Source organism: Sciurus carolinensis, chromosome 12 (genome assembly GCF_902686445.1).
Source record: "Sciurus carolinensis chromosome 12, mSciCar1.2, whole genome shotgun sequence".
Lineage (NCBI taxonomy): Eukaryota > Metazoa > Chordata > Mammalia > Rodentia > Sciuridae > Sciurus > Sciurus carolinensis.
The window spans coordinates 52,477,844-52,549,932 of NC_062224.1; the positions used below are offsets into that span (position 1 = coordinate 52,477,844).

General features: G+C 35.7%; 1 protein-coding gene, 1 long non-coding RNA gene and 1 pseudogene across 2 annotated transcripts; 1 reads left to right on the forward strand and 2 right to left on the reverse strand.

The window, feature by feature from the left end:
- Positions 1–5,833: 5,833 nt before the first annotated feature.
- On the reverse strand, positions 5,834–8,055 carry LOC124961316 (large subunit GTPase 1 homolog; annotated as a pseudogene).
- Positions 8,056–33,413: 25,358 nt separating this feature from the next.
- On the forward strand, positions 33,414–35,805 carry LOC124961317 (cTAGE family member 2-like). Its single transcript, XM_047519938.1, is given in 3 exon segments — positions 33,414–34,455; positions 35,373–35,747; positions 35,750–35,805. Coding segments are annotated over 3 exon segments (1,473 nt in total).
- Positions 35,806–48,406: 12,601 nt separating this feature from the next.
- On the reverse strand, positions 48,407–54,229 carry LOC124962390 (uncharacterized). Its single transcript, XR_007104466.1, has 2 exons — positions 51,035–54,229; positions 48,407–49,099 (listed from the first exon to the last, which is right to left on the reverse strand). It is a non-coding gene; the product is annotated as an uncharacterized LOC124962390 (long non-coding RNA).
- Positions 54,230–72,089: the final 17,860 nt, after the last annotated feature.

The window sequence follows — 72,089 nt, forward strand, 5'->3', positions numbered from 1 at the left end:
TTATTACAACTATCTCAATTGAGGATTATACCTTTTCTCTGAGTAAGATAACTTACTTTCTGATTTTTAACTTGTGCTTTGGATTTTGTTTCAGTTGATATTGATGTTACCACCTTTGTTTATATTTCCCTTTATATCATTATACTTCTCATTATATTTGCTCTTTCTTTTTATTTCTTTTAGGTTTGTTTAGTTGAATTTAGTTGAATAGTTGAATTTTATTTTTATAACCAACTGAGAACCTTTGTCTTTTAACAGATTTTAATGTACTTGTATTTTTCTGTCAAAATTGATCCATTGGTTTTATTTCATTGATCTTGTTTCAAGTTCTTCCTTCTTTCCATTGCTTTTCAAGTTTTTTGCTATTTGATATAAAGTTTTGTCTTTTTTTAATTTAGTTTTGATTTTTTTAAATATAACCTGCTTTAAAATCTGCTAAGGATTATTTTTAATTTTTTAAAAGATTTTAGGTCTGTATAATACCTAGAATTCATGGTAAGTCAAGACTGAGATGGTATCTCTTAGTGTTCCTGGTCTACTGAGCAAACTTAAGTTTTACATATCTCCTCACTTTTCATTAATATGATCTGAGGTATGATTTCAGATTATTACTAAATTGCTATTTAAATAATTTATAATATTTTTTCATTAGTTTTTTATGGGCTTAAAGGTTATGAAAACCCTAAGATTGTCATAATCTTAAATAAATTGCCACTTTTTCCAGTTATATGTCAAGATGAGCCTTAAGAAAGTCATTAAAAATGTAGTATTGTTTGTATTCCTCATTATTTTGTTTTTTAAAATAACTTTTATTTATTTATTTATTTATTTATTTATTTACCTGGTGCTGAGGAATGAACTCAGTGCCTCACTTGTGCTAGGTAAACACTACCACTGAGCCACAACCCCAGCCCCCTCCTTATTATTTTCTTGATCTTTTCCCATTTAACATCAAAAGATAACTATTTTCCTTTCCATGTTGCCCCCTTTTCAGGCCATTTTTTTGCTTATTAGACCAGGAGGAAGAAGTAGAAAAAGTCAGATTTTAAATTAATATTTCAAATTTTGCATTTGATATTTTCTATAGCAAAGTATAACATCTAGAATACATGGGGATTATGTATTAATGGATTTTGTGGTAGTGGATTTTATGGGAAACATTGCTGGTTTAATTTAGTCAGCTTGTAAGCTTGTTTTCTAAGATGTGTCTGTCAATTGCTATATCAGGTTACAACGTCAGGCCTGACATTTAGATTCTTAATATTTGTTCAAGATAGAAACCTCCTGTTGCTTTGAATATCTGATGGACTGTTATGTCATGTGATCTCTATATGTGGGCATCGGCTTCTTTCTTTATAATTAAGGTGCTTGAGTGGGGCTTTCTTAGTCTTTACAGAACTTGCTTGAGGACCATTTGGGGGAAACAGGTTGGACATGGAGGCTTTTTTGGAAACAGTGGGGAAGAAGTCAATAGCAGGTAATATTTTAAGAAAACAGTGCTATTGCTAAGTTACTTTTAGAGATGGAAGTCTTGTCTTCCTCACAAATTTTTAATGGGTAATTATGTAACTAAATTACTAGATGTAGGGAGTAAGGCAAAGCAGAGAATAAGCCTCTCCAGGTTTGCCTCCTTGGAGTGAGGTTTTTGACAAGAGATTCATTTTGGTTGTGGTATTTTGAAAAACCATGATTCCAGTGGTAGGAAGACCTTTATTCTGACTTTGGTTTTGTTTTTCTTTGTGACCATGGCAAGCCATTCAGCTTTTCTGGGTCTCAAACTGGATCTTAGATGAAGAATATAACTCTCTTAAGATTCTAACTTAAAACTTTTGTGACTGACCAGGGCAACAGAGACAGCAAGGGGGCTTCCACTTGACAGCATTTATATTTTTAATTTTGTTAAAAGAGTCAGCTTAATTTCATCTTGTAAAGTCAAGAGGAATAAAACATTTCTCTCACTACTCTGAATAAGAAGTAGTAGAAGGGATCACACGTGACTTCTATGTTTATCTTCTGACCCAATATTAGGTAAGTGACACATGCTGGTAGTCTCAGTTGTAACACCTGGAAGTAATCTGGTACTAGAATGACTCGGAGAAATGTTAACTCACCATTTTTTCCTGAGAAAACTGAGAAAAATATTCCTTTAGATTACCAGAAGGTTGTCACCTTTTCCCCTGGGATATGGTACCTCCAGATTGAGGACATTGGGAGGTAGGCTCCTTGTGTGGTTAGCAGTCTAACATTAGACTGTAGTCATACTGAACATTTTTCATTGACAAGCTTCTGAGTGGTGAAAAGGCTTCTCACATTGAAGTTGTTTCACATGGGATGCTGCCTGAGCTTATTTCTTGTCATAGGTTGAACTGAGCATAGTCACAAGGAGGGTAGGCAGAAAGAGTTTTCAAAAAACGGACATGTCACAGTTGTGAAAGAGCTGGGAAACAGTGCTGAGAAAAATTAGTACAGCAGGCCAAGGGTGACTCTTTTTGAAAAAAGGCTGTGTTCTGGCCAAATTCTGAAGGGAAAGCCACCAATGGAAATCTATCTAGAGCAGCACAGAAAAAGCTGGCATTGGTTGCTTATCTTCTCTGTAGTCATCACATTGAGGACTAAAAGGTGGTTGGAAAGAGTTTTTCTCTATTAAGATCTTCTATGAGAAAAAATTCAGAAATATGTTCTTTTTTAGTAAAGACAAGTCACAAATAAATGCAAATAAAATTCAAAATAAATTAAAAACTTGGATAAAAATATATATGAGAGGCTTATAAGTGCCTGCATACATTTGGGAGGACCTAATAGGAATGTAGATATGAACATTAAGTAGCTTCTGTCCTCAGGAACTTAACTTGAGTGAGGGAGATAGATAAATGAGCAAATATTTGTTTCATTCATTTTTTGTGTAGAACTTCTACTTTATTTAAGACATTGTACTAGATGAAGGTCTACAAAGTGAGATAGAGAAAAGTTTGAATTTTCAAGGCATTTATAGTCCAGAGCAAGATGAGTAAACAAACAGGTAACTGGAGCACCAGGGTCCATGGAGGCATGCAGGAGAGAATAAGTTGAATGTGTGGGACAGAATGATGCAGGTGACTCTAAATGTTTTTGTAGAACTCAGCAACCTCAAGGTGCCTATACCTTCAGACTTCTAGCATACTTAAGATTTCTGAAGTCTACTTTGTGGAACTTTGGGAGTCAACTAGAGGAACCATGTTTTTGCAGGTGTAGCTTCTTAATATTAATGGATCTGCTGGAACTTAACATCTGGAGGAAAAAAAATTGTTGATACATGGGCTTTTCATTTTCCAGAAAACTGATGATGATGAAGAAGAAGAAGATGATGATGGATTGAATTGCCCTATACTAGCCATGAATTATACCTAGGAATTGTTACTTGAAATTATAGGAAGATACATTTTGATCAATTACTATTTCTCATTAATTTACAGAAATTTTTTTAAAAATTTTAAGTATATATAAAAGAGATTGTAACACCTTCCCACAACTGTTTGAGTAGGGGGTTTCTTATTCAATTCAGTGTCCTTATGTTCAGGTATGAGGCTGTGTTCTCTAGTTCTCATCCATTGAAATGTTGATGTCTTTTTAAAACATGAGAGACCTTTAATTTGTAAGCTGAATTTGTGCTATGGAGCACGTGGCTTACCTCCATGCCTGAGCCATAGGAGGCCCACTATTTGTTGCTCTTAGGAAGTTAATAAGAGCTTTTGTGACCTGGTTTGCTCATGCCATATGGCTAAAATCTAGGTGAACTGAAGGAAAAAAAGGAGTGGGATAAAATTCAGCAATGACTGTGAACTAGAAGGAACAATAGAAGTTTTAAAATCATCATATGGCACATTCCAGAACAAGAAGGAAGAGCCTAGGAGAAGAGGCTTTTAATTACAGCAACCCTCAAGACATTTTGAAATAGTTAAGATGATTTTTAATAGGCAACCATTTGGTCTTCAAAAGAATCAAGGATTCAACTTTTTGTGTGTGGTTTATTAAATGTAAACACACACAAAATTTAAAGAGAAAAAGTAATCTTTTTATGTAAAAATGATTTGATTATGGTTCCTAGATTTTGAAAACCCCCTTGTGCCTTGATTAAATACATTCAGTGGTTTTATAATTTAATAAAATTGTGAAGAATGGACTCTTTTTGTCACAGGCAGGTATTTTTAATATAGCAATTAGGAATATCATTAGGAAGATTATTAAAAGCAATGTGCAACCTAACTCTTGAATGGAATTACTAAATAAAGAAAATGAACTTTTAGAAATTTGGATACATTAACTACAAATAAAAGTAGATCTTTCCATGTATATCAAATTAACAGTAGATATAAACTTTCTAAGATAATACATTTTGTGTGTGCGTATATATATATATATATATATATATGTTTATTTATTTACAAAGGAATATATGAATATTTTTTATTTGTTGAAAAAAAGTCTTGCAGATCAGACTAAAAGTTCCCTTTGACCACCACACTCTCCCATCTTCCAAGGGATCATCAGTTTTGTCATTTATTCTTGTCTACCATTAATATATTTACGTGCAGGCACATATAAACATACACATATTCATATAACATTTGCAAAGATGTCTTAAAACACCACAGAGTATATTGATTATTGTTTCATTTTAAATATGGCTTTCACTGTATGTTTTGTTTTCACTGTTTCTTCAGTATTACTAATGGTAGCTGACATTTTTTGAGTAGAATAAATTTCTACTCATAGACCATGTGCAAGCCAGGATCCTTAGTATTTTTTATGTAATTTAGTCTCATAATCTTCATAATAACCTCAGAAGTGAGTAAAATGTTGGTTCTATATGAATGAAACCCCACCTTTTTATACTCTCCACTTACATGAAATTACTAATGCCAGTAGTTTGGCATTCTTTGATAACACTTTATTTAGAATGATATTTAAAATTGGTAAGAGTATAACTCTTAGTTCTGTTAATTTTATTCTTGTGTTGCTGGCCTTACATAGTCCCTGGAGGCAGGTATTTCCTTGTTGGGCCAGAAGACAAGAGCTTGGTGAAGAGGTGTATGTAGTATGTGTCACATTTGACTCATTCTAAATGAGGAACAGACAACCCCAGACAGTTCCTCACTATAAATGTGTTTAAAAGCCCATGCCTGTGATGATGTTCTTATTTTGAAGACAGTAATAGGATATGAGACCTAATTTGAAGTAGGTTTGACTTTGAAAGATTCCTTTCCACTGTGCCCTTAATCACACTGTTATGAGGAAATTCAGGCTGCTGAAATGGGAACTCCGAGAATTTTTGTGAGAATTGGTATGAAAAGGTGTGTTAGGAGAAAAATGTTGTGCTTATTATGTATACCATTTTGGAGTTTGGATGAGGATAATTTCAACACCGCATGACAAGTAAAGAACTTCTAGTGAATGGAATAACTGTCAGAAAAATTTAGGTTTCAGCTCAGCTGCTTAAGTACAGCAGACCTTGAAAAAGTCTCTTTACACTTTTTTTAGCAACAATTTAATTTTAGTATATTTTCAAAAACATCCCTACTCAAATTAATATGCATTTGTGTATGAGTTTACATGAATGTACGTCATTAATTCCCTCATCTGAAGCTCAGCCTCCTATAGGAGAATGTTTCAGTCAGAGCTGGAGTTTCCAGGGACCCTTCTGTCTCTACATCAAGACTGTTGGTTGTGGCTGCGTTCCACTAGAGCAGGGACCATTCCACAGCACCAGAGCCCTGAAAAAGTTCCAGAGGCAACAAGCAGCTTCTGTTCTTTTCCATCTGCACAGTGCAGATGCCAGTTCTCTTGTAGCCCAGGTTCACATATCCTGGTGCTTGTTGGATCTACAACTTTTCTCTTTTTTATTTCTGTTGCTGTGTTTTTTCCAAGGCTTCCTGGCTCCATTCCGAGAGGTCAGAGTAGCTGCAGTCACCAGGCCACTCCCAGGCTTGTAAATCATCACAGCCTGAACCCCTTTGGTCAAAACTCTCACATTCTCTTGATGGAAACAAGTTTGTCAACTACATTTTTGATCTCCTTTGTTTTTTCATTTCCACCCAGCTGTGTTTTTATTTCATTGCTGTCTGTTTCATTCCTTAGGAGTCACTGGTGCTGATGCTGAAATGTCATAGGACCTCTTCCAAGAGGAGGATGGCAGTATAGTAGTTTCCCTTTGACATAGTCCTTTAGGATATAGCCTGCAGACTGAGGTTGGTCTGCTGTCCCTGTGCTGTCTTGAATCCTCACATATACTCATAAGCTGTCAACAATTCTTCTGAGGCTGGAGGTTGATAAGGATCTTGATTTTTCTCTAGGCTTTTTGATATTAATGCCATATGTGGCTTCTGAAATATGTCGTGGAATATTCTGACATGCTAGTGATATAGGTGGGATTTGATCTCTCATCTGGGAGAATTCCGTTGCAAATCATCTCTACCTTGGTATAAACAAAAGGCAGCATCACCAGGCCTGGGCAGTCATACAAGCATAGGCCAGGCTTCATGTAGAGAGTCTGGAAAGGTTTGGTGTGACCAGATGTGGCAGACCCAGATACTTTCTTGTTGCCCATGATGGTGTTGATAGTTGAACTTTGACCAACATTAGGGTAGTCCATCAGTCCAATGGTAAGTTGCCCATCTTTCACCTTATTCCCAGTGGGCAGCTGCTTAAAGAGCCCCAGTAATTCCTGCTTTGACACCAGGTGGCTAAAAGTGTATATTTGCCTCCCCTCTATGGTTTTTCCTGCCGTAAGCCTCAGAATCCACAGTACAGCTTTCCTTCCAGTCCTGAGCACAGGCTTCCTCATCAGGGAAGCTATCTTCTTCTGAGCTTGTCTGCCAGTCTTCCCCTCCTTCCCCTCCTTCCCCTCCCCCGACAGTCCTCATCCTCACTCTCATCTTCATCACTGGAGGAATCATCAAGTGAGAGAATCCCTGTCTGGGAGATGGTCAGTCTCATTGTGTGGAATGTCATTTTCCTCAAAACTGGAGTTTTCAGACTCAGATGTGTTGGCTTCTCCAGCATCTCTGTTCACTTATTCCTTAGAGTCACCATCAGTTGAGCCATTTCAGTCAAAGCTGACCAGAAAATAACCTTCACATCTTCTTTTTCAAAGTATGTGGCTCAGGCACTCCGCTGCTCAGCAGTCAGCAAGTCAGCCTTATTTGTCAGAATAATGTTCTCCGCAGCATCAGTCTCTTTGACATAACATTCCAAATCTTTGCATCTAAACAGGAGTGGGTTTCGAGCATCTACTCTCTGGACCGCAATATCACTTCTCTCAGTGACCCTCCAGAGTTGGCACCAAAAGTCCAAATTTCATTCAAATGGAGTCACTATTAAATTTTGTTCCTCTTCTAGCCTGGTGGACAAGCTGATGTCTCCATTTTAGGAGGTTATCTTTCTCTGCTTGTTTAAGTTCTTCTGGGCTAGTATTTTTTGTCCCATTTTGGTCTCCTTGGTATACATAAGAACTGTCTGTTTTCTTCATGGAATTTCTTAATTTTCTTGCTTTCTTCAAAAGACAGCAGTCCAGTCCTAGCCTCAGGGAATGCAAACTTAATATTAAGTTTCTCAGCTATGAAATCTGTTCCTGCAAGTTCTGAAGTTGCAAGAAAGTCATCAAGAGAGCTCTGTTCAGGCACAGATTGAAGATTAAGACGGCCCCAATCATAGCCATCATTGAGTTCACTTATGTGCAACCATGGGTTGTTGTGACGGTGGCTCCGGCTCTGTTGAGTCTGATAGTGGATAAGGGTGCGGCCCAGTGACCCACTATCCAGCACTCTGCCTTTATACTGTTTTAATCAAATGATGATAATAATATCCACTTCATATAGTCCAGGGATTTAAATTACATGAAATATTTTATACATTGCTAATTACTATACAAATGTGTCAACCTTAGGTGGTATTCTTACTATTTTCATTGTCAAAAGGGTTGTTAAGGCCTATTACAGTTTGCATCTTTTACTAATTCCTCTACACCAAAGACTTAACCTGCTTATTTCTATCCTTTATTACTTGAAAGAGGTTAGCCATATTGGGGCTGTTATTTTCAGAATAAAGAGACCCTGTTGCTGAGTAATTTAACAGATGTATATTAATCAGCATTTCTTCTTGCTGAATGCTAGAAAAGATCACTTACAGTAACTATCAAGGAGAGGAGAAGTTATATATTGAAGGTTTCAATAAATAACATCTATAAGTAATACATTTGTGTTCACAGGCACTTTTAGTCTTTTTTGGTCTTAAATATTTTTAAAAAATATTGCCTATACACTTACTAAACCATTTGTCAGCAAATTTTGGTGTAGATTTTGTTTGTTAAAATGATTAAATTGTCTTGCTTTGGTTTCTTTTTGGTTATAATTCTTAATTCATTTTGAAATCTTGAATAGCATCCAAGGAGGAAATAAGGTTTTTATGTTTAATAGAATAGCACATGAGTTAAAAATAGTTGTTTCCATTTCCAGAGTGTGCATTTATTTCCAGATGAAGAGACTGAACTCTGTGGCATTTGCATTTGCTATACCTTGTGGTCCACATTCTAATGGGGAAATTGAAGCCCAGTCAGAAGTCTGGCATATTTGGGTTTGGTTGTTGTTTTCCTCTCTCATTCTGCAAATATTTTCCCAGTATAAGTATTACTGCAATTTAGAATATATGGAAAGAATGACTACCTTTAGCTTGTTACAGTCCGGAGACTACATTCTCTGAGTCAGTACTGGAGAAATTAAACATCAGTTGTTTAAGACAACTAACATGCCAACAATGTAAATCTAATTTGCTCTTTTCAGGAATGTGCCATTTATTGTATATAGGCTATTGCTTGAAGAAGACTATGTGCTTCAGAGGAAGTACTTTGCTGGGAAAAAAAAATCCTTTAGGTTTTTTTGTTCCTTCTTCTGTATAATTCTGAAGTGCTAATAACCCTTTTGACATTTATTGGTGATTTGCATTGCCATTTCTGTATTCATTTTCTTTTTTTAACCTACTCTTCATGGCAAACCATCTCTATCCTGAAGTTATACTGATGGAAAAAGTTAAATCTTGTTTCAGAGGGATTTATTAAAGTCCATTCCATATTTTAAGCTTAAAAATCACTGGAGATATCACTGTTTTTCTCCATTGTATCTGGTTTCCCTACCTATGAGATCTGTGTATTTGTTTGTGTGTGTGCACATTTTGATTAATATATCTTAAATGCACCTGCTATGGAAACTGAGCATTTATCCTCTCTCCTAGACACAGATGTGGTAAGAATGTCTTGTTTTTGTTTTGTTTTGTTTGTTTGTTTGTCTGTTTGTTTTTTTAAGATCCCAGCCAGGATCTCTGAAGGTATCTAAGATCTGTATTTACATCAGCTTTTCCACATTAGCAACTAGAAATATTTTAACTTGCCTTGGCTATAGCTAAGCTACTCTTTAAATAGAATAATAAGTTTCTGACTTAGAATATTGAAGAAACTTTTATACCAACTAGATAATGGATTTAATAAGAATTGCTGATTCTATTGCCTATTATTTACTGTGCAAAGAATGTTCTCTCTACAGAATGACTAGGAACAAGATGTTAAAAAATGTAAACCAGGGTGGAGGCCCATTTGTTTGGTCAACTTTATAGAAGCCCTGATTCCCTACTTATGAATCTGCCACCTATTCCATCCACTCACCCTGCCTGGTTCTTCAAGTTTCTTTGTAGAGTAGTATACTTAGGGCTCTGTTGAATAAGGCATGTGTTGAATACAGTGCATGTGTGGCAATTTAAAAAGCAGAAGGCTGTTTCCTAGAGTGTCCCAATTTTATCATATTATTATGAATTCTTGCTTTGTTCTGCATGTGTGTGAAACGTCTTTTTTCCTTTTGTCCAGTCCCTCTCTGCTCTTGTATGTTCACATAACTAGAAGGCAGCGGGACTACATTTATCAGAGGCAGTAGGAGGAAGTAGAAAGGTATGAAAGAGTTACTGTTCACATTTCCTGTGTAATTCCCTCTGATCTTACTGAGCTGTAATTCCTTTCTTGATGTTAAGCATTCCGAGGCTCCCTTAACCTTCTGACCTGCTTGCACCCACCATGTTTGTTCCAGGTGATTATGTAGGTGAAAACTCCTATTTTTTTAAGAGTAGAAATGGCTACTTCTCCATGAAATAGGCTAAATTCCTTTGCAGTCTGCAAAGAATTCCCTTTCATTTAAAACAACAACAGAGGGTATCATTTTGGTTTTTAAACTAATATTTAGCTACCAAGTTTGTTGTTGGTTTGAGTAGATTTTTTTTAGTCTACTCATATTCCTGGTTTAGTAAATTTCTGGTTGAAGATTACATTTTTCTTTCTAAAAATATGCTTGATAAATGGGGTTTGATTCTAAAGTGGTAACTTTTGACACTAACATCTCACTTTCAGCCTACTTAATCAGTATATTATTTTAAGTTGCCTTAGATATAAAGCTGTTGCAGAAACTGCAACATTTCTGGTTCTTTTTTAGTAAATTTAGAAGGTTAGCTGGGGCATAGTAAAGATACTTACTTCTGACTTTTCTGGTTTTGAAAGTATATAGCAATTCATTTTGATTTCACAATTTAAAATATATACACTTAAAAAAACATTTTGGATGTTGATAGACCTTTATTTTATTCATTTATTTATATGCAGTGCTGAGACTCAAACCCAGTGCCTCACATATGCCAGGCAAGCGCTCTACCACTGAGCTATAACCCCAGCCCCCAAATACATACATTTTTGTGGTTAGCAAATAGTTTCTATTTTTGCCTTTTCCACTTAGGAAACTATTTGCATTGCTCTAAGCAATAGATAAAATATGTTTAATGTACTTTAACCAAATGTAATGCAGTTTAACATGGAGGTATATAGATTAATTTTTAAATTTCTTATATTTGAATCTTCAAAGTGCCAATATGACTTGTTGATAGTTCTCATTCACATTTGGTTCTCCAATATAGCATAAAGCCTGTTGATTTAGTAGACATTCAACAAAGGTTTGTTGAATGAATGAATGTTACTACCAAATTACTTTTGTAGATTTTTTATTGTTCCATGTTTGCCTGATTGGGTATATGTCTAAATATGTTATGTATACCCTTTCTGTTAGTCTCTAATGATAGATACTGCTCCATGTCCCTTTGTCATTAAACAAATGATCTTCTGTGTCCAAGTCCTAAAGTACCTCACTGGCCTAGCCATGACATTGCTCTCTCATAGAAAAAATTGATATGTAGTCATCAGTTACTTTAGTTATAGATAATAGATCACCATTCCTAAAACTAATAAATTCATTGTTTTCATAGTGAGAAAAAGAAAACATATTTCTCCCAAAGATTAACTGTTACTAGGTAAAGCACTAAGCAACAATATCAGTCAGTCAGCAAACACAGAATGCGAATGTAGGCAGCATTGTACCTGGAATTGTGAGCTCTCCAGGCATGTGTATGATCTTATTTGGGCCATATATGTTTTCCTAGACTTATCAGTAATCAGGTTATATATATATCAGTGAAGTCAAAAAACAGTAACTTAAAATACACTAAATATGGTTGTATGCTAAATGAGAGGCATAAACCAGAAGCAGATAGTTAAGGAAAGGAAGAAATGATTTTGGATTGAATTAGAGAGTGGAATATAACTTGTGGAGGAAACTCAAATAGGATATTAAACAAGTAATTGGTGTTTGGATATAAGAAGTGAGGAGGTTGACATTTATAAATAAGAGGAACAATTCTCACACCTCTTGTTCCCAGCAGTAATATAGAAACAACAGCAAAATCTTAAGTGTGTGGAGGAGACCATATGCTTATATTCTCCTGAAGTAGAATTTGAGCTTCCACTTAGAATACCATAAGATTACTTCCACAGGAGCTGCCCTGAATTTGCCTCCTAATTAAAATTTCAGCCAAAAGACAGAAGAAAGTATGTTGAAAGCTGTCATTCATGACTACACAAAGGTTCATCAAATCTCAATGGCAAGGTATATCTTGATTTGAATTCTAACATATAAGATATTTCCAAATTCACTATTATATGAACATATCTATCTAGGCATCTGTAGGCTCTATAGATAAACTAAATTTTACAGCAGGTTTTTATTAACCTCTTAAAGATTTTTTATTATAAAGTAATTTTTTACTAATATCATAGATTATTTTAATCCTATTCTTTGGTTTTGTAGATAAAATTTCTATGCAATTTATAGAGAATCTTTAGTTCCATTTAATTTTAAAAAACAAACACACTAGTGTCTTTAGAGTCAAATTTTGTCTCTTATTTTATTGCCAAAGTAAAAATAACAAAGTACAGAAATGAAACCCATTTTTCTAACATAGTAAAGACAGTATCTTAAGGCAATCTGCTGACTTTATTCTTTTAGTCTTGGCCAGTAGCAAATTTATGTGGCCCTATGCATGTTTCTGAATCTCTATATGTGTGCAACTGTATAACCACTAAGATAGTTGTAATCAAATTAAAAATGAGAGAGTGCTGTATACCCGCTAAGATGGTTGTAATATAAAAAATATGAAAATACAGTGTCTAAGATGTGTAGAAACAGGAACTCTCAATCATTATTGGTAGGAATGTAGAATAACACAATCATTTTGGAAAATAGTTGAACTGTTTCTTTGAAAGTTAAACCAATTTTTCATGTGTTTTAGTCAGGGGTCTCCAGAGAAACAAAATCAATAGGATGTTCACGTGTATAGGAAGAAATTTATTTTAAGGAATAGACTCAACCCAGATGTGGAGGCTTTTTTAATCTGCTCAAGGAGATCAACAAGTTAGACTCTCAGGAAAGTCTGTTTGAGTCCAGAAGCAGTCTGCTGGAAAACCAGCAAGAGCCTATGTTGCAGAACAAGTTGGAGGACTACTTGGGAATTCCATTTTACTTAGGGAAGTCAGCCCTTTGCTTCATTCAGAGCTTCAATTGATTGAATAAAGCCCTCTCAGATAATGGTGTTTTCTGCTTTGCTGAAAGCCTTCAAATCTACATACTAATATAATCAAAAATGCTCTCACAGAAACATCCAGAATGACATTTGGCCAAATACTAGGCACTGTGGTCCAGCCAAGTTGACAAATGAAATGGGTTACCACACCATCAAACCAGCATTTTCACTTCTTAGAATCTACTCAAGAGAAATGAAATCGTATGTTACTACAAAGATTTGAATGTTATGCTCATGGCAGCTTTATTCATAGTAATTGACAAAATCAAGAAACAGTGTAAATACTCATCAAAGTGGTATGTCCATACAGTGCAACACTACTCAGCAATGAAGAACCTCAAAAATATGTGTGAAAGAAGCCTAACTTAAAATAATACATATTATATGATTTTACATTTATAAAATGTCTAGAAAAGGAAAACTGATGCAAATGGAAAGCAGTTCAGAGGGGTCTGTAAGTAGAAATATGGGCTGAATGTATATGGACTAAAGGAAATTTTGGGGGTGATGGAAATATTTTAGAACTAGGTTATAATGATGATGGTACACCTCTGCAAGTTGACCAAAACGTCACTGAACAGTCCATCTATAACACAGATAAGTTTTATGGCATATAAGTTGTATATCAGTGCTGTAAAAAATAGATAAAAATGGGACTGGTGGAGTAAGGGTAGGTCACACAAAGCCAGCTTTTATAAAAGCTCCTATATTTTACTTGAGGTGAATCACAAATTCTGCTCTAAGCTCTCTAAGGAAACCCTTCACAAGAAGAGATGTGTTTTCTGGTATTCCCAAGATCAAAATTTATCAGCATTTTAGGAGAAGACTAATAGTTACAGCTCAAAGGAAAATGTGTCCTTTTGGTCATAGTGTAATTTAAGAAATCGTCCTCACCAGTATCCTTATAATAAAGAACTAAAATCTTGCTGCACATGTTGGTGAACACCTTTAATCCCACTTACTTGGGGGGCTAAAGCAGGAGCATTGCCAGTTCAAGGCCAACCTTACAACTTAATGAGACCCTGTCTCAAAATAAAAAAGTACTAAAGAGGTAGCTCAGTGGTAAAGTGCCCCTGGGTTTAATCCCTAGTACCAAAAAATGTTTTCTATTAAATTAAAAAAAAAGAACTGAAAACTCTCTTCTGCATATTTGTTTCTTAAGTCTCCCTTCAGTATAGTTAATGGTTAGCATCAAAGACACTTTAGTAAATAACATTCTCCTGGGTGAATAGGAAGGAAAGCAGTAAGAGGGACAAGACCAGGAATTGTGCTCTTTGTTGTTATGACTTACACACTACAAGGTAGATATGGAGCCATTTTTAATAGCAAGGTTGAGGGTTACAGTTGGTATCTCATTAGGAAAGTTGGAGAACCTGAGAAGGAAAAGTAGTTGAATAGAATATCTGCCATCTCTAAATAAATTGTCATTTCTTCAACCTCCTTTATTGTTTCCACTAATGTCATTCAAGTATTCACCAACAATCTTTAGGGCTCATCTACCTCTTATCCCAAACCAAATGCTCCATGTTTTAAATTTTTATTATAGAAACTCATTTCAATGTACCTAATTCTGTGATAAATTACAGCCATTTTATTGTAATTCACAGTTGTGGGTCAGGGAGAGTGGCAGGGTTATCTGGTCTTTGTTCTTCATGTAGCATCAACTGAGTTCACTTGGAAGTATTCAGTTGGAGGATAGGCTGAATGTGGTTTGGAGGATCCAAGACAGCTCTAGTCACACTCCTGGCACCTTGACAAAGATCACCCAAATGCTGGTATTAACCTGAGATTCTCAACTAGTGTACCCACCAATAGCTTCTCTGTACAACAACCCTTCAGTAGTTAGGTATGATGAGAGTAGAACAAAGGACAGGAAAGAGAAAACAGGTAAATTCATTACAGAGTTCTTATGGTATGTGTAATGGTATATTATTTGAAACATTGTGAAAAAAAGGGGAACAACTCTATATATTCTGCATTAAATTCTCTTCAGGGTTGGGTTGTGGCTCAGTGGTAGAGCATTTGCCTGGCATGTGTGAGGCCCTGGGTTCGATCCTCAGCACCACATGTACTTAAATAAATGAAATAAAGGTCCATTGACAACTAAAAAATATTTTTAAAAAAATTTCTCTTCAAATATAAGCATACAGGTTACAAGTGAAGGAATGGAAAAAGATATACCTTGCATACATTAATCCTTAAGGAAACAGCAGTATTAATACCCAAAAAAGTAGGATTTAGAGCAGGGAACATTATTAGCAATATAGAGATATTTCATAATGATAAAACAATCAGTTAATCAAAAAGACATTATCCTAAATATTTGAGCCCAATAATAGCTTTAAAATACTTGAAACAAAAGCTGACAGTACATGAAGGAGAAATTGATTAATGTATCATTATCGTTCACATATTCAACACTTGCAGCTCAGCAGTTGATAGAATAAATAGGCAGAATATCAGTAAAAAACAGACATTTGGAACTATATATTTAACTTATTGGACTTATTTGATAGTTATAGAACACTGTGCTAACAGTAAAATACATATCCTTTTCAAGTACATATGGGATATTTATCAAAGTATGTCATGCTAGATAGTTAGACCAGTTTCAATAGATTTTAAAGATTTAACCTTTATACAGAGTATGTGCCCTCACTCTAACTAATTTGAGTTAGTGATCAATAGCAATAGAATATCTAGAACTCTCCCTCAAATGTTTGGAAATTAAACAACTCACTTCAAACCATGGATAAGGGAGAAATTAGGAGAAAAATTAGAAAATATGTGAGAACTGAATGAAAATGTAAACATCTTGGTCATGTCCTGCATGAGCAAGGGAATGGGCTGGTTGTGAAATAAAAGCTAAGAAAGTAGTATCATAAAGTAAACACAAAAGACCAGAAATATATATTTAAACAGCAGAGGTCAAGTTGACCAGAGAGGTACAGGTTCTAACAAAGACATAGCTCCTGCTTGCTGTATTGATTGTGGTATAGATCAAAGGGTGTTGGTAGGAGCTTCTTCATGAAAAACATGAGAGGGGTGGGGTAAATAGGCTATTTGACTCTTGGCAGGTCATTATCATCTTTGAGCTGTGAGCTAGATCAGGGTGCCAACATGAGTTGGGCATTCTCACACCAGAGGTTTCTGCCTGGGAGTTCCCAAAACAGAGCTTCCCTGTCTAATGGCTCAGACATTGCTCATTTCATACATGGCTCATAGATGGCTTGTCATGGTGTTTAGAGGAAATTATATAGCTTTAAGATAGAAAAGGAGAGATCTAAAATAATTTTTCTAAGCTTTCATCTAAAGTTGGAAGACATAACAGTAAAACAAACCCAAAATAAGTAGTAAAAAAAGAAAGTAGAAATCAATAAATTGTAAAATGGACAATAGAAAAATGGATGAAATGAAAAATCCTTTTCAACAGATCTAGTTAGTTCATACTTTTCAATGGCAGTTCAGTGTTTTCAGTGTATTCCAGAGTATAGGAAGTTAAAGCTGTTAGTGTCTTGAGACCCAGGTCCAGAAACACTTATGTCAAATCCATTATGTATTTTGTGTGTGTGTGTGTGTGTGTGTGTGTGTGTGTGTGTGTGTTGGTCAAAGAGGAACAGGGATCACCCAAATTCAAAGAAGGGGAGGGACATATGTCTACTTCTCAATGGAATAAGTGGCATAATATTTGTGTCAGTCTTAAAATACACCATAGTCATAATGATAATGTAGACAGCTTTGACAGCAAGGAGAAATAGACAAATTTGAGATTTCAGATAAAGAAGAGTCCATATAAGTTGAAGCTTTAACAGTCACCTTTTTCTTGAGGAATCTGCTCAGTTGTAAGTACTGTTGTAGGGTCAAGCTTACTATAGAAATGTGACTCTACTAAAGGAAAGAAAAACTTAGAGTTTTGATGATCACAAGTCTAGCAGTGTGACTGGAACTTAGAGAGTCATCAAACACACAGCTAGTTTTCCCCAAAGGATTTTTACTGAATCTTTGGAAAGTTTAGGAGTCTAGAATGTTGAATGTTTCAAGAAATTTAAAACCACCGAGTCTGGCAAGTTCTACACTCAACTCAATCCCCATATTGTTTACTTCCTTTCACTTTCCATTGATTTACTTTACATCCCTGTTGTTGGAACTTGAAGGGACTCATTAATTATACATTTTTATTTTTCTAGTTTCTGAACCCTTTACAAAATAGACTTTAGTCCTCATTAGAATAAACTGTCAATTTCATATATAAGGAAACTTGGTAAAGAAGAGTGTGCTTAGATCTGCATGGTGTCGTTCTAGCCCTTCAATTGGTTTGACTTAGCTTGCCCTTCAGTTTACTATGTTGATGAATAGAGAATGTATGTAGGTTTGGCAAGTTCTAGGAGTCAGTGACTGGTAACACATGTAGTCAGTTTCTTACCCTATGTGTCTAAACATGTGAAAGAAAGGGGGCAAAGACAGAGAGACAACCCCTACAGAATCCTCAGTAGTCTTCCAGTTCATTTTGTCATCTGATTCTTCCATTTTATTGTGAACAAGTTCTTCTAACTTTTTTTTCCATCATACTTTTGTTCTCCAGAAATGTAAACCTAGCTTTCATAGTCATTGCCAATTTTTTTTCACAACTATCTTAAGAAAAGGCATGAAATTTTTTAAATTCTAGATTTTATTTTTTAATATTATAAAATAATTTTAATACTCAGCTATTTATGAATCTAAAAATTTCAGCTCCTAAAGTTTTACAAATATTTCAAGGAAGAAATTGTTTTTATTAATATATTGACTCAACCACATTAAAAATTTTCTAAGATAAGTAGTTTGAAATTCACTAGCCTGTATGTGTTTTGTCCCTTAACAATAGTATGTGAGGCTGGACAAACAGGTAATTTTAAAATACTTCAAAATAAGAAGAGTGTCAGAAACTGAAACTTTTAGGAGTAATAGGGAATCTGACATCTACATTTTAGTGAGGTAATAATAAGTAAGAAAAAGGGAAGAGCAGAGGGACATGGAAAGTACTGGGGATTGAAATGGATTATGTTATATGCATTTATGAATATGTTGAAACAAACCACACAATGATGTATGACTATAATGCACTAATAAAAAAGAATAACTAGAACTTTTGCATGACAGTCTCAGTTTTAGATAGCAAAAATCCATTTAATTAATCAACTTATTTATATATTTTACAAATATACTTTTAATGATAAAAGGATTTTCAAGGTCATAGAAACTGGTAACCTAGGCATAAATTTAAAGAAAACATTTGTTTTCAAATAACAAAATCATTGCAAATCTTAGATGTCTCTTGGCTTTTTAAATTTCTATTTGTTCCTTTTAGTTATACATGACAGTAGAATCTATTTTGATGTATTTATACAGACATGGACTATGTCTTACTCTAATTAGGATCCCAGTCTTGTGGATGTACATGAAGTCAGATTCACTGTGATGTATTCATATATGGACATAGGAAAGTTACATCAGATTCATTCCACTATTTTTCCTATTCCTATCCTCCCTCTCTTTCCTTCATTCCCCTTTGTCTAATCCACTGAACTATTTCCTATCTCCCCCCTTTGTTGTGGGTTGGCATCCACATATCAGGAAGACTATTTGATATTTGGTTTTTTGTGAGTGGCTTATTTCACTTAACATGATACTCTCCACATCCATCCATTTGTTGGCAAATGTCATAAAGTCATTCTTCATTATGACTGAGAATTACTCCACTGTGTATATACCATAAATTCTTTATACATTCATCTGTTGATGGGCATCTAGGTTGGTTCCATAGCTTTGCTATTGTGAGTTGAACTGATATAAACATTGATGTGGCTGTCTTAGGGTAGTATGCTGCTTTTTACTTCTTTGGATATACAGCGGATTGGGATAACTAGGTCACATGGTGGTTCCATTCCTAGTGTTTTGAGGAATCTCCATACTGTTTTCCAGAGTGGTTTGTACTAATTTTCAGTCCCACTGATGTTTGAGTGTACCTTTTCCCCACATCCTCGCCAACATTTATTGTTACTTGTATTCTTGATACTTGCCATTCTGACTGCAGTGTCTTGTTCCAGTTTAGGGTGAATGCTTTCAATTTTCCTTTGTTTAGAATTATGTTGGCTATGGGTTTAACATATATGGCTTTTACAATGTTGAGGTATGTTCCTACTCTCCCTAGTTTTTCTCATGTTTTAAAAATAAAGGGGTGCTGTATTTTGTCAAATACTTTTTCTGCATTTATTGAGATGATCATATGATTCTTGTTTTTAAGTCTATTGATAGGATGAATTACAGTTATTGATTTCCATATATTGAACCAACTGTGCATCCCTGTTCTGAACCCCACTTGATTGTGGTGCACTACCTTTTTAATATGTTTTTGTATGCAATATGCCAGAATTTTATTGAGAAATTTTGCATCTGTGTTCATCAAGGATATGGGTCTGGAGTTTTCTTTCCTTGATAGGTCTTTGTCTGGTTTTGGTATCAGGGTAATATTAGCCTCACAGAGTGAATTTGGAGGGTTTCCCTCCTTTTCTATTTCATGGAATAATTTGAGGAGTATTGGTGTTAATTCTTCTTTGAAGATCTTGTAGAACTCATCTGAGAATCTGTCCAGTCCTGGGCTTTTCTTGGTTGGTAGGCTTTTGATGGCATTTTTTCTATTTCATTACTTGAAATTTGTTCCACTTAAATTGTGTATGACCTCCTGATTCAGTTTAGGTAGGTCATATTCTCTACAAATTTGTTAATGTCTTCAATATTTTCTACTTTATTGGAGTATATACATACATATACGCATGTTTTTGCAGTACTGAGTTTTCAAAATAGTTTCCAATTATCTTTTGTATTTCAGCTGTGTCTGTTGTGATATTTCCTTTTTCATCGTGTATATTAGTAATTTGGGTTTTCTTTTTCAATTCATTAGTGTGACTAGGGGTTTATCAATTTTATTGTTTTTTTTTTTCAAAAAACAAAACTTCAACTACAGAACTTAGGAGAAAACCAATGAAATAATAATGTCTAAGGAATATGACTGTACCAGATGCCCCATAATTTAAGCTATAATTTTAAAATATTTAAAAATATATACACATAAGAAATATATTTAGGAATATAGAGTTAACTTAGTAAGTCATAATTGTGTTTTAAAATTGCCCCTATTTGCTAACATACATTTAATAGGCAATTCTTTGATTCATATATTTGTAATGTGAGAATTTCAGACTTATTACTAAATTTTTTTGTGTGTTTAACTGCTTCTTTATCACCATTGCCTTATGAGAGGGCCTCATCTCTCTCTTTTTTCTTAGGTTTTTAGTCTCTCTGTATGTTGCTTCCTATTAATTGTTCAAATAATATATGAAGAAATAAATATAATTTCTTCAAAGCCATATCCTCTCAACAGAAGTTAATTATCAGTTTGGTACATATATTTATAGACTTTTTTTTTTAATTCATTTACTTTCATATGAATACATGTGGAAATATTCCACTTTATATTATACTATCATTAAGTAAAGTACTTTCCAAGTATTAAAACAGAACTCCTAATTAATGCCTGCTTCTGTCAATTCACACACATTTTTGTTGGGCTTTATTATACTATTTCCATACAAACAGGTTTCTTAATACTAGTTTTATGAAGTATTTGCCTTATTGAAAAACTAAAATTGAGACTACCACTGTATAAAACACATACTATTTTAACATAAAATATAGAAATAGAGAACTGAAACTAAATCCCATTATAATGGGATTAAAAGTTTAACAAAAATTTGTCCATGAGTGTTAACATATTATTCAGATTTCTGGTGTGTGTGTGTGTGTGTGTGTGTGTATACACATGTTTTTGCAGTACCGGAGATTAATCTTAGTGATGCTCTCCCACTGAGCCCAATTTTTATGTTTTATTTTGAGACAGGGTCTAGCTAAGTTGCCCAGGCTGGTCTTGAACTTGAAATCCCCTTGCCTAAGCCTCCTAAGTAGCTGGGATTACAGGCATGTGCCAGCATGCCTGGCATATTTATATAATTTTTAAAACTTTACTGAAGTATAATTTATAAACAATAAGTCATCTGTTTGAAGTATATAGTGATGTTAAGTAAATTTAATAACTTTAAAAGTTACACAGAATCAACACAAAACCAGTTTTAGAATATTTTCATCAATCAAATTCCAGAAGGCTGTATAGCTTTGCATGTTCTGGACACTTCATATAAGTAGAAGGAATGAGTTTTTTTCTGATATACTCAAGTGTCAGAATTGATAGCAAAAAAATTCTTTCTTTTTTTAGCAGAAATATTTTGCTGTTAAGATTCTTTCTAAAATTTATTAACAAATTTTGCTAATTTGGTAAGGGCAGTGTGAATATAATGAACTCCTTTTCCTCTTTTCTTTCCTTCCTTCTCTCCCTTTCTTCCTTTCACAAATTTACACTCTTACAGTATTCAGTTACCTTCATTCTCAATAGACCAGTTTCTGGGTATAGTACACACGGATGGTATGAGGAATGTGCTTTCCTGTTTCAACTCCATTACCCACCCTGACATTCAACATATGAAAATATATCCTTGAGATGTTTTAGTTTCTCCTAAATGTGGAATACAATTGATTCATATATTTGTAATGTGAGAATTTCAGACTGATTACTAATTTTTTTGTGTGTGTTTAACTGTTTCTTTATCACCACTGCCTTTATTGAGGGCCTCATTGCTCTCTTTTTTCTTAGGTGTTTAGCATCTATGTAATACACACATATATCCTAAAATTTGGAATTCTATTTCTAAATGTAAATTCATCTTCCAAAAATCTTTGGTGTCACTCTCATCTTTCTCTCATAGTTCACAAAAAATGCAGTAGTAAGTCCTGTATTTTTCCTTGAAAATGCACTCTGAATCTGAACACAAATCCCAGTGATACCAGATGTCATTACCAATGTGTTTTAAGCCACCATAATTTTTTGCCTGGTTCATTATAAAACCTATTTCACATTTCAGCTCCAGCTTGGCATCGACCCTCAGCAGTCTGTTCTTAGAATAGCAGTCAGACTAAAACAAAATACAGATCCAGTCAAAAGTCTCCAGTAGTTTTCCATCTCACTCAGATAAAAAGCCAAAGTCCTTAGTGGGGGCATCTTGGGAATTACAATTAACATCTTCAACTTATAGCCACCTAATTTAACTTATAACACTACTAACCACCTAGAATATAACCAGAATAGATATTAAACAGGAAAGAAAAATGGAATCAAAATGGCATACTACAAAATGATGACAACAACAACAACAACAACTAAATGGCTGAGAGTGTAGTACAAAGCACTGACTTCAATCCCCAACACCACCAGAAGCAAGCAAACAAAAACCAAGTAAATGCAAAACCAGGCAGTAATGGAGGTACTGAGGAACAAAACACAAGATACAGAAAACAACATGAAAGGACACAGTCAAGAAAACAAGTACAGAAGGGTGAAAATATCTGCAAATCATATCAGTATGTATAAGAAGTTAATATCCTGAATATGTAAAGAACTCTCACAACAACAAAAAGACAAATGATCCAATTTTAAAACAGGCAAAGGACTTGAATACAATTTTTTAAAGAAGATACACAAATGGCTATTAAGTATATGAAAAGATGCTCAACATTAATCATTAAGAAGATGCAAACCAAAACTACCACTTCATAGCTAGGATGATTATATTTAAAAGTAGAAAATAACAAATGTTTGTAAAGATTTGGAAGAATTTGAAAAGCTTATACTTTACTGGTGGAAATATAAAATGATGATACTGCTGTGGAAAACAGCAGGAGAATTACTCAAAAGGTTAAAACATTTCATTAGCATAGAATTCAGCAATTCCAATTCTAGGTACATACCCAAAGGAAGTGAAATCAAGGCCAGGTCACTGGCATGCACTGCTTGGGATGCTGAAGCAGGAGGATCACTAGTGCAAAGTCCCTGGGCAACTTAACAAGGCCCTATCTCAAAATAAAGTTTAAAAAGGGCTGGGTATGTAACTCAGTGATAGAGCACTTGTCTAAGACATGCAAGGATTTGGGTTCTATGTACTGGAAAAATTAAAATAAGATTAAGGAAAAAAAAAAGAATTGAAAGCAAGGACTGAAGCAAAACTTGTACATCAATGTTCATAGCTGCATTATTCAAATAGCCAAAGGTGAAAACAACCATAATGATTATCAGTGGATAAATGAATAAATAAAAGTGGTATATACATAAAATAGATATCAGTCATAAAAAAGATTGAAGTGCTGGTACAGTCTACCACATGAATGAACCTTGAAAACATTAAGTGAAATAAGCTCGGTACAAAAGAACAAACATTGTACATTTCACTGATATGAAATATTTACAACAGGCAAATTCATAGATAGAAAGTAGATTAGAAGTTACTACCTTATGAGGAGAGAGAATGGGAGACAGACTTTCAGTATGGGGTTATAAAATATTTTGGAAATAGATTGCTGTGATGGTTGCACAGCATCGTGAAAGTACTTAATGGTAATGAGTTCTAATTCTAAAGAGGTTTAAAATGACACTCTCTTGTTTTATACATTTTACCAATTTTTTTTTTTAAGTCAAAGTCCTTGCAATCACATTCAAACCTCCAAAGTCCTCAAAATGTCCTATGATGTCTCAGGGACCTGATGTCTCACTGTCTCTGAACTCATCTCCAACCACCATTCCTCTGGCTTTCTCCACATTCATGCCTCCTCCTTTGTGTTTCTTGAACACACTGGCCATAGTCCTGCTCACAACCTTTGCATTTGCTGATCCCTCTGCCCGAAATGGTCTTCCAGTTTATCTTCATGACTCATATCCTCTCTCCTTCATGTTTTTGTTCAAATGTCAGTCACCCTCTCTGTGAGGACTTCCCCATCTACCCCACCTAAAAGTGCAGTCTCTCCCTGAAAACTTCATATTGCTCTCTTCTGCCACGTCTTTTTTATAGAATTTGAACTATCTGGTATAATACATGTTCCATGAATTGTCCATCTCTTCCACTACTATAAACACCATAGAGGCTGGAATTTTTAACTGTTTTGTTTAGTACTGTGTCCCTATATACTAAGCAATATACTAAGCAATCACTAAATAATTGTTAGATTAATGAGTAGTAATTTATTCTAAATATGAATATCAGGCTGGTGATATAAGACTTGCCACTTCTTAAACCTTCAGAATTGGAGAGGGTTCTATTTTTACTCTGAAGTCTATTCTATCCATCTAAATGCAATTAAAACTTGTTATTTTATTACTGACTCCCCCTGCTTTGCTATGTTTAATTTAGCATTGAAAATCATTCCTATTATTCCTGTGAAGTTTCATTTCAATTCAAGTTTCCTTATTCATTTTAATAGATGACAAAATTATGTACTAAAAACATTATATGATAATTGGTAAAGCAAGGCTTCTAATTTCCAAAGCAATTTTCCAACTCTAGGAAATCTTCCTTCAATTTGTATATTGAATTTATTTTTTGATTGGTACATAAACAAGAAAATTTACATATTAATGAGGTACCTTAGTTTGTTCCTTTTTTTTTTTTTAACTGGAGATTGAGGTAAGGGGCACTTAACTACTGAGACACGTCCCCAGCCCTTTTTATATTTTATTTAGAGACAGGGTCTCGCTGAGTTGCTTAGCACCTCGCTTTGGCTGAGGTTGGATTTGAACTCAAAATCCTCCTGCTTCAACTTCTGGAAGCATTGGGATTACAAGCATGTGCTACTGTAGCACCCCACGTTCCTTAGTTTCTTGTTTTAAATAATTATAATCAGACTGTTATAATCAGGAGTTATAATCAGACTGTCTTTAATTCTGTGCGTCATGAAGAACAATCAGTTGGTTGAAAGATGTTTCAGTTTTGTTCAAGTGTCCAAACTATATCCTACTTGCTCCCAGAACCTATTTCTTTCTGGTTCTTTCTGATTATCATAAGAAAAGAGAACAAAGGGCACAGTCACAGGTAAAAGTCAATTTAAACAAAGTATCAAATACACTTAAAAGAAGCAAAACACATTGGTGTGTCACTAACTAGAGCTCCTAAAAATAACTAATACCTAAAAATCTGCACATAATTGTAAATTCTGCTATGTATAAGAAGTGCTATTGAGTAGGACAGTTTGTGCTTTACTTCTAAGTACTTGGTGGGTCCAATCATGTGAATTTATTTCCATCTACTAACTCCTGTTCTTTTCAAATCTTTATATTTTTGGTGTATCTCTTATAAACAGTATATATCTTTGTTTTTTCATATTAAATTTAAAAAATTTTTTTCTTTAACAAGATAATTTTGTACATTTAAGATGGTTTATTAATACATCTGAACCTGGTCTTTTTATTTATATTTCTTTCCCTTCCTTTTTCATTTTCTTCCTCTCTTTTTTTTTTTTTGAATGAGTGTTCTTTTAACTGTTTCTTCATATGTTCTTTCCCATTCCTTCTCCCCATCATACTTACTTTGAAGTTATAGGTTCTATTCTATTAATGGCTACTCTAGTTAGTTTGAAATACATATTAAATTTGACAAAGTCTAAAGTTAATTATCTTTTTCCTCCTCTTAAAAATATAAGAATCTTAAAATACCTGAACTGATTACTTCCTCCAAACTTACATACTACTGTCACCAAATATTTTGGTTTCATCATATTTGCCCTTTTCAAAATTAGATATTTCTCTTTTACAGCAAGTTTGCTTGGGATTTACTTACCTAATTACTACACTAATTTTTCCATCTTGCATCTGAGACTTTCCACATGCCATTCATTTTCCTTTTTCTGAAGTTTATTCTTGGTATGTGTTTTAAAAAAGAACTATTTTTTATTATCTTTGTTTTTTTGTTTATCTGGAAATATCTTTATTTTGTTCTCTTTCTTGAAAGACAGATTCAGTTGACCCTAGAATTCTAGAGTAAAGGTTATTTTCCTCCACGTGCTTAAGACAATACACTCTTTTCCGAACCATTGTTGCTATGGAAAAGACTTTTATCATCTGCCATTCCTTTATAGTTGATCTGTCTTTTCTTTTTAGCTGCTCTCATAAATTTCTCTTTCTCTTCTGCATTTTTGTGTTGTTTCTATTGATAATTCATTGAGCTTCTTCAAAGTACTGTTATTATTCAAGAGTTCTCAAAAATTAAAACAAACCTCAGCCATCATCTCCTTTAATGTTGTCCCTTTATTTTAACTTTCTGAGATTCTAATTAGATAGCTCTTATCTCTTAAATTTTCCATATCTCAGTCTCTTTTGTCTCTTTGGAGAAAATTGAAGATAATTTTCTCTGATCTCTTTCAGTTCACTTTTTCTTCAGTTGAGTCTAATCTGGTTCTAGTCTATTTGAATTTTTAAAAAATATTTTTATGCTTACTGAAAAAATTAATACAGAGACTCCATATATTTGCCTCGGCTTTCTCTAAAGTTAACGATACTACAGTTATCGAAACCAATTGCAGACCTTATTAAAATTTTGCCAGATATTATAATAGAATGCTTTTTCCTTTGCAAGATCCCACTTTGCAGTTAGTTTTTGTGTCTCTGTACATACTCCCAATTTGACTATTCTTCACTCTTTCTTGTGTTTCTTATCTTGACAATTTTAAAGAGTACCTAGTGAGTTATTTGTAAAATAGCCCACATTTTGGATATGACTGATATTTTCTCATGATTAAACTGAGGGTATGCCTTTCAGGGAGACAAGGCTACAACACAAGATGGCTGCACTCTTTTCTGTGAGTCATAAGCAGGGTAAATGATGTCAACATCTGTTCTTATTTTTAATGGTAACATTGATAACTTAGTTAAGGTGGTATTTACCAAGTTTCTCTATATTGTTACTATTTTTCCAATATCATAAGCATTTTGTGAGAAGATATTTTCTGATCATACTTTCACCAAATAATTTGAGCAACCATTGATAATTCTTGCTTGTAATAATTACTGCTGTGGTGTTTATCTAATGGCAGTTTTCTGTTTCCACCATTGCTTCTACATTTGTTAATTGGAATTCCACTGTTAAAAAGATTTACTTGTTTAATCACTTCACTTTTACCTGCATACAGTCATGGATATTTTATTGTAGAGGTTAAAATATCTTCTTATCTTCACTTGTTCTCTTTCTCAACTTGTTCCACATTTGGCCATTGGGAGATCCTTCTTATTGACGCCTGAGTCCTTTTGCCATGCTCCATCATTTTTGTTTTGTTTCTCAACAATATCTCTCAAATATTTTAAAGCATTACTGAAGTGTAATTATATACCATATAATTCATCCATTTTAAGCACATAATCCAATGACTTTTAATAAATGTGTACAGTTATGCAGACTTACCACGATCCAGTTTTAGAATAATACTTCTATTACTCCCAACGTTCCCTGATGACCATCTGCAATCAATCCCTGCTCCAATATCCAAGCCCCCCATAAATAAATATTGATTTACTTTCTGTGTCTTTAGTTGCTACCTTGTTTCAAGTTACATACACACGGAATGATGTAATAGGTAGTTTTATGAGTGGTTAAAGTTTTGAAGCTCATTCATGTTGTTGTTATTATTTCTTTTTAAATTGCTGAGCAACACTCTGATCTTACCATATTGTAAGCATTTCCTTATTTTTTTGTACCACAGTGTTCAGGGTTCATCTTCTGTTTTCACTTTTCCAAGCCTGGAATCAACCATTTCTCACTGTAGCCCTGCTTCTTCTTACTTACTCATTATTTCACTTCCATTGTTCATATCTAGAAGTACTAATTGGTCCCTTTTCAAAATCCCTTTGTTCTTGAAATGTTGTTAGTTAGGGTAGACACTAAGATCCCATAACAACGAAATTCTAAAATACAGTGGCTTAAATATTATGATGTTTAGTAACATATTTTTCTAACACAGTCTCCTTCTCATGTAATAGTCTAGAAAATAAGCAGTGAACAGCTGGTGAGGCAACTCAATACAGACATTTCACTATATCTAAATTCTGCTGACTCAATTCTTTTACCAGTTATCAGTACACAAGGAGGAGAAATAGTGAGGAGTACACAGGCATTCCTTCTTTATTTTATTTTTAGTGGTAGGCGAATACAGCACCTTTATTTTACTTTTTTATGTGGCACTAAGGATGGGACCCAGTGCCTCACATGTGCTAGCTGAGCACTCTACCACTGAGCCACAAACCCTAACCCTAGATACTCTTTTTTAAGGCTAACCCTTAGGTGTCACATGAGTTCTGTTCACAATCCACTATCAGAACCTCAACAGAAGGCAAAACAACCTTCAAGGGAAGTTAGTAAGCAAAGTTTCTAGCTTGGCAGTCACATATCTATAATTTTAAACAGTTTTTTACCTTCTAAAACAAGAGAAAGATTAAAAAAAATTTAGTGTAAAGTGTCCGAAAGAGTGCATCGCAAACAGTACCATCCTTTATTGACAAATGCATACGAATAGTTTTACATTATATCGATAACATTCAACTAGAAATATTTTCCAGAATTTCCACTCAGTCATTGGCTATCCAACTTTATCAGCATCTTTTCCTCTCTACAGGTTATAACTTTCTTCAAGGAGAAGAATATACAAGTAGCTCAATAAAAGTGTATTATTATAAAAAGTAATAGCTAACATATATTAAGCAATATATTTTACATATATAATGTCATTGAAATCTCACAGCAAAACCTTACAAGGCCTACTTATCACATAGATAAGAAAACTAAGATTTACAGAGCTTATGTTTCCCAAAACCATAAATTTAATAACCCAATTCCAAGCTCTTAATCACTATGTATTAAAATGAACATTTTTAGCACACTTTTAATTCTTCTCAATTCAGAGTACATCTTAAAATTATTGGTTATCACAATAGCTGTAATAGTAATACTAAGTGACAATAATGAGGCAATTGACATTCCCTGTGTGTGAATAAAACTTGTAGAAATTGAGTTGGAAGAAAATCGTACAGACATTACTGACACTCTTAACTAAGAACTAAACAATTGCTGAGAGAGAGCAAGCAGGGTAGAAATACTTATCAGCATAGTCAAAATGTATATCAAAAGCAGGTCAACAATGATCCCAACTCAAGATTGTTCAGCTTGTGATTTGTTTGAGCTTACAAGTGCAAAAGTGATATGCATTCAGTATGAAGTGTACTTAAAAGTTTGATCTTTTCCCAGGCCAATAATAGGTGGGAAGATATTCTCTTGAGATGCTGGGGGCAGCCAACCACAGCTTCCAGCCAGCCAGAGGGTCACAGGGATAAACAGGAAATGTTCTATATTGTACTTTCATTGCTAAACCATCATGTTTGGGAATGTTAGGTGCCCTGCATACATATTTTAAACTTCAATTTCAACTTATGAGGGGTATCAGGAGGCAGCATCATAGGAAGGAGAGGAGCAGGTATGATTGCAAATCTGTTTTAACAACCCTGCACTCATGGTTCTTGATTCTTCTTAAAAACATGACATAAAGACTCCATGTGTAAAAGCTGAATATCGATGATGGCTGAGTCAGAAAGCACTTCAAAAGCATTGAGAATCTGAATGTAAGGAATGTTTGCAATTCCTTAACCAATTATTTCACATATATTTCCATTTTAAAGTATGTACAAGTTATAAATAATACAACATATATCATTAGTTGTGATAGGGTTCTGATAAATATAAAAATGTTAAATGATAAAAAGTTTTGGCAGTATGTTTGAAGTAGCATATGAAATATATTACAACATGCTATAATAAAACAACATTTATTAATTCACTATAAGACACCTTATCATCAAACTCTACTACAATATCAAAGAAATTTGGTTCCCTTCCCCAACTCCATATTCTGACCAAGAACTTTATGCATTTTTAAGGATAAACAATCTTATGATTAACTCATTTTTTAAAAAAATTATTTTTATCATAAACAAATGGGATACATGTTGTTTCTGTTTGTACATGGAGTAACAGCATACCATTTGTGTAATCATACATTTACATAAGGTAATAGGGTTTGATTCATTGTTATTTTTTCCTTCCCCCCACCCCTCCCACCCCTCTTTTCCCTCTATACAGTCCCTCCTTCCTCCATTCTTGCTGCCTCCCACCCACCCTTATGTGTCATCATCTGCTTATCAGCGAGATCATTTGTCCTTTGGTTTTTTGAGATTGGCTTATCTCACTTAGCATGATATTCTCCAATTTCATCCATTTGTCTGCAAATGCCATAATTTTATTATTCTTTATGGCTGAGTAATATTCCATTGTATATATATATACCACAGTTTCTTTATCCATTCATCAATTGAAGGACATCTAGATTGGTTCTATAATCTGGCTACTGTGAATTGAGCAGCTATGAACATTGATGTGGCTGCATCTCTGTAGTATGCTGATGTTAAGTCCTTTGGGTATAGGCCGAGGAGTGGGATAGCTGGGTCAAATGGTGGTTCCATTCCAAGTATTCTAAGGAATCTCCACACTGCTTTCCAGAGTGACTGCACTAATTTGCAGCTCCATCAGCAATGTATGAATTTACCTTTTTCCCCACATCCACTCCAACACCTATTGTTGCTTGTATCCTTGATAATTGCCATTCTAATTGGGTGAGATGGAATCTTAGGGTAGTTTTGATTTGCATTTCAATTATTACTAAAGAGGTTGAACATTTTTTCATATGTTTGTTGATTGCTTGTAGATCTTCTGTGAAGTGTCTGTTTCATTCTTCCTGCTAAGGATTGCTTTAGCTATTCTGGGTTTCTTATTCTTCCAGATGAATTTCATGATTGCTTGCTCTATTTCTGTAAGGTACATCATTGGAATTTTAATTGGAATTGCATTGAATCTGTATAGCACTTTTGGTAGTATGGCCATTTTGACAATATTAATTCTGCCTATCCAAACATGGGAGATCTTTCATCTTCTAAGGTCTTCCTCAATTTCTTTCTTAGTGTTCTGTAGTTCTCATTGTAGAGGTCTTTCACCTCTTTTGTGAGATTGATTCCCAAGTATTTTATTTTTTTTGAGGCTATTGCAAATGGAGTTGTTTTCCTCATTTCCCTTTCAGCGGTTTCATTGCTTGCATATAAAAGTGCTTTAGATTTATGCGTGTTTATTTTATAGCCTGCTATTTTGCTGAATTCATTGATGAGGTCTAGAAGTTTTCTGGAGGAGTTTTTTGGATCCTCTAAATATAGAATCATGTCATCAGCAAATAGTGATAACTTAAGTTCCTCTTTTTCTATTCGTATCCCTTTAATTTCTTTAGACTGTCTAACTGCTCTGGCTAGAGTTTCGAGGACAATGTTGAATAGAAGTGGAGAAAGAGGACATCCCTGTCTTGTTACCATTTTTAAAGGGAATGGTTTCAGTTTTTCTCCATTAAGAATGATGTTGGCCATGGGCTTAGCATAAATAGCCTTTACAATGTTCAGGTATGTTCCTACTATGCCTATTTTTTCTAGTGTTTTGAGCATGAAGGGGTGTTGTATTTTGTCAAACTCTTTTTCTGCGTCAATTGAAATAACCGTATGATTCTTATCCTTAAGTCTATTGACATGATGGATTATGTTTATTGATTTACAGATGTTAACCATCCTTGCATTCCAGGGATGAACCCCACTTGATCGTGGTGCACAATTTTCTTAATATGTTTTTGTATACGGTTTGCCAATATTTTGTTAAGGATCTTGGATCTATATTCATCAAGGATAGGGATATTGGTCTAAAATTTTCTTTCTTTGATGTGTCTTTGCCTGGTTTGGGTATAAGGGTGATATTAGCTTCATAGAATGAGTTTGGTAGGGTACCCTCATTTTCTATTTCCTGGAATACTTTGAGAGGTTTTGGAATGAGTTCTTCTTTGAAGGTCTTGTAGAACTCAGCTGAGAATCTGTCTGGTCCTGGGCTTTTCTTTGATGGTAGGTTTTTAATGGCTTCTTCTATTTCATTGCTTGATATTGATCTGTTTAAATTGTGTATGTCCTCCTGGTTCAGTTTGGGAGGAGCATACATCTCTAGAAATTTGTCAATGTCTTCCGTAGTTTCTATTTTATTGGAATACAGATTTTCAATGTAGCTTCTCATTATGTTATGTATCTCAGTGGTGTCTGTCATGATATTTCCTTTTTCATCATGAATTTTAGTAATTTGAGTTTTCTCTCTCCTCTTTGTTAGTGTGGCTGAGGGTTTGTCTAAAGTTTTTCAAAGAGCCAACTTTTTTGTTTTGTCAATTTTTTGAATTGTTTCTTTTGTTTCAATTTCATTAATTTCAGCTCTGATTTTAATTATTTCCTGTCTTCTACTACTTTTGCTGTTATTCTGTTGTTCTTTTTCTAGGGCTTTGAGCTGCAATGTTAGTTCATTTAGTTGTTGACTTTTCATTCTTTTCTGGAATGCACTCCATGCAATGAATTTTCCTCTTAGTTCCACTTTCATAGTGTCCCAGAGATTTTGATATGTTGTATCATCATTCTCATTGACCTCTAAGAATTTTTTTATCTCCTCCCTGATGTTTTCTGTTATCCATGTTTCATTCAATAGCATATTATTTAGTCTCCAGGTGTTGGAGTAATTTCTGTTTTGTTTTTTTTTTTATTTTGTCATTGATTTCTACTCTCAGTCCATTATGATCTGATAGAACACAAGGCAGTATCTCTATTTTTTTGCATTTCCTAAGGACTGCTTTGTGGCATAACATATGGTCTGTTTTCAAGAAGGTTCCATGTGCTGCTGAGAATAAAGTGAATCCGCTCATTGATGGATGGAATATTCTGTATATGTCTATTAAGTCTAGGTTATTGATTGTGTTATTGAGTTCTATGGTTTCTTTGGTTGGTTTTTGTTTGGAAGATCTATCTAGTAGTGACAGCGGTATGTTAAAGTCACCCAGAATTATTGTGTTGTGGTCTATTTGATTTCTGAAATTGAGAAGGATTTGTTTGATGTACAGGGATGCACCGTTGTTTGGGGCATAAATATTTACTATCGTTATGTCTTCCTGATTTATGTTTCCCTTAAGCAGTATGAAATGTCCTTCTTTATCCCTTCTGACTAACTTTGGCTTGAAGTCCACTTTATCTGATATAAGGATGGAACCCCCCGCTTTTTTACTGAGTCCATGTGCGTGGTAGGTTTTTTCCCATCCTTTCACCTTTAGTCTGTGGATGTCTGTTTCTATGAGATGAGTCTCTTGCAGGCAGCATATTGTTGGGTCTTTCTTTTTAATCCATTCTGCCAGTCTATGTCTTTTGATTGATGAGTTTAGGCCCTTAACGTTCAGGGTTATTATTGAGATATGATTTGTAGTCCCAGTCATTTGGTCTTACTTTTGGTTTTTAAGTTGGCTTGCTTTCTCCTTTGAGTGGTTTTTCTCTAAGGTAGTTCCTCCCTTTGCTGACCTACATTATTGTTTTTCATTTCTTCCTCATGGAATATTTGAGTGAGAATAACCAGCTTCAGGAAAGTCACAAACTTCTCTTACAAGAAGCCACAGTATGGAAGGAAAAAGTGAGTGACCTTAATAAACAGAAAATAACATTGGAAGACTCTAAGGTACAGGCAGAAGAAGTTTTATGTGATACAGAAAATCACTTTAAGTCTGTGACCAAACGCTTGCTAAAGATGAAGGATGGGGCTGTGCCTGGAGAAGACCTAACAGATGATGATAACTTAAAGTTGGAAGTGAAGAGTGAGTCAGAAATTGGTGCTCACTTAGGAAATCAGCCAAAAGGAGCTTTGAAGGAACTGGTTCATGCTGTTAAGTTAAATCCCTCTTTAAAAACCTTAGGAGAAAGAAATCAAATTGATACTTCATTATCTGAAGTAGATGAAACAAAAGAAGATCTTACAGAACATATTAAAAATCTTCAGACTGAGGGAGAATCTTTGAGGTCAGAAAATACACAGCTTGAAAATGAGAACCAGAAACTTCAGCAGAAACTTAAATTAATGATTGAACTGTATGAAGAAAATAAAGTGAAACTCCTCGGGAAATTAATAGCAGAGGAAAAGTGCCGGTTTGAGGAAAAGGAGAAACTCTGCAAAGTGGATATAAGGATCAGCCTCGCAGCTAAACAGCTGGAGACCTGTAGAAAACAAGCCAAAGATTTGGAGGAAGAATTGGAGAGTACCATTCATTTTTTTGAGAGGCAGATTCTTTTCTATGAGAATAAAGCTTGTGATGATGATTTGGTAGCTTCGACTGCTGGAAGAAACCGTGAGTATTTAAGGAAAGTAAATGCTCACAACAGACAAAAATTACCTGAAATAGAGTTTGAATTTAAATCTTTAGAAAAAGATCCTTATACACTTGATGTTTCAAATACAGTATTTGGCAGAGAGCACACCCTATATGGTCCCTCACCATCAGGTCGAGTTTCATCTGAAATGAGAGCTTTTCATTTGGAAAGGAAGGGTGCACTCTCCCCTTTGCTTCCAGGGGAAGGAGGAAGAGGCTCAGGATGCCGGGGTCCAGCCCTAGCAGGAGTCCATGGGTTCCACACCGGTAAACAGGGCTCGGGGAGACAGCGTCGGCGATGGATGGAGAATGAAAGACACAGACTCTAGTTCTGGTGCAATCAATCCCACTTTATTCTGGGGAAGGCTGGGTTTATATACAATTTTCTTCAGGCCATAATGGCAGTCTTGTGGTTAATATTAAAGAAGTTTTCAAAGCATAGGCAGAAAACAACAACCTTACAGATCATCCTTACCTAATCACAATTGTTTTAAGAATATCTAACTACATTGATGAGCTAATACAATGTTTATTTCCTTAAAATCTAAACTCTATGTGACCTAAGACTATTCTTATTATCCTCGTGGTTAAAGTGATAGACAAGTAATCTCATGTGACCATTTCTATTAGGTCCCTCTGGTTAATATCTAAATTGCTGAGTTAAGGGTTACAGGAGGGCAGTGGTCCCAATGGTTATTGTGTGCCAACATTTATTATAGGGGTGACATATTCTTTGTAGGAAGGAAGGAATGTTTTGGAACCTTATTCTCTTACCTCACTACCACACATAAACAAAACCATTGTTAAAATTTAACCAGCCTGTTGGAGAGAAAGGCAGATTTATAACTATTTTCTCCAGAGGCTTTCAGAGACTCATTGCATGGTTGCAAAATTATTTTTAATTTTGTTAATGGTAAAGACCCATTGTTTTTCAGATTGTAGGTAATATTTTCTGGAATTTTTGTTGTATTCCCTTCATCCCCTTAAGTAATCCATTCAGACTGAAATGAGTAATATATTATCAGAGAAAACACCATGTTTTGGAGCAAAACATCTGGAAATTCCTTTTAGGATGAGCCTTTGCAATCATCCTCCAGAGGATCTTTGTCAAGCACTGGATGGAATTCCAGATGCCCCCGCATCAGGAGGCTCAGAGAAGCCTCTGGACCGTCAGATTAGCAATAAAAGAAGAGAATCACACTACGATGGGTTAACTGATCCTCATAGAGCACCTGCTGACACTCTGATCCTGACACCTCCATGGGAACCAGACCATAAGATGATGAGCCTTCCACCAGGCCAAGCATATTCTGATCTACCTGTTCCTCTACAAAGGCAAGATGAATATTTTTCTAATTATGGTAGACTTTCCAGACCAGCAGAACTCAAAAGTCTTAATATTCCTTCTTTGGATAAAGAGGATGAGCATACATCTTCAGAAATGGAATCCAGTAGAAATAATACCAAAGATGAGCTTGATAATTTAAATGTGCCGGATTCATCTCACCCTGCTGAAAATCAAGCGCTGGCTCTGGCTTTGCTTTTGTTCCTCTCATTCCAGTCAGAAATCCATCACTTTGAGGAGATGCAAGGAGGAATTTCATGAGAAGAGGATCTTTCCTTCCTCCACCTCCTCCAGGAAACATGTGCAGAGCATCTGGAGATTATTTTCCACATGGCCCACCACTCCTTCCATTCCCAGTGTGAAACATCTATTCACTGAGGCATTTTCCTCATCTTTTCCCAAGAGCTGGATTTTCCCCCGACCCCCACATTCTGAAAGTAGAAGTGAGTTCCCTTCAGGGTCGATTTCACCTTCAAATGAGCCTGCTGTTGAAGATCCAGAACCACAGCAAGAAATTTGACAATATTTTTTATCTTTCTTCAAAAGTAATTTGATTTATCTTATTTTTAGTTTAACTGCTTTTACTTAAGCGACTATACTTTTGCTCCAGCTGAAGTTTAGTGGAATTATCATCCTTAGGATGGTACTTTGTAATTAAAGATGACTTTAATATGAATCTTATGAGTAAATTATTTCCATTTTATTTTATTCTACATAGTATAAATTTTAATTTGGTTAATCCACTATTACATAAACAATAGCAGAGTTTTATATACGTAATCTTGCAGTTTGGGATATTTTAAACTCAAACAAAGACTGTGCCTTTATGCCAAGAAATGTTTACTATGATTGTAGCAAATATGAAAGTAACTTCTTTTTTTGGAGGCGGGGGGTGCTGGGGATTGAACCCAGGGCCTTGTGCTTGCGAGGCAGGCACTCTACCAAATGAACTATGTCCCCAGCCCGTAACTTTATTCTTAAGAAAATATTTTAATTGATTTAAATTCTTGTTTGGCATTGATGATAATAAAAGTCAGCCAGTTATTCCATAAAAAAGAATAAGTAGAGCATATTAAGAGTAAACAAGAAACATGAGTGAGCATGTCGCATAAACAGGAGATTTCAAACATACAAAAAAAAATGCCAGTTCTCAGAAAATTTTCAGGAATTGGAAATCCCAATTTAAGCTCACTCTATCCCCATTTACCCTTATATCTCCTTTATTTTATACCCATTTTCACAAAATTAGTAATTGCATTCTATTGTGGTTCACTGATACAGGGCATGACCTCGTCTTTGTTTTGCTCTCAGGGAGACTTTTGTAAACTGTAAATGAATTATTAGGACACTGAAAAGAGAAAACAAAGACATTACTTCAGATTTTGTTATTATTAGATTCCATAGTCAGTCATAAGATGACTCCCAAACTAGTATAAAATTTTAAAAATTCCTATTCTCAATTTCCGTATCATTGCAAATAAGTAACAGTTTGCAAAGCTGCACCAGTCCAGAGACCACACTTTGAACAATGGTTTCCCAATAGAGACCAAGAAAGAGCATTTATTAAAGATACCCTAATTAAGAATTAGTGGAGTTGGATAATATCATGCTAAGCAAAATAAGCCAAACCCAAAAAACCCAAGGCTGAATGTTATCTCTGATATGGAATGCTAATTCACAATAAGGGGTGTGCTAGGGAAGAACAGAGGTACTTTAGGTAGAGGTAAGTGAAAGGAGGGGAAGGGGTATGGGTGTAGAAAGGGTAGTAGAGTGAAACGGACATTTTTACTTCATGTACACATGACTGCTTGATGTGATCCTACAATATGTATAGTCTGAAAAATGAGAAATTTTACTCCACTTATGTATGATTTATCAAAATACATTAATCCATTAACTTTTTAATAAATAATACAATATTCAAGAAGTACTAAAGAGTTCCCTAGTTACCTGCCACCCTGAAGTATATCTCCATCAAAAGAGGCAAATTTGAACAGGAAAACAGCACAGAAATCAAAAGAATTTTCATTATTTCTTGAAGCAAGATTTTATAGTACTGATAGGCTTGCTTTTAAAAAATTTTTCATTCTAATTGTACATGACAGTAGAATGCATTTATACATTTTGATAGATCTTACATAAATAGAGTACAATCTCTCATTTTTCTGATGGTACATATTGCAGTATCACATCAATCATGCAGTGGAGGAAAGTAGACTACTGGCCAGGGTCAGGAATCAAAGAGAAGGAAGGGAGAAAGGACCATAGGGAAGACGCACTCTTCTTGGGCATGCCCTCATGCCCCACTTCCTCCCGCTATGCCCCACCTGCCTACACAGTTACCACCCAATCCATTCAAACTAGATGGATTGATTTGTACAACTGTCAACAATACAATCATTTCATCTCTAGATATTCCTGCATTAACAGAAGCTTTGGGGGAAGAGTCAGATCCAAATCATACCATTCTGTTTCATGTGCTCATCTTCTATCACTTTTTTTTTTATTTTTTTACATTTACATAGGGTAATGATGTTTATTTTATTTTTCCCCTCCCCCCACCCCTCCCACCCCTCTTTTCCCTCTACACAGTCCTTCTTTCCTTCATTCTTGCCGCTGTCCTTAGTCTAACTCTAAACCTAACCCTAAACCTAATGCTAGCCCCTCCCACCCCCCCATTATATGTCCTCATCCGCTTATCAGCGAGATCATTTGACTTTCAGTTTTTTGAGATTGGCTTATCTCACTTAGCATGATATTCTCCAATTTCGACCATTTGCCTACAAATGCCATAATTTTATCATTCTTCATTGCAGAGTAATATTCCATTGTATAAATATGCCACAGTTTCTTTATCCATTCATCAACTGAAGGGCATCTAGGTTGGTTCCACAATCTGGCTATGGTGAATTGAGCAGCAATGAACATTGATGTGGCTGTATCTCTGTAGTATGCTGATTTTAAGTCCTTTGGATATAGGCCAAGGAGTGGGATAGCTGGGTCAAATGGTGTTTCCATTCCAAGTTTTCTGAGGAATCTCCACACTGCTTTGCAGAGTGGCTGCACTAATTTGCAACTCCACCAGCAATGTATGAGTGTTCCTTTTTCACCACATCCTCGCCAACACCTATTGTTGCTTGTATTCTTGATAATCGCCATTCTAATTGGGGTGAGATGAAATCTTAGGGTAGTTTTGATTTGCATTTCCCTTATTACTAGGGATGTTGAACATATTTTCATATATCTGTTGATTACTTGTACATCTTCTTCTGTGAAGTGTCTGTTCATTTCCTTAGCCCATTTGTTGATTGGATTATTTGTATTCTTCGTGTAGAGTTTTTTGAGTTCTTTATAGATTCTGGAAATTAGCGCTCTATCTGAGGTATGGTTGGCAAAGATATTCTCCCACTCTGTAGGCTCTCTCTTCACATTTCTGATACTTTCCTTTGCTGAGAGAAAGCTTTTAAGTTTGAATCTATCCCAGTTGTTGATTCTTGCTTTTATTTCTTGTGCTATGGGTGTCCTGTTAAGGAAATCTGATCCTGAGCCAACAAGTTGAAGATTTGGACCTACTTTTTCTTCTATAAGATGCAGAGTCTCTGGTCTGATTCCAAGGTCCTTGATCCATTTTGAGTTGAGTTTTGTGTAGGGTGAGAGATAGGGGTTTAATTTCATTCTATTGCATATGGTTTTCCAGTTTTCCCAGCAGCATTTATTGAAGAGGCTATCTTTTCTCCATTGCATATTGTTGGAACCTTTGTCTAGTATGAGAAAATTGTATTTATTTGGGTTTGTGTCCATGTCCTCTATTCTGTACCATTGATCTACCTGTCTATTTTGGTACCAATACCATGCCATTTTTGTTACTATTGCTTTGTAGTAGAGTTGAAGATCTGGTATTGCAATACCCCCTGCTTCGCTCTTGCTACTGAGGATTGCTTTAGCTATTCTAGGTTTTTTATTCTTCCAGATGAATTTCATAATTGCTTGCTCTATTTCTGCAAGGTACATCATTGGGATTTTAATTGGAATTGCATTGAATCTGTATAGCACTGTAGGTAGTATAGCCATTTTGACGATATTAATTCTGCCTATCCAGGAACATGGGAGATCTTTCCATCTTCTAAGGTTTTCTTTAATTGCTTTCTTTAGTGTTCTGTAGTTCTCATTGTAGAGGTCTTTCACCTCTTTTGTGAGATTGATTCCCAAGTATTTTATTTTTTTCGATGCTATTGTGAATGGGGTAGTTTTCCTAATTTCTCTTTCTGAAGATTCATCACTTATGTATAAAAATGCATTGGATTTATGAGCATTGATCTTGTAACCTGCTACTTTACTGAATTCACTTATGAGTTCTAAAAGTTTTCTGGTGGAATTTCCAAGTTCCTCTAAATATATAATCATGTCATCAGCGAACAGGGATAGTTTGAGTTCTTCTTTTCCTATTCGTATCCCTTTAATTTCTTTGGTTTGTCTGATTGCTCTGGCTAGAGTCTCAAGGACTGATGTTGAATAGAAGCGGTGAAAGAGGGCATCCCTGCCTTGTTCCAGTTTTTAGGGGGAACGCTTTCAGTTTTTCACCATTTAGAATGATATTAGCCATGGGCTTAGCGTAGATTGCCTTTATAATGTTTAGGAATGTTCCCACTACCCCAATTTTTTCTAGTGTTTTGAGCATGAAGGGATGCTGTATTTTATCAAATGCTTTTTCTGCATCTATTGAAATAATCATGTGATTCTTAACTTTAAGTCTGTTGATATGGTGAATGACATTTATTGATTTCCGAATGTTGAACCAACCTTGCATCCCTGGGATAAAACCCACTTGATCACGGTGAACTATCTTTTTAATATATATTTGTATGCGATTTGCTAAAATTTTGTTGAGAATTTTTGCATCGATATTCATTAAGGATATTGGTCTGAAATTTTCTTTCCTCGATGTGTCTCTGTCTGGTTTAGGTATCAGGGTGATATTGGCTTCATAGAACGAGTTTGGTAGGGTTCCCTCCTCTTCTATTTCATGGAATAGTTTGAGAAGTATTGGAATGAGCTCTTCTTTAAAGGTTTTGTAGAACTCGGCTGAGAACCCATCTGGTCCTGGACTTTTCTTTGTTGGTAGGCTTTTGATGACCTCTTCTATTTCATTGCTTGAAATTGGTTTATTTAAGTTGTGTATGTCCTCCTGGTTCAGTTTAGGTAGTTCATATGTCTCTAGAAATTTGTTGATGTCTTCGAGGTTTTCTGTTTTGTTGGAGTATAGATTTTCAAAATAGCTTCTAATTATGTTTTGTATTTCACTCGTGTCTGTTGTGATGTTTCCTTGTTCATTCCGAATTTTAGTAATTTGAGTTTTCTCCCTCTTTCTCTTTGTTAGTGTGGCTAAGGGTTTATCAATTTTATTTATTTTTTCAAAGAACCAACTATTTATTTTGTTAATTTTTCCAATTGTTTGTTTTGTTTCGATTTCGTTGATTTCGGCTCTGATTTTAACTATTTCCTGTCTTCTACTACTTTTAGTATTGGTCTGCTCTTCTTTTTCTAGTGCTTTGAGCTGTAGTGTTAAGTCGTTTATTTGTTGATTTCTACTTCTTTTTTTGAATGCACCCCATGAAATAAATCTTCCTCTAAGTACTGCTTTCATAGTGTCCCAGAGATTTTGATATGATGTGTCTTTGTTCTCGTTTACTTCTAAGAATTTTTTTATTTCCCTCCTGATGTCTTCTGTTATCCATTCATCATATAATAGTGTATTATTTAGTCTCCAGGTATTGGAGAAGTTTCTGTTTTTTATTCTGTTATTTATTTCTAATTTCAATCCATTATGATCTGATAGAGTACAAGGTAGTATCTCTATCTTCTTTCTTGTATTTGCTAACAGTAGCTTTGTGGCATAAAATATGGTCTATTTTAGAGAAGGATCCATGTGCTGCTGAGAAGAAAGTGTATTCGTTCTTTGTTGGATGGTATATTCTATATATGTCCTTTAAGTCTAAATTGCTGATTGTGTTGTTGAGATCTATAGTTTCTTTATTCAATTTTTGTTTGGACAATCTATCCAGTGGTGAGAGAGGTGTGTTAAAATCACCTAGTATTATTGTGTTGTGGTCTATTTGAATTCTGTAATTGAGAAGGATTTGTTTGACGTACATGGATGAGCCAATGTTCGGGGCATAGATATTTATGATTGTTATGTCTTGCTGATTTATGCTTCCCTTAAGCAGCATGTAATGTCCTTCTTTATCCCTTCTGACTAGTTTTGGTTTGAAGTCCACATTATCTGAGATGAGGATGGATACTCCAGCTTTTATGCTGTGTCCGTGTGCATGGTATGTTTTTCCCCATCCTTTCACCTTTAGTCTATGGGTGTCTCTTTCTATGAGATGAGTCTCTTGCAGGCAGCATATTGTTGGATTTTTCTTTTTAATCCAATCTGCCAGTCTGTGTCTTTTGATTGATGAATTCAGGCCATTAACATTCAGGGTTATTATTGTGATATGATTTGTATTCCCAGTCAATTGACTCATATTTGTTTTTGACATGATTTGGTTTCTCCTTTATTTGGCTATTCCTTTAGGCTAGCGCCTCCTGTTGCTGATTTGCATCATTGTTTTTCATCTCTTCCTCATGGAATATTTTGCTGAGAATGTTCTGTAATGCTGGCTTTCTTTTTGTAAATTCCTTTAGCTTTTGTTTATCATGGAAGGATCTTATTTCATCGTCAAATTTGAAGGTAAGTTTTGCTGGGTATAAGATTCTTGGTTGGCATCCGTTTTCTTTCAGGGCTTGGTATATGTTGTTCCAGACCCTTCTAGCTTTTAGGGTCTGGATTGAAAAATCTGCTGATATTCTTATTGGCTTCCCTCTGAATGCAATTTGATTCTTTTCTCTCGCGGCCTTTAAAATTCTGTCTTTATTTTGTATGTTAGTTATTTTATAGTAATGTGCCTTGGTGTGGGTCTGTTGTAATTTTGTATGTTTGGAGTCCTATAAGCCTCTTGTACTTGGTTTTCCATTTCATTCTTCAGATTTGGGAAATTTTCTGTTATTATTTCATTGAATAGATTGTTCATTCCTTTGGTTTGTTTCTCTAAGCCTTCCTCAATCCCAATAATTCTTAAATTTGGCCTTTTCATGATATCCCATAATTTTTGTAGATTCTGTTCATGATTTCTTACCATCTTTTCTGTTTGGCCAACTTTGCTTTCAAGATTAAATAATTTGTCTTCAATGTCTGAGGTTCTGTCTTCCAGGTGTTCTATCCTATTAGTTATGCTTTCTATGGAGTTTTTAACTTGGTTTATTGTTTCCTTCATTTCAAGTATTTCAGTTTGTTTTTTTTTTTCAGTATCTCTAACTCTTTATTGAAATGATCTCTTGCTTCCCGTATTTGGTCTTTTAACTGTTGATTGGTGCGATCATTTAATGCCTGCATTTGCTCTTTCATCTCCTCCTTCAATGCCTGCATTTGCTCTTTCATCTCCTCATTAGCTTCCCTGATCATTTTAATTATGTACATTCTGAACTCCCTTTCTGACATTTCTTCTGCTGTGCTGTCATTGGGTTTTATTGATGTAGTATCTAGGTTTGTTTGGGACATTTTCTTCCCTTGTTTTCTCATATTGGTCAGTTGTCAGTGGGACCCTGAGATATTGCAGTTTTCCGCTACTGGCTTATAGTGTTCCGGTAGATTTCCAGTGTATCACCTCCCAGGCTTCAGTAGCCTGATGTCTTGGAGGAATCTGATAAAGCAGCTCATCCAAAGAAAACTGCCCCTAGCCCCCTACTGGTTCCATGGTTTGGAACTGGCTCTGTGCGGAAATGCTCTCACTGTGGGCCTGGGCCGTGCAGCTGGCCGTGTGGGAGGAGCCCACTGCCGGAGTGTGGAAGGCTACCTTGGGAAGACTCTAGCTGCCCTGCCCGGCTCCAATAAGCCACCTCTATCTGGGCCTGCCACCCGGGCCAAGCTTTACCCAGTGGGCAGACTCACCCGTGGCTCGATTTCAGTCCGAGTCTCTCAATGCCTCCCGTTCTTAACTCCAGGGTTCTGGAGCGACTGGGGGTGCAGTCTCCCTCTAGGCCGCCATCTTGGATCGCCCCGTGAAGAGAGCCTGCAGCCGGAGTGGGCAGAGCCACCTGAAGAGGTCTCTGGCTGCCCTGCCCTAATCCCAGTGGCTGTTTGCGGATCGCGGCTCTCCGCTGGTTCGTTGCTGGAGTACACTGCGCTGCAGGGGCTCTGGGACTCGGAGCTTGTTCTGGTCAGAAAGGCTCTCACTAGCGGGCCAGTTCTGTTCCGAGAACTTGGAGAAGCTGGCTGTGTGGGTGGGGCCCACCGCCGGAGTGCGCAGGGCTGCCTGTGGATGACTCTAGCTGCCCTGCCCGGCTCCGATAAGCCACCTCTATCTGGGCCTGCCACCCGGACCGAGCTTTACCCAGTGGGCAGACTCACCCGTGGCTCTATTTCAGTCCGAGTCTCTCAATGCCTCCCCTTCTTAACTCCAGGGTTCTGGAGCGACTGGGGGTGCAGTCTCCCTCTAGGCTGCCATCTTGGATCGCCCCCATCTTCTATCACTTTAAGGATTTAAATACAGTTATTTTAAGATACTTTTCAAATTGATCTAATCAATTTCCTTTGGAGTGACAAGGGCTTAGGCAAACACCCCATCCACTGAATCTTGGAATCAATAGCCTATGGGTCTGGACTTCCCAGGTCAAATCATTCATTCAGTCTTCCTGTGGGGTTATGAATTCCCTTTTCCTTATGCACTGAGGGAGATTTCTGGTAACTTTTGTGTACAGGAGAAAGAAGTTCCTGTACTTATATTTTGGGTACAGACAAAAATACCTTTGGACACCCTGAACTGAGAAAGACAGGGTTTGTTGTGGTTTGAATTGTAAATATTTTCCAAAAATCTGTCTGCTGAAGGTTTGATGGCCAATCTTTGTTGCTATTGGGAGGGTGGAACCTTTTGAGGTGTGGCCTGTTGGGAGTAAGTTAGGTCATTGGGAGTGTGCCCTTGAAGAGGCATTTTGGAACCCAAGCCCCTCTCTCTTTTTTCTTCTGGGCCAATAATCTCCATGGGGCAAATAATCCTCTTTCAACATGTACTTCCACTACTGTATACTGTGCACTCACAAACCCAAAGTGACAGGGCTAAATGACCATGGACTGAAACCATGAGTCAAAATAAACTCTTCCTCCTTATAAGTAGTTTATCTCAGGTATTTTGTGATACTGGCAGAAATCAAATTAACACAGGTGAATTCACCCCTGCTCTACTACCACTAACTACTCTCAGATTGATTTGGTTCTCACAAGACTTTTTATTCTACTCAGGTGAGGAATTTCCAGAGGATTCTGTTTTAGGATGGTCTCCTTCTCTTAGTCGAGTATCAACTCTCTTGGTCCTAAAGCTTTATTGACACTATCTTGTTCCCAACCCTCCATCACTTCTGCCTACACTCTTGGTCTTTCTTGAGCTCTGATATCCTGATTCAACACTCAGTTTTGGCTTCCCGAACTACATCTTTGACTCATACCAGGTAGGAAGGGTATTTGGAAACTTCTTTTATCTTTTTATAAAGATTAATTTTGGAGAAAAAGAAGCAGAAGAAAGTAAGATGAACATTATTTCCTTACCAATTATGTAGCAATAATTGTACTTGGTGATTTACATACATTATTTATAATACTGGAGTTAGATGTTATTAACCTTTAGAATGATATTAAATGCTCTCTGATTTATTGGATTTCCAAACAAGTGTGAAGTAATTAAGGTCCTATAACCTACTAAAGACATTAAGATTTATGAATCAACTTACTAATCAAGAAGTAGTCATGTCTATCCAGTCACTAATGACCATTTTGAAAATGAAGTTATGAACACATTATATTTCTGCTCCAGGAAAACTTCCCTAAACATCCAGGATGTATGCAAATTTTTGCTTTAATGGGGTTTTTAGATAACAACATTGTATGTTTGATGCATTATTTGGTGTCTTTGTAAAAGTGAATTCTAGGGTATAAAATTCTCAATGAAAAGATGCAAATGCATCTTATAACAAAACATATGAGATATTTGTATGTGATACGTAAGTTTAGTTCCTTCTCCAATCTTTACATTGCTTAAACTTTTCAGTGTCATGCACTATTTCCTAAAATGGCTTAGAGGATGGATTGGTACCTTCAGTTATCTTCTGTTGATGTTTTAGAGAGCTGTTAGAATATGCAAAGAGATAGTCATGGGCAACAGTGAAGCTGTTGAATATTCAATGTGTTTTTTCAAATTCAAACTTATTTGTGGAAACCATCAACACATGTGGTACATGGAATAAAACCATGGTAGTAGCCAAGACTTGCCTCTCCAAAATTATTACTTATTTCTTCTTCAGTAAATACACCAATATTATTTGCAAGCCATCACCTAAAGAGAAGTGAGCACTCATCCAGGAGGATGGAGGACAAAGCTGTGTGAGTCCTAAGTTAACAAGATCAAGTTACATACTTGTCATAACAACAAGGGAGGGTTCATTTATTTATTTTCCTGGAACCTGTCAGGATATAGCTTAGATGTGGTGGCTGACCACATTTCTGTTATTCTGATTCAAGCAGAAAATCCTTTGCAGATCCACAAAAAGTATTATTGCAGTACTGCAAAGGGTAGAATTCTATTCAATGCAATTTAGATGATGCATTAAGTATTTTTGCCATGTGAATATAGAAACTCCAGGTCATTGGAAGATAACTTTAAAGGTGGTCTTAAGGTAGAAAAAAGGCTTCTGAACAACCATTATATTCAAGACACTTGAGAGATTTTTTATTCTATGCTTTCTAGATCAAATGATCCTGAACTGGGGTGGGAGATAGTTGCCAAGGGCTTATTGAAGTTAACTTTTTTAAAAAATTCAAGTACCAACCAGATGCAAATAAATGGAGTCAATTAGACCATTAAAGCTTTTATGTACTTGAACCCGGAAACCTGAGTAAATGTTTTATTAGGAGTTTCTCACATAGAGATATTTGCCTGAGAGTTTCCCTTCTTTACTGGCTTTTGCCATTCTTTTGTCTTTATTTCTGCATGGATTCATAATTTGGAATTGCCAATAAGAATGGACTTCTAAGGAGTGACAATTTTTGAAAGATAACTACTGAAATTGCCAATCATTTTTTCAAGTTCAAGTTCATTTACCCATTATATTTTCCTAATAGGGTTATTTTTCTCCTTTAAATAATGATTTTATTAACTAGAATCTTAATCTAGCACCAGTGCCATTTGTACCAGGCTGTTCTGAATTGTTTTTGAGGGAGAAAGTGCATTAACTTAATTTTCATTTTATTCATTTTTTTAAAAGTCATATAAACATAAAATTAAATCTTTCTTAATCCACTTGCAGCGTTTAGATAATAGCCTATGTACAAATTTTTCCTATCAAGTCTCCCCCTTTTTGTGACGATTTTATAGACTAGTTTCACAGACCCCACTACTGATTTTTCACTAATGTTGGTAAAATTTTTCAGAATTTGAATTTATGTATAGTAAGTAATGAGCACTAATAACTTGAGCTCTTGTTTTTAGATAGCCAGAGCCTGCAATGTCTTGGTAAATGCAGAAGAAAGAGGTCAGACCCATCTCATGGCTGGGCAACATTTTGGGTCCCTAATCTAATCCTTGAAGTGAATTGTTTCTTTCCTGGGGTCCATGGATGAGCTCCAGGACTAAATCTGAGAATGTTTTGACATTCAGCACCAATGATTCCTATGTGAGAGTACATGTGGATTTGCACATTTTTACCAAAAGAAATAATGGTACTGAAAGGTGGGTCCTGTCCCTGATGCCAATTCAATAATGAGGACATGATTTTGAGAAAAGGGACAAAGTAGTTTTATTGCTTTGCTAGCAAAGGAGAAGCACAGGAGACTTCTGTCCCAGAGGCTGTGATTCTGCCCATCAGGGAGAACAGAGGGTTTTTAAAGAAGTGATTCATTCCAGGTATTGGGTGTGTGTGATTCATTTGTTAATTTGGGAGAGAGAAGAGGAAAAAACCTGTCTGTTTTAAGATAAGCCTCAGGGACAGAGCAGCAAAGGCATGAAAGCACGAAGTAGACCGCTGCTACATTAAGAGGTATGGATAGTTGTATCATGGGCCCTGCAGTCATACTTCTGGATGTTTGCTGGTGGGATTTTTGAACATGTGATCATTTGAAAGAGTAGAAGGAAAGGATTATTTTCCATTTTCTTTAATCTCTACCTAACCATCTGGCTGTGTGACTTCAAACAATACTTGTAACCTCTCTTGTTTTCAATATTCTCAAGACCATAGAAATGGTCTTAAAGGACTTTCATAAGGATGAAATGTAAGAATTTATGTAACATTCACAATACAGGCACCATGAAATGTAAATAATTACATCTTATTCTCAAAGGAATCTGTAAGGTCAGAAAGTGAAGAAACACTGACCATAGGTATTTTGTAGAATTGTACTTAAAAAATCAGTTCCAGTTTGAGAAATCACACTCAAGTCTAACTCTAACAAATATTAATTAGTAAAACATAGAAATGCATATTCATAACAAGGCAGAAAGTCATCCTTAAATAGCTCTGAAAATGTGGAAGACCAATTTGTGTGTTTTTCAGTGGGAGAAAAACAGTCTACCTGGTTTGGACTGACCTGGAAATGAAGTACTTTCAATTTGCTCCTGACTGCTATAACCATCCAAGGTTGTCTTGAAACTCAGAAATTTAGCTTAAATTGATAGTCTAAATTGAAAACCTATGACTATGAATGTGTTCTCATCCTTTTACTGTAGTAGGGAAGAAAAAAGTTATAGAAGCAAAGAGATTCTGCATCTTTTAATGAAAGATAAAACAACAATATAAACATACACAAATTTACAGAGAAGGGTTCAACTTTGATACATTTGGAGTAAAAGGTGTTTCTTATTTAAATATGGTATAAAAATAAATGCAAGAAACATTAACTGAGAATGTACAGACATCAGACAAAGACATGAGCTTGTTTTGGACTGTGAATACATCGGTGACATGAAACTTTCTGTGCTAATTTATTGTTTAATAATTGTGAAGCCATATGTATATTTATTGATATATGCTTTTTTCTTTTATAATTCTTCCAGTTTGTGAATGACTGAAATTTAGTGAACTGTGTGTCTAGCAGAAGCTTTAAGAGAAAGAAAGGGAAAAAAAAGTTTTACTTTACTTGAACTTGGTTAAAAAGGAAAAGACACAGATCCAGCTTAGTAGGAAGAAGAAAGCAGACAACAGTTTGAAATGGAGGCATTGAGATGGCAAAGGGTCCCTTGAAGATAGCAATGCCTTAATGTGTACACAAAATAGAACAATTCAGGTCCTTCGTTCATGCAACATCTTGGTCTAATGTCCTCTGATCCAGGTAACAATGACAAGCTACAAAGTATGTGCAATGACTCCAGTCTGCTTCCATGCTACAAGATGATCCATTTAGTAAGACTGAACAAGGCTGGTTAACCTCTTGGATGTGAGAGACTTCCCCTGAGGAAAAAAATATACATGTATTAAAAAAAAAAAAGAAAGAAAACAAAGTATGATAATTGAAAACCTGCTTACTAGTAGCATCCTTTTCTTTCTTTCTTTCTTTTTTTTTGTTTTGGATGCAAGGGTCAAAACTGAACCCTTTTTTATCTACAGGGCTGGGAATCTAACCCAGGCTCTCACACATGCTAAGCATGTGCTTTACCACTGAGTTACATCCCCAGCCCTGAAAACTGAACCTTTTACATACATCTTAGTTCAAACATCAAGATAAACTTCCTCCCTTTCCTCCTCCCACCAACACATCAAACAAAGTGGCTTTCCCTCCCCCACCCTCATCCACCTCCTTTCCACTGCAAACAGACTGATGGTTTCACAGCACAGATTAGCAAATCATAAAACATGTCCATAAACATTCCATCGAGGCTTAGCAATGAGGCAATACCTAGGTTCCCAACTGGCTTAGAAATATGTTGCAATAAATCTTAGTAAGCTGCTCTGAAGGATAATAATGTGAATGCATTCTGTGAACTAAGTGTTGAATTTATAAATACTGAAAAATTCAGGGGGAATGATTTAATTAAATAAAATATACTTTGAGGGTGTGACTGGTAAAAATTCAAGATTGAATCTATCCCCAATCTTCTATAATTAATGGAGGAAAGGATGCTAATTGTACATCTAGAGAAAGAGGTCTACATATTCCGTATTTCAAACTGTCACCACTTTTCTGTCCTTTCCTACCTAACTTCCTCCAATCCTAACCCCAGAAAAATATAATTCTGATTCCACATATTGTTCTGATACACTGAGTACATATTCATCTTGTTCTTTTTTTTTTTTGAAACTGAAAACCAAATCATTCCTGTTAATTATAAATATTCTAGGAAGATAAGAAGTTGTTTGACATTTTTGATCAGAATGTAGGTTGTTGGTTGGTGGTTTCTATTTCATTTCTAATTGTGTGTGTGTGTGTGTGTGTGTGTGTGTGTGTGAGAGAGAGAGAGACTAGAGATTGAACCCAGGGCCTTGCACATGCTGGAGCAAGTGCTCTACCACTGAATTATTCCGGACCTGAATAATTTACTTTTAAAAAGGGCTTACTTTCTCTAAGCCATCTGTCGGATGAAAGGGAGTACATATGGTGGGAGCAAAAGAGTGAATGCAGAAGAATGGGGGAAAGACACTAATATAAAACTATTTCTTTTAAAACTATTTGTTGATGTGATTTGATTCATTGGGAAATGGTCACATTAAAATTTGAAACTTAGTTGTTTTCTTATTTGAAATATGAAAGCAAGTGTTACCTCCTGAATTTGTTAAGAAAGAAACAGGGTTCTCTTTCTATGTTTTTCTGTTTTGTTTTCTTCCTTAAATATCCACAAGTCATGAAAAATACTAGTACTTGCCTCATATGTACTTCTTTAGAAATGGGATGTGGTAAAAGTTTAGTTGACTGGCTCTTATCCTGGAAAATATTTAAAATTAACTTTTTCTTAGAAGCCCATACAGAAGCATAGGCCTATAGTGAACCTGGAGGTTTGTGATAATAGAATGACAATGAACACAAATGGAAAAACATGTGCATACATTTTAATAGAGTCAAACAAAAAAACTATGAACTTAACAACTAAGCAATAAGAATACTGATTTTGTGTACTGGGACAATTAAAAAGCAAACTTGGGTACAACCAATAATAAAAGGAAACTTAAGTGACCCACTAGGGTCAAAGCACATAGCATGAATTCCCAGTAGGTCATCTAGATTTGAAGATCTAAATCACCTGGACCTAATCGCAAACCATTTGCATATCATGCCTGGTTCATGTATGGAAAGGAAAAATACCCCAGTCGTATTCTAGGGCACAAAGAAACCATTGTTATGTGTGCTATCCATTGCCCTCTCTTAGAAAGTTCTAAAATAAAAACACTGACCCTTCTATGCAGGCATGTACTGGTCCCAAGTCTGCACGTCAGCCCTTGTGGAACAGTCATTTTCAGTGCACTTCCTTGCAAGTCAGTTATCTTTATGAAATTTTTCCAAGTTGAAGAACCTGGGAAATTTTATAGCTCAATTCTAACATCTTAATTCTAGAAAGTAAAAGGACTAAAACAAACAAAAGTCTTACCAATAGCATTTTAAACCAAACTACTTACGATAATTAATTCTGAATGAACAGTATCTATTTTTAACTACATGAATAAGTGTATAATTTAAATCTTTCCTGTCAGAGTCTAAAGGAAACAGATTGCAGAGGAAACTAATCTATAAGAAAAGATAAATACAGACAGAACAAAACAAAAACAAAATGCTATGATTTTTCAATCCCTGTTAAATGAACAATGTGTAAGAAAAATAAGCACATAATTAGTCTCAGGACAAAATAAACCTGAAACTTTAGCTGGCACCCAAGTGAATACAGACCAGTATCCTAATCTATAATACAAAAATCATATGAACAAAGAGTTTTCTAGTGTCTGACAATTAGACTTCACTGTCAAACCAATTCCTTCCTATCCTAAACACTATGTAGAGATTTCATTATAATCAGGAACAAACAAAAATAATAACCTATGTGTTTGTTCCTAACTCTTCTTAATGAATTATAATAAGTTATGGATTTTAACTGATTTAAAATGTAATTTTTGATCTTAAAATATCAACAGAAAGATGACAACAAGGAGTTCTGAGTCTATTTTAGCTACAGTTCAAGAACCTGGGGCAGCTTTCCACATTCCTCTCTTGCACACCTGTACCACAAAGGAATGGAGAGAAGCTATGTCTGCTTGGATAATTAAGGTCCAGGTTTAATTACTGCCATAAAAATGGACAAAAGTCTCTCCCAGTTTATAAGACACTGAACATACTGAGGAGAAATAAGAGCTTTTAGAAGATGGCCATGGAAGATCTTCTAGAGAAAAACTGAGGTTTTCACCATCTTTTGGATTTTTTGAAAAGTTTAACCACCAAATCTTGCTATTCCCTGACAACTCCTACTTGTTTATTGTTCTTTCAATACCTCCAAGTCTTTCCCTTATGTGGATGTGGACTCAGGTACATTAGAATGCCGCATAGGCTGTAAGGTCATGGTGAGGGACTGGGAATAAGAAAGGGAAACTTCTTTAACTTGGACCCTTGGTGAGTTTTCCACAAATGGAAATTATCTTGCAATTCTCACAGGATGGAGAAACAATTACTGTAATCTGAAGACAGGATAATTTCATGTGTAATACTTACAATGAATATTTTACTGTGAACTTTATTTTCACCAGACATAATATGAAATATTGGATAGGCTTCTCAGATATATGGCAGACATTTTATTACTAGGATGAATATATTACTCTAGATTTCTGCCTCTGGCAACCTTACTTGTTGCAAATATAATATGCTGCATTACTCCCACATAGTAATTCCCAGAAACGAATATTAACTTTAAAAAGAGAATGTAAATGAAATTATACCAACCAGTGATATAATTTCAGTAATGTATTGAATACCTTTGAAGTATTATTTTGTGTCAATGCAACCTAAATTGATAACTGAACAGGTGGAGATACTACATTAAAGCATTAGAAGCCCCCACCTGAAGTCAAGCCTCTTCAAATAGAGTTCCAAAATCGTGTGTAAATGAAACTTGAAATTATCAAAAATACCTATTGCATTTTAACTTGACTTTCCTTATTTTAGAATAATGTATTTAGGGAAAAGAGCTTGGTATGACACCTCTCTTGATAGAGCTAGAGCTGGTTTGGGCATCGTCAATTCAATAGACCTTGAGAGTTTGGCCGGCAGACTGCACAGGGCTATGCAGACTGCCTGCCCATGATGATTCTCCCTCACCAAAATGCTCTTGATTATGATAAGCAATTCCTGATCTTGTTCAATAAATCTACTTTTACTAATTTGAATTTAAAAAAAAGGGGAAAGTCTTGTTATTGCCTTTCTGCTGTTAATGTGATTCAATGGTCTGACCAGATGCTCAGCCCCACAGCCATGAAATAAGAGCTGACAACTTGGTGGTAATGAGATACTGTTGAACCAGAGACAGCAAATACACATATAAAGACTGAACTAAGAGTGTACTCTGTTGTTTAGCTACCATGTTGAAAAATACTCTTGTAGACTTTAAAATCATTCATGACCTGGGTTTTCTGACCTTCTAAACTACCTACTGTCACTCCACAAAATGGTTCTTGTTGACCTTGGCACTGGCTGCTCTCTCAACTAAGGTCTCCTATCTGTGCTCATACCTGTTCAGATCCTACTCACTCTTCAAAGGTGACCTTCTTACCCATCTCCCTGCTGAAGCTTTCCAACTGCCCCCTAAATTCTGAAGTTGCTTTCTCTGAATTCTCTGCACTAGTGCATTTCCATGATGTCCTGTATTATTTTGTATCACCTGGCCTGGTGAAGCAATCGATAGCTGTTAAACAACATTAATATTATAGAAGTTCCCAGATAAGTACTTAATTGCATGAGTTGAACTCCTTTATTGGAAATCTTATTTCAAGAATAAATAACTAGAAACAAGTGTAATAAAACTCATATGTCCCAGGACAAGTAACTTTTACCTCAGGGAGGAGACACATGGCAGGATGAGGAATGGGGGACATTGGTCACATCCTATGTGCTAATCAGTTGGCTGACAGAATCTAGGTCTTTTCAGCAGGAAAGATGGTAAGATAGAATTGAATCTGGGCTAGGTGTTTGGAAAGTTCTTCACTAATTTAAATGAAACTGATTCTTCTAGGTAAACTTACAAGTAGTTTACTGAAACAGTAATAATTTTAGCAAAACTATTGAGAGTATATAAGGGCCTAGAATATTAATGATGAGCTCAAATTTTCAAGATTTAACAAAAAGGAAAAAAGAAATTCTACAGCTAGTTTTGCGACTTGTGTGCTTAATGTTAAGTAATTAAAAGAATCTAGTATTGCATGGTAAAATTCAACAGCTTATGAACATAAATAGCTTCCTGCATGGTCTGGAAAAGAGCAAGCAAAGCCAAACACTTTGATTTCCTTAGTTAAAAATATTTCCCACAGGCAGGCATAGTGGTGCACACCTGGAATCCTAGCCACTCAGGAAGCTAACACAAGAGGATCTCAAGTTCCAGGACAGCCTCAGCAATTTAGCAAGACCATGTCACCAAAGATAAAACAAAAAAGAGGCTGGAGCTCAGTGGTGGAGCACCCCTTGGATCAATCCGCAGAATCAAAAAATAAAAATGAAATAAAATAAATGAATCTCCTTTACAGAAAATGAGAAAAAATAGGAAAAAACACAAATAAACAAATTTTACTGAAATAGAATCATTTATATATTTCTACTTTCTTATACAAAAATACATGTTCTTAAAGTTTTTTTTTAACCAAATTGAAATTATACTGTGACTGGTATGAATAACATGTATATGTAAATGATTAAAATGTAATCATTGTTACATGTTACATGTTAGTATTGTTTTTCAAACTCAATGTATTAGTAAATGAGAAAATGTATTTAGAGAGATGCAACCAACAATTACTAAAAAATGAAATATTATAGATTGGAAAATATCAGAGTACATTGCAGCTAAGGGAATGTATTAATGTGTTGCTTGTGAAAGGTTTAGTTCTAGACATGTATAACATACATAAGTACTATATATATACATATATACATGGTTTTATACATATATATGTATATGTTTCATATAATACAAGTGCACACACAAACAAAATATATTGGTCAAGTGTATCAAATATGGTGGCATTAAAAATATGAAAGCCACTACTCTAAAATCTGATGTTTAATATCTGTATAGTATTCTACTAGTAGTTATGCCTTTATGTATTTAAGAACATTTATGTATTTTGTACATTCAGAGTATGTACTATATTTGGCCATTATATGATACAGTGAACATTCTTGTATATGGGGGAACATCTGGATTTTCTTAGGATTAAATTACCAGAAGTTGTATTACTGACTTAAAGTGAGAGATTTTTGAACTTTTAGCATATTCTGTCAAATTCTATTCCAGAAAAGTGACAGCAATTCATACTCCCAGGAATAGGGTGTGAGATCACCTATTTTCTTTCCTCCTTTCTCATGCTAAGTTGTTGTTTTAAAATAAAACTAACATATTTGAAGTAATGTTTTTGTTAGTTTCTGAATGAAACTTGTCTATTAACAACAATAGGCTTTCTTTTTGTTTTCTCGTGTACTTATTGGTGATTTGTGTGTGTCTACTGTTAAAACTGCCTAAGTCCTCTGCTAATTTTTCTAGTGGTATTTTGCCCTTTTGATTACTTATTTGCAATTTTTTTTCTTCTTTAAACTGTATTAGATCTTTATCTGTCATGGACATGCACATTTACATTTTTTAAAAAAGGGTTTACCAGGTTTGAGGACAGAGAAAGATGCAGTTTGTAACTAAACAACTATCTTCAAGGTGCATTAACTATTCCAGCAGTGGATTTCTGTCCTCCTCCCTGCACTTAATGGCATTTTAATCAGTAATCTGAACAATTGCACTGATGGAATTCTGATCAAAGGCATACATAATGCAAATTTCATTATCCTGGTTAAAAGACTGGGTAGCAGAGAGATACTCCAAATATTTATGTAAAGGTACAAAAAGGAATTGTGAAACTTAGTCACAAGATAAAATTTAGTGTAAAGGAGAGTAAAGAACCAAATTTATACTAAAATGAATAAACAACAAACAAACAAAACCTGGAAGTAAACCACAAGATAGGGGAAATGTAATTGTAGCACACCAGAAAAAAATCTTTAGTGATCTAAAGTAATGTCTTAATTTAAGCTCCAAATAACTCCACAGTTTGCTAGAGTTGGAGGGAGGATAAGGTGGAGAAGCTGATGCAGTTTTCAGGCTAGAGGGTAAAAGTTATAGGACACTTAGCCAGGGAAGTGCTATTCTTACTTCATACTGGTTAAGTTACATATAGGGTATTGTATTCCATTATCATTTAGGAGGACTATGGATGAACTAGAACAAATGTAGAATGTAAGTAAACGAGATGGTGAAGGAAATTAATAAGTGAGAAAATATTAGAAATTCAACTTTCCCAATCAATATAAGACTCAGACTTAACTTGATAGAAATTTTTAAGGCACTCTATCAAGCCTTTCAAAGTGTTCAGACATTTTTCATTTCATACCCATATTTCAACAGCTTACTTATTTTTCAATAAACTATATAAATGCATAAATTCAATTATAAAGTTATGTTATAGGAACAAACACAACATTTTCTTTCTTTCTTTCTCTTTAGTGGTGCTGGGGATCAAACCCAGGACTTCACCCATGCCAGGCAAGCACTATACCACTGAGCTACCTCCTCAGCCACAGCTGACTCTTAACACCATACAATTCAACTAGAAGTTGCAGAATTTTGTGGTCATAAGTAGCACAGCCTTTCAATAGTGACATTGGGTGTGCCCTTGACAACCGTCAGTGGAGAGAGTTTTCAGTGTGGTCTTAAAACTAATGACATCAACATCAATGAGAGTTGGTTAAAAATGATATTTGCATTCCACCAGAAAATGACTTAATTGGACTTTCTGACAGGTGGGGTCCAGGAGAGAGCAGAGCGGAATACTTCTACCTCGGTCATGTTCCTTAAACTGTATTCTTGTGAGATGCTGATAATCAATGAGTGGGTGGGTGGTGGGGCAGAGGGAGAGGGAGAGGGAGTGAAAGAAACAGACTGATTCTAATTCAGTTTATTTGTTATGAGGACACAGAACCTGCATTTTCCAAACCCCTGATGATTTAGAGATGTGGATAGTTGGAACACACTTTAAAAAACAGTGAACTAGAGATTTTAAAGAAAGGAAACAAAGAAAATGTGGTAGGAGCTGATTAAAATCACACCTTCAAATACTTCACCTGCTGTCATCTCAAGGAATGGTGTGCATTATTCTGCAAGCCTCCAGGAAGCAGAACTAGGATCAATACTTGGGAAGTTAACAGAAAAGTAAACTGCTGAAAATAAAGAAGGAATTTCTAAAAGAATGGATTACTCTGCTGTCTATGGGTGTCATATCTTTGGAACTTAGGAGCCGGCAGATACTGGATGCCCTCTTGGTATTGAGCCTACAGAAAAGATTGATGCAATGGCTGGGGACTGGATGTAGGGGAATAGAGCCTCTAAGTTTTTTCAATTCCAGAACTCCAAGAATCCTATCATTGTCAATATCTCCTCAAAAATACCATGAAGTTTTAAATTTTACAATCAGAAAAGTGAAAGACTTTCCAGTAATCATGTCCTTCTGGAGTTTGTAACATGTTCTTGCTAGATGTTAATATGTATATTTCAAGTGAACACTCTTGCTAATGGGTGATTGTTATTTGCCTTTGTAGTAACTGAGCCATGTCTACTGGGTAATGTTTTAATTGCCGATGAAATATATTGGAAAAAAAAAAAGATCTGTAATACAAAAGCAAAATGCTGAGGATGTTGCTTGGCAGTAGAGTGCTTGCCTAGTACAAGCAAGGCCTGGTGTTCAATCCCTATTATAGGAACGGGGGTCAGGTGGGGGGGCAAAGCAAAATCTGCATAACTTGAAGAAGCAAAACAAATAACAGCTGAACATTTTTTCTCTGGAAATAATACAGCAGTTTAGAGACTGTGTTTTAAAAACTCGATAACTGTCATACTCTAGTTTAATATTGGTCTCTGCTGGTCAAAATTTAAGTATAATTATTACATGGGGATTGTTTGGCATTTTCTCCTATTATTTTTAATTCCTGTCCCTGAAAAATAGTAACAACCATCAAAATATGAAGCACAATGCAGAGTATATGGAATTTGGCTCCATCCAAGTTTGCTGTATAGTATCTTTTAATGGCATATAAAATGCAGCAGGGTGTCTGTAAATATACATACAATACACCCATACTTATAGATTTTGTGATTTAGAGAAAGATGACTTTTTCCTAGCTACTGTCAATCACCTGTTTTGATATTATCTGCTCCAAGTACTAGCACAGATTATGGAAAAGTGAAAATCTCATCCTCCTCATTAGTTTAAAATTGGCTTTCTTTTCTGAAAATATATTTCAAAAAGGAGTGATGATGAACATATAAGATGCTACACGTGACTTTAGAATGAGCAAGAGAAAATGAGAAATAGATGGCTTGGGGATGATATACTAAGTGAGCTCATAACTAGAAATAATTATTATATGACTTTTAGTGGAAACTAAATTTGACATTATGATAAGCTCAATTTTTTTCTACCTAAGTTCCATTGGCATTTTTTTCCTGGAAATAGAAGACAAATTTATAAAAAGAATATGTGAATGGATTTCTCTTAGACTACTGATAACATTCTAACTCAATTCAGTTTTGTTCAGTGACATTTAACTCACCACGGTAGATTGATATTGAGAGTTGACTATCTGCAAAGTACTTTGCCAAAGTGGTAATGCTTATGCTATCATATAAGCATGCAAAAATGCCCCTTTATCTTTTTGCTTTATGTAGTTACAGTTTTGTACATTAATATGGGGTTTAGATCATATTTGAGTAATAATTCAAGCTCAAGCATCTTCAAATAAAACAAAGGGATAATGCAAAACATTGTGCTAATTGTTAAGTAACTCCTGAGATCACCAAGTGAGACAATTTGAAGTTTATATTTGCATTTTCTTCCAGTAAACCTGACTTAGTAATGTTCTAGTAATTTTCTGGGTGCTCCAAGTCTTCCTCTTTCACTTCTATTTTACCACCCATGTTTTTGTCCTTATCATCTATCATCCAGCAGCAGCTGTTGATCCTGAAAACTTGCCCTACTATCCCCACCTTTCACTCTCTTCTACTGCACATATGAAGTTGGTATGTGTGTAAATGCAGAAGTCAGCCTGGACCCTGGGTTACCTTCTTCTGTGCTCTGTTCTTCTGACTGCAGATCTCCACAGAACTCCTGGGTGAACCTGTTGAGTTCTCAGACATTCTTTCTGGTGTCACTTTAATGCTCTCTCTCTCTCCTGTAGGGTCAGCTGCCTGCCTCATTAGTAGACAGGTCTCTTGGTTAGGCCTTATCTCTGTTTATCCCTAACTAATCTGGGTTTCTTAAGATAAATCATCATGGTTTACATTAAACCATGTAACTATGGGAAACTAGTTCTGTTCCTTGGACAGTTAATATTCATAAGGAGAGAACCAACTTAGGTGCACTAGTTAATAGCATCCCCAAAATAGTAACTTAAGTTCATATCTGTCCTCTCATGGGCATAAGCTTCCTAACCACAGAGCTACGTCTTCTTGTCTACATATTCTCAGAATACGAAGTACCTGATGCTTAGTAGCTACTCCATACATTTTTTTTTTGCCTTGCTTTATTTATTTATTAATTTTTTTGTTGGCACTAGGGATTAAACCCAGCACTACTCTACCACTGAGCTATGAATTTCCCAGCTCCTTATTTTTCATTTTGAGACAAGGTCTTACTAAGTTGCTCAGGCTGGCTTTGAATTTGTAATCCTCCTGCCTTAGCCTCATGAGTCTCTGGGATCACAGGCATGTACCACAGTGCTCAGACTGTTTTCTGTTGGATAAAAGAATCCACTAGTGCCCGAATAGTGCCCACTGGGCTATAAATTGTCAGGATGGTCTGTAGCTGAGGTCTCATGGCTGCTACCATAAACATAAACGCAGGGCTTCATATTCATTAGAAGAATACTTTGGAAAATGCTGTTTAAAGCTTCTGCCTCTGGCATATGTAGCAGCAAAGGGGACATTCCCCACTAGGAGCTGTCTGCCTAACATCACACCAGCATTTCTTAGGAACCCTCAGGGACACACTGGGTCTCCATGACAAAAAACCACTATGCAATTCATAGCTTATAAAACTGAAGTGACAATTGAAAAAATGAATGATGCTGTGGAGGGGGGGTAATATATTATCTGAACTAAATTAGGCTACATAGTCTAATATACTTCACACCAATCAATTTACAGCCTGCTGCAGGGAAACTAAAATTGTTTTCTCAGGCAAGTTATCACCACAACCAGTTTCAATAAAGTAAGATGGATATCCATATCTGTCAACAACAAAATGATAAATGCAATGGGTTTCAGGTCCATAAGAGAAGAAAGAGGAGAAAATGCTTCATCCTTGATCAGACTCACTTGCAGTGTTTGCTGGTAATATCTATGGTGGGCAAATCCAATGACTGGTTTATAAATTATTTTTACTTAAGCTTCAGATATAGCTTGTCTATATTAATATACCTATAATCCCAAGCAATAACATCCACAGCAATTCACTGGAAAAGAAAATGTACAAAATCATCTTTAAGGTAAATTCACAGGGGCTGAGATGAGAAATCAAGACCTTCCCTTTCGGGGTTCCCAATTATGTTTGTGTGCTTGATGGATGTTTATGTGACGCAGACAAGCTGCTCATTATGATGAACGTTTATGTAAATCAAGGATCTGACTAGCCCCATGGAGGGCTTACCATACTATGACTTTATTAGTATATGTACAATATAAGAAATGACCTTTCTAAATGCTCTTAAGTTTTGTTTCTACTTCATTGTGGTAGAAACTGATATCATGGGAAATGAAAGTAAGAATACACAGGCCGTCTTTAAAAAACAATTTTTTTTCCACCTTAGAATAAAACAGGGCCTCACACATGTTAAGCAAAAGCTCTATCACTGAGCTACACCCCCAGCACAACAAGCTGTCTTTTTAAGTACGTAAGAGTAGCATATAACCTGTCACATTATCGAAACTTCATATATGTTGATAAGTGAATGATCTAGGAACTAGTACAATGGTATATATAAATAACAATAATGTAGATATAATATGTGAGTGGAATCCTAGGCTAACTGATCAATTTTCTCTAGTGGTTTCATTCATAGTGAACTAATGTAATAGTAAGATTATACATTTTCTTTTTAGATACTCCAGGCTCCTTTCCAACATAGCTTTATCTATGCTAATGTGCCTATAAGCCCACAGCAAAGTCCAAAAGACTCTACCAGGAGGGTCATGGCTCAATCCTAGACAGAAGCAAGACCCAGTCAAGTGTGCTAGGGATGGGCAGTCCAGGGGACCACATAAGTAGAGCAGAGCAGAGCAGAGCAGCAGAGCAGAACACTGCTCCTAGCATGGCTCCAGAGCTGCTCTGGGGCTGTTTCCAAATTGGAAATCTGTATTATGCATGGGGGTTATATTGGGTGAAAAATGTGCCTCCCAGTTTATAATCTTTGTGGTCATTACGAATTTATAAGGGAAGTTTTATGCTAGATTTTACATTTAATAAAAACCAAGTTAAAAATCATTTGATCAGAGACTAGAAACAATCCCTAGAGTTAAGTACAGATTTGTTTAAGTGTTTAAAAAAAAAACAATCTAATCCCCCTCCTCCCAAAAACATGACTATAATTCTTCACTAATCAAGAATCAGTTGGTAGAGGTAGTCTGCCATGAATGTGTATCACAGGTAGTTTTGGAAATCAGGAAAGCAAAGCCTGTTTTCCACTTTCTCCCTCTGATGTATGCTCTTGTGTTTCTGAAAAAGATGAGAGAGAGATGAAAAATATATACCTCTTCCCTTATAAGGGTGCAATACACTTAACCAAATAATTGAATATTTATGACTGTATTATTATAATAAAATTGGTATTTAAGTTGAGAAATGTTTATTGTACTTAGATCTATACTAGCAATGAATAAATAAATAAATAAGGGGAAAACTGCATGTCCATCAATAGGGGATTAGAAAAATGTGCAAGTCTATTTATTCAAAGAAATTTTGTGTGGTTAAAAACTAAAATCATATAAGAGAATATGAAATTGGAAAATATTTATAAAACATTTTAAATGAATAAAGTGTGTTTCAAAAATATACTTATTTAATCCTGTTTCTTTAATATTTAAGTACAAATTGGAGTCATATCTGGGTAGTAAGATTAAAAATGGAAAAACAGAGGTTCAGCAGTTTAAATGATTTATAAAATTCACTTGACAAGAACATATGGGACTGGATTCACATTTAAATAAAACTCATTAAACTCCCAGGTTCAAGTTCATTTTATCACATTTTACTACTTGTAAAAATCCAGCATAAGTCTGTACTTTTATCAGTGACTCCACAATGGGCTTAAGTACTTTAATTTGCTTTAACCCCAAAAAATATTTAAAAAAAAACCCTTAGTTTTGGTGTCGGGGTGCCGCGGATCCCCAGCCCTTCGGCGTGGCCAAGATGGCGCCTGGCAAGGTGCCAAGGAAGTGCTGAGAACAAAACCAGGTACCTCCAGCAGACTAATACTCTCTGCCAACAAGTGGCGTTATTTGAGGAAGTTAATGTGATTGGTCATAGGTCCTCGTGGACACTGCATGATTGCTATATCCACACTATTGTGCTCCATTACTGTCCATGCTTTCCCCTCGTGATCTATAAGCTGATTGGTTGTTGTATGTAATGTAAGGTGCTTGCAAGAGCGGCCCGCCGCTGCTGGCCAGCCAGAAGAAGCAGACTGCAGAAAATAAAGAACTTGCCCTGATCCGGTTTCGTGTTTCTCTGCGGGCAGGGGACGCGATAGATGGTGCCGAAACACCCGGGAACAAGAAAAAATATAAGGGTAAGTTCACAGAAGTTTTCAAATCAAGAAAAATTAGTCTGAGAGTTCAAAAGGTGAGACGTCTCGAGGTTCGCGGAGCAGCGACAATTCATCACAGGAGGTTCCCCAGCGGAGGGACAATTCATCATAAGAGGTTCCCCAGAGGAGGGACAATTCATTACAGGAGGTTCCCCAGCGGAGGGACAATTCATCATAAGAGGTTCCCCAGAGGAGGGACGATTCATCATAAAAGGTTCCCCGTGGGAGGGACGATTCAAGTGGTACCAAACTGTGTGCGTGTGTGAGTGAGCGTGTGTGCGTGCGTGCGCCTGTCTTTTGTTTGTGTGTTTAAACTAGTAAACTACCTCGTAGTCATGGGAACGGATCTGTCTAAGATTAGAATGCAGCGGCCTCTTAGAGAACTTTTAAAAAATCACGGAACACCATTGAAGGCAAACACGGCCTTCAAGTTCCTAGATACTGTAGAGAAAGTCTCTCCGTGGTTTTTAGACGAGGGATTATTAAATCTTCCTCAGTGGGAACAGCTAGGAGAGGATTTGCGCGACGCGGAGAGACGCGAGCCTTTGCCAATGGGAACTCTGGCAATATGGTCACTTGTTAAATCTTGTTTGATGCAGCAAGGTAAATCAAAAAACCCTTTTAGGGATTTAAAGGGGCCTTTAGAAGAAGGAAGTCAGATCTTAGAAGAAATTAAAGAGGAACGATTATGTTCTCAGACTTCAGAGAGAGTGGGAACATAATATAGTAGCCATAGTCCCCACAAGTATTGGGAGATAATTGTTTCATGATTTTCTGCATTCAAACCTAATCTGATTTCTCAACCAGGTAAAAAAAAGGGTTAAAAAGTCCTGGGTGATCCTCCCTCCCCCCTGCCTGGCCTTGTCAAAGCCTACAATGGAATATAAATTACAGCAGTCTCAGCGGGAAGGAGGAGGGGTAACCTGAAGAAAAGAAAAAAAAAAGGTGTCCGTTTTAAACTTAACTAACTTATTTTCTAGGATTCTTTGTTTGTTTTGTTTTTCTTTAATGCTGTATTTTTGAGCTCATAATTTTGATCCTACATACCTAGGTTAATGATTTTTTTTCTTTTTGATCAGTTCTATTTTTTATTCAACTGAAGTTTTTAAACATCTGTTTCATTGCAATGAACATTTACCTATAAAGTTACAAGGCCTTTGATTTTGTGTTATGTGTTATGTTGTGCTGTCTAATGTCATGTTTTGTCAAAACTGAGCGCTCTTAAAATTAAAATTTAAAAATGGATCCAAATACTTTTATTCACGTGATTTAAAAAGGTTTGATTTAAATTGGGTAAACTAATAAAAGTAAAATATCTTTAAAAATAACTTGCAAGTCTCCAGGTGGTCAAACTAATGAAATGTTAATGTTAAACAATGTCTAATATCAATTGCTTCTAGGACTTTTCTTCAGCAGGAAAGAGGCAACGGATCCTGTTCAGGACACTTGTCTGATATCTTGGTTTTTATAAAATAAATAAATTAGAGTTAACATGTATGGGATTACTCAAATGTGTTTGTAGAGACGTCTGGTTAATTTACAAAGTTAAAATGCTAATTGTTAAATAACATCAAGTACTTTTAACTTCTTAAATTACATGGGGTAACATACTTAAACATTATTGGTGTTTTCATAGGTTGGTAAATAAAAAGGGTTTAAACTTGCTTTGTGTCATCACTAAACTAAAAACAAGGTTATTAGAAGTTATGTCCTAACAAGTGGAATTCTATATATAAAGGATCCCAAAAGTTTCACCTGTGTTTCAATTAAGAGTACTATAAACAACAAAATATTTAATCTTATTAAAATAGAGTGATTTATCTAAATTCAAAAATTTCATAAGAGTTGTATCAGAATATGAACAAAAAGGGGTCAACAGATAGGAAAGAAAAAATAAAAGGTCCCGGGTTTGAAAATATATTTAATAAATAAAAAAAAAAAAGAAAATGTTTCTGGGTAAGAAAGTCTGTGTGTAAGTAAAGGGCAAGTTTCAACAAGTCTGTGTATAACTAAGTTGGTTGTATGTATGTAAAACAGCTAAAGCTATTTAAGGTTTTTCCTAAGGTAAAATACTAATGTTCTAATATAAGCCAAAGTTTAATCTATATGGTAAAATGACATGGTAACATGGCAAGGATTTCTTAGAAACACTAATTTACTCTTAACTTTGTGTCTCTTAAGTTTTATTCTTTAGAACAATTAGTCTTAAAAATTGGGGTGTATACAATTATGGTTAAACAACTGTTAAAGTATTGTACTGTGTTACAGAGTCTAAATTTTTCTTTAAAAACTAAATTTGGTAAGAAAAAGGGTGTCAAGGTAATTGTGAAATGGTTTCTAGTTGTATATTAAATGTGTTCATATTTTTCAGGTATACAAGTTTTAAAGCAGGAAATTTATCAAGCTGCTATTCTCCAGATAAACTTGTCTGTAATGGTAATTTTAAGCTTATAAAGAGTAAATTTCATTGGGGATTAATTTCTATCATTTAGTGTTCTATTAGAGGACCTGTTATCAATAGGGTATATGTAAAATTGGTTATATTTTACACTGAGATAAAAAATTTCAAATGTAAATGTATTTCTAAACATTAGAGCCTGACTTGTTTAAAGGTTAATTTTGTGAAACATGAAAATATTTTGCCACTTTGACACACAAAAGGAAAGTTAAAAGCTCTCTCAGCCTAAGGAAGAAGCAAAGATCAACATCAGAATTAGAACACTTAAGATCTATAAAGAGTCACGCCTTACCTGAGATAAGGCTCTGCCTCCCACCTTACTGCATGTTAGAGTGACTCCAAAATAAGTCAGACTTCAGCTTATTTAAAGTTATAATCAAAAGATTGGTTTTTGTTGTAAAATTACTATGATCTCCAATAGGAAATATAATGTGGTTCTCAGTCAAATTTCAAGATAGCTATTATACAAGCAGAATATATTTTTACTCTTGCTAATTTCATTTTGTAAAACTGTTACCTGTTAATGTTTTGCAGAAGTAGCTGCTTCAAAAACACGCAACCTAGGTAACTTATGATAATAAGCCATCACCTATAGAACAGATAGTGGTAACTTCCAGAACTAATGCAGACTCCAGTTAGATAAAAGGGTAAATAACTGTAAAGTTATGAACATTAAAGTTAAAGCCCAGTACTCTCACTCTATGACTGGTAAAACTGGCTTGCTGGATGATTAAGATCAAACTTAGAGATTGGAATTAAATACAGAAGGCAAGATAGGCCAGTATTTGGATCTTTTGCCCTCAGTCAGCCTGAACCCAGGAGATTGTTGAGACTAGAGGATCCTGGACACCCAGCAAAACAGTAAAAACCAAAATATAGCCATTCTTGGGCATTTAAGAGAAATAATAATTAAATGTAACTTAAGATGTACACTTATGTTAGTCCACTAGAATAAAGACTGGAAGCTACAAATGAAAGAAAGATTCTTCAGCAAATGTGCCTGATAACAATCAAGAGAAACTGCCAGAGTCAGAAGTTTTTAGTCAGTTTAAGGCCTGCAGATCTTCCTAAGCTACACAGGTAGACTTAATCTGTTTGCTCGTATGATTACCTAGCCCTAAGTAACAGAAATATAGAGCTCTCTACTAAACACAGGTTATACCAATAAAGGGATATTTTACACAATCAGATGACTTAAGTAGCTTAACTATATTTTTTGGGATATCTATGACATTAAGAGTTAAATGTTGTGTTTACATTCCTGATAACCTGGACTATGTTAAAGTTCCCAAATAAAGGCCTTGTCCTTTCCAGCCTTTGCTAGGTCTAGTTATGGGAACAATTTCTCAGTTCTTCCACCTCCTGGTGAAAGATTGACTTCTGTCATTTTCATGATACTCAGTGGCATGTTCCAGATGCTGCAACATTTACTTTGTACTAATTTCATTTCAGTACTCATGTCTTTTTGTTCTTTTATCATAGAAACACCCACCCCCAGATGACTTTATAACCTGCTCCTCCCCAACCAGACTTCGACCTCGGACCCCTCAATTGACCCGATTTTTAAAAAAGGAACTCCAAACTGCTTGCCCCTCACTGCCCCCTTTCAGCTTCGAAGCAGCCAGAACGACCGATGCCCCCTTTTCCTTAAAGCAGTTGGGAGTCCCTCTAGCTAAAGCGGAGAATGAAGCCAGAATTAAGGACAGGTAGTTAGTGTAGAATTAGGGAATCAGGTCAATTCGAGGAAATGAAGCCATGAAGCCATCTGCCTTTGCAAATGTCAAGGATCTCCAGAGCCCATTGATTACCAAATTTACCTGCCTATAGGGGATGTAGGGTGTGCTCACTTCTCGGGACTTTCAAAATATCAGCTTTCTCCCTGCCGGGAGAAGTCTGTATTATTCCCTTTAAACAATCCAAACTATGGTCCTTACTCAACAGTACCAAATGATTAAGCAAACTGATAACCGAGGCAGGATAGACAAATGGATATAAGATTCTATCCATGATAAACAAAAAGGGGGAATAGAGGAGACCTTCAGGTCCCCTAAAGATAAACTTTCTCTTTGTCTCTTTGTTTGGGTTTTTTTTTTTTTAACTTTGGGTAATAAGGGTAACCCGGTGCTTTACTGGAGCTGCGGCTCAGTTTGTGTGTTTCCACGGAATAAACTAACTTACAACCTCTTTTTAGTCTCTTAGGAGGAACAGTTCAACTATGTAACAAAACAACTGTTTCTCTCAATTGTACTTCAGATTTGTGCTATCTCTCAATGTTAAAATGCTTCTAGGTTCCTGCTGGCAGACTTAATGTGTGTTCCTACCTTCCTACCAGTCCCAGTCTCTGTTACAGATGATGAATTGCCAGTATTGCTTTCCAGAAATAAGAGGGACTTTGGAATCACCGTAGCAGTCATTACCACCATAGTTGCATCAGCAGCAGCAGTCGCCGCAGCAGCTGTAGCCTTGACGACATCAGTACAGTCAGCAACTAAGCTTAATGAAGTGGTCCAGCAGACAGCTACTGTTCTGTCTACTCAACAAACAGTGGATCAACACCTAAAAGCAGGACTACTTTTGGTGAACCAGCGTGTGGACTTACTTCAAGAACAAATGGACCTTTTACAAGAACTGTTAAGCGTGGGGTGTATTTATCATCTGCCGGGACTGTGCATTACACCTGTAGCTTATCATAATCTTAGTTATGCAGCAAATTTGTCTAAAATCATATCTACTCAGCTACGTGCCAATTGGTCTTATAAATTTGATAATCTTACTGCCATTCTTAGATCACAAATTGTTAGCCTTAATTCTACTAGAGTTAATGTAGCCCCTATATCTGAAATACAAAATTGGTTATCTTCTTCCTTCAGTTTTGTAAAGCAATGGGCAGGAATGGGAGCATTGTGTGTGTTAATGATTATTACAATTATCTTCCTCACACGCTTTATCATGCGTATACGCCAAGTTCATGCCAGAGATCGCATCATTTTCCATCAAGCCATGATGGCCTTAGAGGCTGGCAGCTCTCCTCAAGTCTGGCTGAGCATGCTGGATCGGTAGTCAACGACGGGTAAGGAAGGAGGTAACCGCGTACCGACCTAAGACAGGAGCTGTAGCATGCTCTGCAGTTATCCGATGACGGGTAAGGACGATGGTTGACCACTCCGCCTAAGACAGGCACGATCCCAAGCCAGCATTCTTTTAATAAATAAAAAAGGGGGAGCTGTCGGGGTGCCGCGGACCCCCAGCCCTTCGGCGTGGCCAAGATGGCGCCTGGCAAGGTGCCAAGGAAGTGCTGAGAACAAAACCAGGTACCTCCAGCAGACTAATACTCTCTGCCAACAAGTGGCGTTATTTGAGGAAGTTAATGTGATTGGTCATGGGTCCTCGTGGACACTGCATGATTGCTATATCTACACTATTGTGCTCCATTACTGTCCATGCTTTCCCCTCATGATCTATAAGCTGATTGGTTGTTGTATGTAATGTAAGGCGCTTGCAAGAGCGGCCCGCCGCTGCTGGCCAGCCAGAAGAAGCAGACTGCAGAAAATAAAGAACTTGCCCTGATCCGGTTTCGTGTTTCTCTGCGGGCAGGGGACGCGATATTTGGATCTTTTTAATACTTCAAATAAGTTATGAGATTTATATTTCTTTCTATGATATTTAGCTTATTGGGTAATAGAGTTAAGTACAAATTTGATCCCAAAAGATGGACTCATTGTGGTGTCAACCCACTCTTTCTGTTAATGTTCTCTCATGGAGTCTCCATCACTTCTGGTAATTCACTGCAGTCTCTGGAACATACCTAAAAAGCTCAGAGCACTTCAATTCAGAGGTGTGCCGATGCACAGGGCATGGAATAGCCAAGGAGGCCATCAGAGCTTTGCTACTAATTCTTTCAAAGGTTCTGTAAATCACAGTCTTCTTTGAAACTTGTTCCCCAAAAGGTTAGATCAGTGAATTTCTGAAAGTTCAATATAAACATTCCCTAGTATTCATCTCTACTCTCCTAGTTTTCTAGCCAAAAGTCAAGCTGATTTAATTTCCTCTATGCAAACTAAAGAGAGGAGGTGAGTCATATAGTTGGCACATGGTAGAAGGAATGGCTGATCCATCTTTCCTTTCATCTCCTATTTTTTTGCTGTTTCTCTAAAAGGTTTATGTGGCAAACAGATGTTATGATGGTTTGGTGATGGAAGAAATGGTGTTGGATATAATGATGGTGACGGAGGAAGAAAATAGATTTTACAAATAGTAAAGCATATGCACTTTGTTATAAGAGAATTAGGTCAACTTAATGTGAATAACATTCAAGGCATGAAAGGACAGAGTAACCTTTGAAAGACAGACCTTAAGAGACTTCTCCAATGGCAAGGAAAATAGAGAAAAAAAGGGAGTAAGTCATAGGAATGAGATTTTTTTTGAAACAACAAGCCAAGATGAAGGCCTTATACAAATGTGAGTTATTCTTAATTCACCTGTTTTGGGCATACTGGAAGGAATAAAAGTAATCTACAAAGAGTAATGGGTTTAAATATGAAAAATTTGCTTCCAGTCCTGGCTGTAACACTCAATGACTGAATGCTATTCATGAAATGACCCATTTGTTCATCAGTGAAAATGAGGGAACCCTGGCCTCAATCAGGATTGCTGCATATGTAAACGACAATGCAACAAAAGAAACAAGGAGGGATAAAAGTCCTTAGACCATTCAAATGCTGTCTAGCTCCTGACTATTTGCTCTCATTATCCTCTAATATGCTGGTAAGAGTTTATTAATTTGTTAACACTAGCATGTTGGAAAAAACTGGTTAGAAAAACATTTTTGACTCTGAATGTCATTTTTATTTCCCAGGTTTAACAATAATTAACATTTTTCCCCAGGTTATAGAAATGCTTACACTGAAACATAAATAGCTTCCTAAAATAGGCACAAACTGGAAATGAAATCAAGCTAGAGAGGAGGTTATCACTGGGTGACAGGATTTATTTATCTTCTAGTGGTTGAAAAAATATCAAGGAGCAGTAGGGTGGATGAGTGGAAAGAGAAGGAATTTAGTAAAGATAAATTTTGGGTCAGTCTGTGCTTCTTCTGGGCAAATTATGTACCTTGCCTAAACTTTCAGTTTTTGTTTTTCTGCCTATAAAAGGATAAAATACTAAGTGTAATGATACCTGTCTTGCAGGGTCAGTGTATGGATTAAGTTAAATTAGTTTAAATAATACAGAGTGCCTGCAGCAGAGCCTAATAACGTAGAAACCAATGAATGTGTGTTGTTATCACATTTTCTCCCAATTCCTTCAGTACATACTTGCACATACTGTTTGCCCATATTTTCCCTGTTCCATTTCTGTCTTGGATACTGTCCCTATCTTGTAGCCTCCCTGTGTCTACCAGGGTGATCTGCATATGGGGGTCCTTTAATGTAAACTTTATCTCATGTCTACCTGATTATAATGACATCATCCATTCTTTACGTTGTCTTTGAAGTATTCTATTTATCCTGCAAAGAAGTTCTATTCAACCTACTATGTAGATGCTTAGGTACCCTGATACCACTGCTGACCCTAAAAGTCACACTAATACAGAGGAACACTAACAGGGAAGTTCAGAGAGCTTCTTTGATGTTCTTAACTCCCTTTCTTCTGAACAACACCAAAACACAATATTCAGTGAAACATGTCACTTTTATTTCCCTGGATGAAAAAGGATTAAGGTTTTCTGAATGTCACTTCTATGTTGTATGTGCATGCTTAGGGGTGTGTGTGTGTGTGTGTGTGTGTGTGTGTGTGTGTGTGTGAATGTTAATAAACTTCTTTTTCTTTTTCTTTTTAACCTTTCCCAACTTCTTTTAAATACAGTTTTACTTCTTGGTCCATGGAATTCCTGTTCATCCAGTTAAATGCTACCTCTTCTGGGAATTCTCAGATTACATTGGAGCCACCTCTCCTCACCCTAACAACAGAGTTTATCTTTTCCTTGTATATTGTAGTATTTTTGTTATTCCATTATGTATCTCTGCAATCAAGGTCTATACCTCCCTCATGTTCCCAAGATGTAGCACAATGTTTGGAATATAGTTGACACTTGTACAAATTTTGGTTGAAGTTGTGGTTGATTCACCCTGTTTCCCCCTTATTTCCTATAGGTTTTTTTCTTAAAGTTTACAGTGTGTGACAATGTGGTGTTATTTTAAGAGTTGGGAAATGGGTTAAGTTTGGGTTGAAGTTGAAGATGAGCCTCTTATTTCCTCTTTCCATCTTCCCCAAGTTGTATTATTAATTCTTAAGTATATCATAGAAACCTCCATTCCAATCTCATGAACACTATTCTCTCAGCATCACATTAGGAAAATATGAAAATAATTCTTAAACAATACACAGAGTACCTTGCAATATGTTGTAGCTAGTTTTTTCAGAAAAATCATGGGGGAATTTTTTTGATATTTTCTTTATCTCTGCATGGTGACTTACAAGGCATATTTAAGGAAATTCTACATTAAGGGACAGAGATTCCAAAAAAGCCAGACAGAACTTTATGAAGGTAATAGTATGATTAATTACTGGAATCTCACATTTTCCATCCCTTTAATTCATGCAGTCACATCAAATGTTCGATATATATATTACTGTTTGAAGTCTTTCAAATACTCTGTGTATAGTCACAATCATAATTCAAGAGTAAAATGAACTGACACTCAGTTCCTATTACCTGATAGAAAATGCCCAGCCTTCAGTGAAAAATTGCAAAAGCATGCAAAAAGGCATGTGAGGAGACAAAAATAATCACTAAAACCAAACTTGGATAGGACACAGAAGCTGGCATTATAGTGTTATTTAAAAGTAGAATTAAATTAGTTAAAATCTATATTTTAAACTCTAAGACAATCACTAAATTA